Source organism: Rhinolophus ferrumequinum, chromosome 14 (genome assembly GCF_004115265.2).
Source record: "Rhinolophus ferrumequinum isolate MPI-CBG mRhiFer1 chromosome 14, mRhiFer1_v1.p, whole genome shotgun sequence".
Classification (NCBI taxonomy): Eukaryota; Metazoa; Chordata; class Mammalia; order Chiroptera; family Rhinolophidae; genus Rhinolophus; species Rhinolophus ferrumequinum.
Genome location: NC_046297.1, coordinates 56274337 through 56346425, shown reverse-complemented (window position 1 = coordinate 56346425; position 72089 = coordinate 56274337). Strand labels below are relative to the sequence as shown.

Here is a 72089-nt window from a genome sequence, read left to right as displayed (position 1 = left end):
CAGGTTGCCAAGAAACTTCCACAAGAGAAGAGCTCTGATGATTGGGGATGACAGTCCCTTCTCTGTTGACGGCTGGGAATTAATAATAGTAACTACTTTATGGGGTTGTTGTGAGGATGAAAGGAGTTATTAATTAAATGGAAGATGATTAGAAGAACATGTGGCTCGGTGAGAGTTAGCCATCATTAGTAGTTGTAGTTGTGGTGGTATTTGAACAATCAATGAGAACACAAGAGATGAAATTACATTTTACGTAAGGAGGGCGGCTGGGTGACCAGACTACATTATCTGATTAATGAGGTGTCACAGCTCTGAGTGAGGATCTCTGTGATGGAGGAAATGGGTCCACAGAGCCCTGTACATGAAGCCCAGAGAGGTTATGGGAACCAAATCAGAGGTTAGATATTGATTACAGAATCACTGGATATTGGAGAATACATGATTCTTTATGAATCTTTTTGAGACTTTGGCCCAAAGCCTTCTTTAATAGTTGAGAACACTGTGGGGTCAGGAGACTAGATTGACTTTCCCTAAGAACATGCCCCCAAGAAAGTAGGAGTCCCTGAGAAAGCCTTTGTTCGTGATACCACACCGTGTCCTTCTGTGGAAGAAGGTTACAGAATGGAAGTCCCGCTCATCCTGGGCTTGTGACTGGTTTTTGTTTTGGGACTTGCCGGTTACACAAGTGGGACACAGCCTGGCTCCTCTAAACAAAGGTAGAGCAGCTGAGTCCCATAAAGGCACTTGAGGAGGAAGGCAGGCTAGCCTGGATTTATGGACTGGAGTCTTCCTGTTGCATCACAAATGACAATTATAATGATGGCACTGATGATGGTTGATAATTCAGTGAAATGGTTAGGAGCTAGGGCTCTCGTTCAAATCCTCACCTGGATATTTATTCTTAGATAAGTTACCTAAACTCTCTAAGCCTTGATTTCCTTAAACATGTAAGAGTTCAGTTAATTACAACCTCATAGAATTGTGAGGATTCAGAGAATTAAAGCCTATATGGCACTAGACCCAGAACCAAGGTAACTGCTCAGTAAATGTTAGCTCCTAAGACCAGCTTTTGAGGAATGCAGAGTGTGTTGTCAGAACTGGGCTTTGAACACAGGCCTCTCAGACTCCAAAGCCTGCTCCCAAACTACGCTACAGTGCAGGCAACTGCCGTCCATAAGAAGCAGAACTGAGGCAGAAAGAGATATGGGGGAAAGGTTGTAGCTAGCTCTGTGTTTCAGGTATTGCTCAAACGCTCACATTAGATTTCAATTTGAGAGAGGACAGGCATATCTAATTGTATTGTGCTTTGCTTTATTGTCCTTCACAAATACTGCGTTTTTGTACAAATTGAAGGTCTGTGGCAACTCTGCATAAGCAAATTGAGGGACGCCATTTTTCTAGCCACATTTGCTCACTTCATGTCTCTGTGTCGTACTTTGTTAATTCGGAATATTTCAGACTGTTTCATTATTATTGTATTTGTTATGGTGAACCATGATCAGTGATCTTTAAGGTTATTATTGTCATTGTTTTGGGGTGCCATGAACCTCACTCATATAAGATGGGAAACTTAAATGTTGTGTGTGTGTTCTGAATGCTCCACCAGTAGGCTGGTCTCTGTCTCTCTCAAAGATTTATTGAACTAAATCCGAACTCTCCTCAGGCTTCCCTATCCCCTGAAACACACGATATTGAAATTAAGCCAATTCGTAACCCTCCAATGGCCTCTAAGTGTTCAGGTGAAAGGAAGAGTTGTATGTCTTTTACTACAATTTAAAAGCTAGGAATGGTTAAGCTCAGTGAAGAAGGCACGTTGAAAGCCGAGATAGGCAGAAAGCTCGTCCTCTTGTATCAAACAGTTAGCCAAGTTGTGAATGCAAAAGAAAAGTTCTTGAAGGAAATTAAAAGTGCTACTCCAGTGAACATATGAATGATAAAGCAAAACAGCCTTATTGCTGATATAGAGAAAGTTTTAGTGATCTGGACAGAAGATCAAACTAGCCATAACATTCACTTAGGCCAAAGCCTAATCCATAACGAGGCCCTAACTCTCTTCAATTCCGTGGGTGCTGAGAGAGGTGAGGAAGCTGCTGAAGAAGAGTTTGAAGCTAGCAGAGGTTGGTTCATGAGGTTTGTGGAAAGAAGCCATCTCCATAACGTTAAAGTATAAGGTGAACCAGGAAGGTCAAATTAATGTAAAAGCTGCAGCAAGTTACCCAATAGGTCTAGCTAAGATAATTAATGAAGGTGGCTACACAGGACAGCAGGTTTTCAATATAGACAAAATAGCCTTAATTGGAAGAAGATGCCATCTAGGACTTTGGTAGCTGGAGAAGAGAAGTCAATGCCTGGCTTTGAAGCTTCAAAGGATAGGCTGACTCTTTTGTTAGGGGCTAATGCAGCTATTGACTTTACGTTGAAGCGAATGTTCGTTTACCACTCCGAAAAGCCTAGGGCCCTTACAAACTTATGCTACTACATCTACTCTGTCTGTGCTGTATAAATGGATGACAAAGCTGGGATGGCAGCACATCTGTTTACAACATGGTTTACTGAATATTTTAAGTCCATTGTTGAGACCTACTGCTCAGGGAAAAAAAAAAAGAGTCCTTTCAAAATATTACTGCTCGTCAACAATGCACCTGGTCCAAGAGCTCTGATGGAGGTGCAACAAGACTAATATTGTTTTCATGCTTGCTAACACAACATCCATTCTGCAGCCCGCGGATCCAGGAGTAATTTCGACTTACAAGTCTCAGTATCAAAGAAATATATTTCGTAAGGCTATAGCTGCCGTCGATTGTGATTCCTCTGATGGATCTGGACAAAATAAATTGAAAACCTCCTGGAAAGGATTCACCATTCTAGATGCCATTAGACACATTCATGATGCATGGGAAGAGGTTCAAATATCAACATTTACAGGAGTTTGGAAGAAGTTGATTCCAACCCTCATGGATGACTTTGAGGGGGTCAGGACATCAGTGGAGGAAGTAAGTGCAGATGTCATGGAAATAGCCAGAGAACTAGAATTAGAAGTGGAGCCTGAAGATGTGGCTGAATTGCTGCACTCTCATGATAAAACTTTAACAGATGAGGAGTTGCTTCTTATGGATGAGCAAAGAAAGTGGTTTCTGGAGACTACTCCTGGTGAAGATGCTGTGAAGATTGTTGAAAAGACAACAAAGGATTTATAATATTACATAAATGTTGTTAATAGAGCAGTAGCAGGGTTTGAGAGGACTGACTCCAATTTTGAAAGAAGTTATACTGTGTGTAAAATGCTATCGAGCATCTTATGCTACAGAGAAATTGTTCATGAGAGGAAGACATAATGTGGCTTAAGAAATTGCCATAGCCACCCCAACCTTCAGCAGCCATCACCCTGATCAGTCAGCAGCCACCAACATCGAGGCAAGACCCTCCACAAGCAAGAAGATTATGACTCACAAAAGGCTCAGATGATGGTTAGCGTTTTTTTTTTAAGCAATAAAGTATTTTTAAATTAAAGTATGTACATTGTTTTTTAGACATAATGTTATCGCACATTTAGTAGACTACAGTGTAGTGTAAACAACTTTCATATGCCCGAGGAAACCAAAAAATATGTGTGACTCACTTCATTACTTCATTGTGATATTCGTTTGATTGTGGTGCTCTGCAACCCAACCTGCAATATCTTCGAGGTCTGCCTATAAATTAAATTGTGAACTTGGCACTGTGGTTGACTGTACACTAAGTATGTTGCCAAGTCTCTCAGACTTCTGGGCTAGTCCCCTCAATGGCCAGCATTCTCCTGCTCGTAGCCCAAGGGAGAAGTGAGACTGAAGTGGGCCCAGGAGAGTTGGGAATTAGAAAGTGAGAACTGGAGTCTGACCTTTAGCTATGATGCTCCAGGCAGTCACTCTGCATGTGAAAGCCAAGAAGTCTTCTTCTGTCAAGAATGAAGGGAAGGAACCCCCTCTGGGAAAATATGGCAGCTGTAGAATTGATGGGAAAACCAGGAGTCAGTAATATTAATAGCAATTGCTTCAGAACGAGGGCACTGAACAGGTGAAAGAAACTCTCATTTAGGAGTTAAGCATTTTACATCCCAGGAACAGGGATAGATCCGGAAAGTTCTAATTCATGATCCTGGATTTTTGGTACATTTCCCACAAATGCGTACATTTCCCACAAATGCGATACTATAACTCAGCATCTACTCATTCATTCATTCATTCATTCATTCAACAACTACTATATGCCAAGTGAAGTTCTAGGTGCTGAGGATACGGTAGTGTTTTGTTGTTGTTTGTTTTGTTTTTCATTAAACATGGACAAAGTTCATGAATTTACATTCTAAAGGAGAAGACAGACAACAAACAAGTAAAGAAATGTAAAATGCGGGGATATGGTGTAAAATAAAAATAAACAGTGTGAGGAAGAGAAAATGTTTGGAGCTATCTGTTATAAACTGGTCTGGCAGGGAAGGGCTCTCTGATGGATGACGTTTGATCAGACGACGATGGGAAGGAACAAGCAGCGATCTGGGGAAAGTGCATTCCAGGCAGAGGGAAAGACAAGTGCAAAAGCCCTGAAGCAGATAAATGAGGGATGTAGCAAGGAGGCTGGGGGCACTCAGAGCAGAGAGACAAGAGGAAAGTGTGGGAGATGAGCTCAGACTCATAGCAGGAAACAGAGAAAGTAGGATTTAGATGGCAGGAAACTTGACATGTATTCTGAAATGAAAAACCTCACTTCTCACTGATGGTATCATTTTGATAGAATCATTTCATCCCAGATGAAGGCCAGAATTTTTGGTCCCCAAAGGAACAGTCCATCAGTGCTGAAATGGAGAAAATAAAGAGGAGGGTACCTTGCAGAAGAGGTTGTATTTACATGCTTTCAAATTTTAAACATAATTCCTACCCAATAGGGGTCTGCTTTAAAACACAAAAGGATAGCTGTCCATCATCCCCTCTCTGCTGTGGGATGGAGAATGTGGAGGAATTGACATAGAGAATTCAAAATAAGCAGGGGACATTTGACTAATGCCTGATAAAATCATTTAGAAAGAGGGACTATAAAAATTATTTGTGTCCATGGCTGGGTAATGGAAAAGGGAGGCAGGGGCCCAGTGGTTGGCCTGGGAAAGGCACATCAGTACAGCAGGTCCTCGAATAACGTTGATTCTTTCAACATTGTTTTGCTGTAATGTTGATGAGGAAGAAAGAAAATTGATTCCTGGACACTGTCTGTGTGGAGTTTGCATGTTTTCCCCATGTCTGCATGGGATTTTCTCAGGGGATTTTGGTTTCCTCCCACATCCCAAAGATATGTACGTTAGGTTGATTGGTGTGTCTACATTGTCCACTCTGAGTGAGTGTGGGGGTGTCCGAGTGGCCCTGAGATGGAAGGGAGTCCTGTCCAGGGTAGGTCCTGCCGTGCACCCTGAGCTTCCAGGATAGGCTTGGGCTGTGTCTGACACTGAACTGGAATCAGAGGGCAGAAAAAATCAGTATCTTACTTGTTTTTATTCATCTTTCTTAAATGTACGAGGTGTGACAATTAAGTACGCGAACTCATCTTAGAAAAAGTGCTACATACCTCATTGCTGAATATCACGATGGTCACCTTGGAAGTACTCCCCTTGGGAAGCTATGCACCAATGCCAGTACCTAGTCTGCCCTTCAAAGCAATTTTGGAACTCTTTTTCTGGAATGGCTATCATTCTAAGACATTGTATTACCCTTGATGTCCTGAATATTATCAAAATGTCTTCCTTTCAATATTTCCTTTATCTTCAGATAAAGAAAGAAGTCATTGGGGGCCAGATCAGGTAAGTAGGGAGGGTGTTCCGATACAGTTATCTGTTTACTGGCTGAAAAAGTCCCTTACAGACAGTGCCGTGTGAACTGGTGCATTGTTGTGGTGGAAGAGCCATGAAATGTTGGTGAAAAGTTCAGGTCGCCTAACTTTTTCATGCAGCCTTTTCAGCACTTCCAAATAGTAAACTTGGTTAACTGTTTTTAACAGTTGGTACAAATTCATAATGAATAATTCTTCTGATATCAAAAAAGGTTAGCCGCATCGTTGCAACAAGTTCACAAACTTAATTGTCAGACCTCGTATGTATAGCTCACATTTACTTTAGTGTTTAATATTAGAAGTGTTTGGGGTCTTTACTTAGAAGTTTGGTGATGTCTTTGTGACCAGAAATAGGCTGGAAGGATTCTAGTTAATATCATCAATTTGCCTAGGGTAAAATTGGTTTTGTTATATGTCGTTTCGCTTGAAGTCACAGTTACCAAGAACCTATCGATGACATTTAGTGAGGAGGGCGTGTATTAAAAATTTCCCAGAAATGGTCCCCAGAGTGGATAAGCCACGTGTGAGTAGCAGGGGACTGAAACACAACAACAGTAAGATGGCAGTTGAGATGAAACAAATTCCAGAACGTAGGAAGTGATTTTAAGAAGAAAACAATTAGCTTGTGCCTCCTGAAATAGGCAGATGTCTAGGAAACTATCCGTACAGCGACTTGGAGAGTCTCACACGGCAGGCTATAGCTGTCTCCTCCTCATTACACTCCCTGGTGTACAAATCTATCCTCTAGATTGTCGATGAGAAACAACTTTGCCTCTTAACACCTCAGGATCCTCCCCATACTGTGCCCTTGATGGGGAGGAACCCGTGGTATCATGATATCCTTGGACCCTCCGCGCGGCCAGTGGGTGCAATCCTACCACATGGACACCTCTACTGTTGTCATTCTCAGCCCAGAAACACAGGCACGGTGTCTGCAGAGCCCAGACCCTAGAATCAGACTGCCCACATCTAGATCTTGGCACTGCATCCTCGCTCTCTATTTGCTGTTTGAACTGGGATGTACCTAGATTGCCTCATTCATAACGTAAGAGGAAATAATAAGGTTCTTGTACGAGTTCAGTGTAATGCATGCACACAACAGTGCCTGATACAGAGTTCCTTAATCGGTGTTCGTTATTCATATCATGAGTGATACCGGCCTATAATTCTCTTATTTGTCTTTAATTCCTTCTTTCCCATTTTTTTCTTTTCTAATTCTTCCTCTTGAGATTTCTTACTTGTTTCTTCGTTTTCCTTATTAGCAACATTAATTCTCATCATGTTGTTATTATTATTATTATTATATCCCAAGAACAGGCTGGAGACCCACTTGATTTGGTAAAAACTATGGGATGGTAAGGAGTGCGATCCAGGCAAGGTCAATGTTCATACTTTAGAGGTGATGCAAAGGCTGAACACACCTTTTTATAACCCCTCACCCAAAAGGGAGGTGGGTGGAGACAGGGGCAAGAGAAGGGGTGTTGTGAAAGAGGAGGAAGGAAGGGAGCATGGGAAGAGAAGGTGAAGAGCCACAGAAAGTCCCTGGGGGGACATACCCACATTGTAAGTGACAGAACCATGAAATAATTTCCCGAGTGTTTTGTCTTCATATGATGGGGAGAATTTGTCGTTGATTATAACCACCATGCTGGTTAACCCTATAATGTAAGTGAGTGCTCTGGGAAGACCTGCTGTTGTGTGAATGAGACCCTTCCATAGGTCACCAGAAAGGCTGGTAAGGTGTAAAAATGGAGTGGGAAGTGGATACCAAGAGAAAAACTGAAGCTCTAGGCAAACGGGATGAGCAAGGTATCAGATACAGTATCAGCTAGTGGGCTGCAAGTGGTACAGATAAAAATGCTGTAACTCACATGAGGAAAGTCAGAAAATGCTGTACTTTTTGAAGAGCAGCCACGTCATCTTCACCATGACAAGTTACTGCGTGTTTGGCTGGCAGTATGTTTTAAAGTGCTGGGTGGCATCACTAAGAGTGAAAAAAAATCCTAATTTTGGTTTTCAGGTGACACCAGGGACTGCAGAGAAAGAAGTTTTCTTTAAGAGCTGGGGAGATGAGTCTGAGACCCAGAAAGACAAAACTGGGCCATGACCTGGAGATGAGTGGTGCAGGCTGGGAATCTCACCTGTGTTATCCCACTGAGCTCTGACCGGCTTCCTCTGTCTCAGGAGAAGACAGTGTGCCTTCACCTCACTCCCTCCACGCCTGTATCCTGGGACCCAACCCACAACAGAGAGTTTGAGTTCTGCCGCATCTGCCTGTGTGAACTGGGGCAAATTGCTCATCCCTTTAAGGACTCAGTTTCCTGATCAGCACAACAGGTGATGGAAGAATGACTTCGGATCAGGTTAGTGTTTTTAAACAGAATCCTTTGGAAGCGTATTCCAGGACAAAGGTCTGAATGGGCAGGGAAGGTGGGCAAAGGTGGTTTCTCATCCTTCCTCACACCCACCTCTGCCTTATCCAGAACAGCTGTCTTTCTTACGTGAATCATGGGGTTGCGTGACAGAGTGACATGAGGTCTGAAAAGGGGCGTCAAGGCTAAGGTTGGAAACCCACTGGCTTTGGTGAATTCTCGGATTGCTTCTGCCTCTTATTTTCTCATGAAGTGAGGTGAGAGCTTGTTGTGGTGAAGACATGACAGACAAAGGGTCCAAACAGAAGTAAGTTGGAAAGATGAGTGTGCCAAGGATGCAAGGTGGGCTCTGGAAAGTTCGGTGCCCCAGTGGGAGGGGCTGTTTCCTCCCGCCTCCTTCATATTGCTGACTCCCTCTCAAATGCAAAATTAATCCTTCTTACTTCAGATTAGGACCAGTGTGCACACCCATTTCTTTTTAAAGGGTGTGTTGCGTAGTCTGTAATTTGTGTCACCAAAAACAGTATGCTAACAGTCGGTGCTGCTAATTGCCCTGATTGAGGTACACACCACCGGGACAGTTCCTACAAGCATCCGGCTGTCTTTGCCTCCAGCTGATACCCGAGGTTTACACAGTAGTGTGTTGTTATGAACAGGTTTGCATGAATGAAATTGCTGGTATTCAAAACATGTGGATTCTATAAATATTGTAAATATGATAGAAACTCTTCTTGTGCTTGCATAGAGCGTAACAATCCAGGGAACCGAGCAGTCTGTACCCTTTGTCGTGGCGAACGCGCGGCTTGGTTCTGAAACGGTGCTTCATGTAGCAGCTGATTCTGAGGTTGCCTGATTCACGCTGAGGTGAACAGAATCTATGCTTCCAGAGCCCTGTCACTCTGGTTGATGCAAAGGTATGGCCCGAACAATGAAGAGGGAGAAGACCTGGGACTTCATTCCGTTTATAAAGCAGGTTGTACGACTATTTGGTTCCTTTGCGACGTTTACTAAATGTTAATGAGTGCCCGACTTTGGTTTGAGGCATGTTTCCGAGAGAACCTGGCAGCCAAGTTTTGGGGGCAGTAACTTAGACCTTTGCTACTCAAAATGTGGTGTATCTGACCAACAGCACAGGTATTACCTGGGATTTTAGCAATACAGAATTGGACCCTCCCCAGAACTCCTGAATCAAAATCCATGTTTTAATACCATCCCAGACAACTCATGAGCATGTTAAAGGTTGAGTTCGATTACAGACTTCATCTGCCTCTTCTTTCCATGGTTATCGATAACAAAAACACACCAATAATTGTGATGAGATTGGCTTAGGCCAGTTTGCAGCAGAAAACAAGAGAATTCCCAGGGATATTATGCTATGTGCCTTTGGGAAGAGCTTGCAAAGAAGGGGAAAAGAGAAGCAGGGAAGGCAGTGAAGCTTCACAGAGGTTGCAGACTCAGCTACTATACTTGCGTGGACAAGGCCAGGAAGGGAAACATGCGAAATGGGAGTGATGAGAGCTCCTGGGAAAGAGAATTCATGCCTCTTTCAAAAACAGCTACCCTTACTCAGCTTGCCACATAGGAATGTAGGCCCAGTGTTATCAGACCTTCTGACTTTTTCAGAAGCCCAGAATATACATTTTAATGGAAAAATTCTCTGATTTTTATTCAGCGAGGCCCAGAAGACTAAATCTAATTCTGTCAGCTAATAACGGCTGAGCTGACTCAGTCACCAGCTCCTCAAAAGGGCCTGTGGCAAGTCTGTTCATCTATTTGTGCATTCTTTTCATGGGTTATTATTAGGGAACATGTAATTTCCCAAATCCATTAGAATAATGATGTGCTTGGGAGACCTGAGCCAAAGGCTCTGCGAATTCGTTGCTGATTTCAGTTGGAGAGCATATCTTTGGGTAGCTGGCCACCTGCAGCTTTCCAGGGTTGTCCTGATTTTCAGAGGATGAATCCAGAGGTTTGGAAAACACAGTACTTATCCATTCCTTGCGATCTGAACAGGTGGCTACTATAAGCTTCGCAGTTTGGTGATACACAACTGAGTTCCGAGTTGAGGTGGTTGATTAATAGAGTTTCATTTCTTTAGGGAGACACAGGGCATGGGGAGTGAGCAGTGGTAGAGGTGGCAGGGCTCACATCTCCTAGGTGAAGGCAGTGAATGGCTTCCCTGGGGCAGTGCCTCAGAATTGAATGATTCTCAGGGTGTCGTCTAAAGACCACCTGCATTACAATTACTTGGAGTGCATTTTTAAAATGCAGAATCCCAGGTGTGACTACAGAGCTACTAAATAAAAATACAGGGAGTAAAGCCATGAAAAAAAGCACTTTTAACAGATACCCCAGATCATTTTTATGTCTATTAAAATTGTAGAGCTGTAGCATTTCAATGAGATGCTGTTAGGTAGATAGTAACTGATGGCTTTCCATTTCTACTGAAGTAGAGAGGAAAAGAAATGCACTTAATTTGCTACAAAAAGAATTAGAGTGTGTTGAAAGTGACAATGGGAATGAGAAGCTTGAATGATGGTATCGTCCCACGGAGAGAGCGCGTCTGAATTAGGGCAGGTATCTATGGTGTACTGTAAGATAGTTCTCTGGGGGGAAATGCTCCGATTTGTAGTGTTTTCCTATTTCTGTGGGGCAAATACTCCTACCCTGGCCAATTTCTTGCCACCCATGTGTCATCACTGCATGCAGAGTTGGGAAGGGATCTGAAGAGTTGGCTCTTAGGAGCCTGTCCCCGCTGGCTCCAGCTCACGACAGACAGCGCCTCACGAAGTGGTTCCAGAGGGAAATTTAAGTGCAGGGAACAACGGTAATGCTCCACAAATAAATAACATAATTTTTAACCAACTACAAAATTATACCAAATCTCAGTGTAGTGCTCCAGATCGCTGGGTTGGACGAGGTTGGAAGGCTTCTTGACCTGAATGGTCGATTTCCAGACCTGAGCTCCTCAAAATGTCCATAGGAATCACCTGTGGATCTTGCTAAAATGCAGGTTCTGGTTCAGTAGGCTCTGGGCATGGTACCCAGAGATGCTGTTTCTAACAACCTCTTAGGTAAGGCTGTGGATGCTTCTCCACGGACCACACCTTGAGAACCTCAGCCTAGAGTCGGAGTAAGTTGACTCACTTTGCTCCTTTCTGTTGCACACTAGCCAAAGCCTCAAAACTTACTATGCCAAGAGGTTGAAAAACCACATTCTAACGAGCACCAGGGGAAATGGGGACAGAGAGCCCCAAACAGGAGAGCAGTTGTCCTGGCATTTGGCCAGCCAGTTCCACAGTGTTGTTCCTCAGGAATGAAGTCACTGGAATGAGAGGAGAGACTTCTTCTGCCGAGAGACCAAAATGGAAGGGCAAATTCCCTGCCTGAGTGGGTGACTGAAAATGGGGATCATTAGCAAAAGCTGACCCTGAAATCTGCTTTACTGGATATGATTACAGACATGACAAATGTATCGCCCATCACAGACATGATAAATCAATTGTGCACAGAGGCCTTGTGGGACTTGGGATGACCAGGGACAGCCATTGAAATTAGGGGTTCTGCCTGATGTCCCTCTTTCAGATGTACCACTTGAAGGCTCCCCAGAAAGCCAACCTTGTTCGTGAAACCGTGTATCTTTCCTCCCACTGTCTCAACAATGACAGAGTGTCTTTAGTGTTTGGGGGGTTGTTAAGCATTGTGCTACACGTTTCATTGGCTTTTTCTCTAAATCCCACACCAGGCTTGCAGAGTGGGTATTGTTGTCCCCATTCTCAGGTGGGAGACTGAGGCTTAAAGAGATGATATAACGTACCCAATGTCAAGGTACAACTGAGTTGTAGAGTCAAAATTCAGAAAGTCAAAATTCAAAAGCCTATTCTGCATTTTCTGTCTATAGATGTCCTTTTTGCTTCCTAGCTGTAGAATTTTGAGAGTAAGGATTACGCCTTCTCTCTTTTCTCTGTGTCGTCATGGAGTACCCAGGTAGGGTTACATGTCTGTGTGTGTGTGCATGTGTTTATACATACAAAAAGTCTACATGTGATGCTTTGTTTCTTCGGGGCTTTGGGGGATTGGTAACTGTGCAAACAAATAAAAATTTTAAATTCACATTATTCATATATTTATACGTTCCTACAGGTCAAAGTATTGCAAATAATTCCAATACAATTTTATAATTATTGCATATAATTTCCAATATGCAACTGATAGCATCCACTAAGGATGCACAAGACAATGTGTATGTGGTATGGTATGAGAACACCTCCGGACCACTCAGAGAGAAACCAACAAACCCAGTAGCAGAATGTTAGAGAAGTTTCATACATGGCAATGGGTACAGGACGAAAGGACATTTAAAAGTCTGGCAAATGTCTTGACCTAGTGGCAGATCTGAGTCTAGCCAGGTATGAGATGCACTTCTCAGATCCATACCCCTCTCTAGACCCCAGGGGTGTGGGTTTGGCTCAGGCAAGTCCTGGATGACTTTCTGTGGCTCGGGGGACGTCTTCGTGGCTCCCTAGAGACCTCAAACTCAAGTGACACCCGGGAAAGGGAGTCAGAATTTCCATGCTTTCAAGGGAGTATCTCCGTTCCACAGCCACCAACAGCCTTCCTGACAGCCTTTCATCTCCTCCTTTAAGAACAGGACACTGATATTAGACATTGTGGGCCTCGACCACCTGGAGAAGGGCTTCTCTATGTCTACTGCATGCTGCGTGGTGAAAGGTACATGCTCTCCAAAATGAGAGAAGCTCTCAACCTCTAACCTTTGTGTGTCAGACATTGTGGATGTTGGCCCTGTTACTGTTCTCTTTCTTCCTGGCAAAGCCAGCTTCTGATGACAGGGGCTAAAATGCCATCTACTTACTTGGCCAGTGTCCCTTATGGCTACCGGTGGCCATGGGATTCATTTCTGCCAAATTGGGTTTAATGAGAAGCCTGTTAAGCGGCTCTGAGTAAAATTGTATTTTCCTGATGAAAAGGGAAGCTACTGCAAGAAAAGTCCCAGCTCCCTCTGTCTTGCTTGCGACCTCAAAGGTGTAAAAAAGTGATGTCTGGAACTGCAGGAGCCATCATGTAACCATGACACTGGATGAAAACTAGACGCCAACATGTCAAAGGTGGAGGTGTGGAAGGATGGATAGAGCCCGGGTCCTTGATGTCATCATTAAGTTCCTGACCCACCCTGACGACCTAGACTTCCAACTTCCTTGTTCTGGGTAATAACTTATAGAGTTTTTGCTTAATCCATTTTTAAGTGTTCTGTGACTTGCCCTTCAAAGAATCTTAACGAATACACAAGTTATGTAATCTCTGAGTCTAAACATACTCATCTAAAAAGTGATGCTAACACCACCTAGAACAGAGAGTTTGGGATAATTAAATAATTGGATCCGTGTAGATCACCTGACATAATGCTGCCTTAAAGTAGGTACTCAGTATATTTTAGTTAAATGTGAAAAAAAAAAAAGAATCGAGAGTGTGAAGCACTACTTTTGGCTAAATGTGAATATTGCCACAGCTATTAGGTGAATTTTCTAATGTAGTGTTTTACATCATTACTTTATATATAAATATCATGTGTGTATAATGACACACTTATATGTTTTTATACATAACCTACATTTATATATTTTTTTTCCCTCCTAACATCTTTTTCAGTGCTTTGTTAGGGAGCAGACGATTTTCCCCTTTCTCTGGGGAAGTTCAAGGCTCAGAAAAGCGTCTGTTTACTTACAATTGTGCTCCATTTAGGAACTCTCTCTATATCTGTCCGGGCTGGTTTAAGCCTCATTACATCAGATTTTCCTGGTACCATTTTCCAAGTTTTTATGGGCTTCCGCAGACCACGGGCTTCCCCAGAACCTTGGACAAGATGCTCATTTGATCTAATATGAAAATATTGTGAAACCCATTTTCTTCCCAAATGGGGGAAATGCGCTGGCTGGTAAAGCTGTCTCTTCTTTGTTTCCCTTCTCTTTGTCCCTTCAGAAGTGGCTGCCCTCACAGACTCTTGGGTGGTTGCTGAAATCAGCTTTATTTTTCTGCTTCTTAGAAAGTAATCAACTCATCTCTGAAAACCATCTTCCATTGTCAGGCCAACAATGGCTCCTGCAAACTCCTCTCTGTCTTCGAGTGGAATTGAAAAGACATTGGTCTCTTCCAATTCTAAAGGGACAGAAAGCAGCTGAGTCTTAGCGCTACAGGGTATGAGCTAAGTACTCCTGTATCCTCCTTCGTTCTCAAGAAAGTATACAAAATGGCCCTTCCTCACCAGGAAATTATCCAGAGGGGTAGAATTGACAACTTCTTATATTTTCCTCTTATCTACTTTTGTGCAGCACACTGCACTTCAGGATGCAGAGACCCATTTCTCTGGTAAAGTGGCTGTGATGGCAGGTCTGGCATAGGCTGGTAGTGGACTGGGCGTGCTGCCGGGGAAGAGAGGCCTGGTACACATACCCGCATTTGTCAGGCAGACTGAGATCATATGATTGTAAGATCTCACTAAATCCAGAACCCAAATATTGCTCAAAATACAGTGTCACAAGTAGGGTGAACTCCTGGAGGCAGGGACGCAATATTTACTTTCCGGAACATTCTGGAATATACCTAGTCAAGCACAACTGCTCTTTCATGAGTGGCAGTGAAGCCACTAGCTGTATGTCCCTGGAGCAAGTTATTTCGCCTCAGTTTCCTCACTTGTAAAACAAGGGTCCTGATAAAACTCTCCTCATAATAGTGTCTGTAAGGATTAGGTAAGATAGTGGATATAAACCACATGGCACAGAAATCAATAAATGCTATGCATTATTTTTATAAATTCCTTATAGTCTCCTTGTGAGTCACTCATTCCTTCAAGACATATTTATTGAATGCCTATTATGTGCCAGGAACTATTCCTATAGCAGGAAATATTCCCGTCCTGCTGATGTTCCGAATGCTCCATTCACCTTGAAAGATGTGTGGCCTGCAAGCCCCCTCCCTAGTCAGCTCTCCATCTGCTCCCAGCAGCTGCTGTTTCATCAGCAGTTTCCTCCAGAAAGTCCTGCCCTGGTGAGGAAGGCAGGCCGTTCCCTACAGGAGGCAAAATCCCTTCTAACTTTCATGCTCTGTCGCCAAACCTGGCTTGGGAAAGCATTGCACACGCTGCCGAGAGCCCGTGGAGCACAGGTCTTGCTGGATTTTTACCCAACTGGCCACATCTCACACCGAGAGGCGCTGTGCTCAGCCAAGGTATTGCTTTGTTTGATTTGCTAGAGGCATTTGGATCCCTCTTAATGGAAATGCCTTGAGTTTGCCTGGTGGCTTCTGAGCAAGTATGCGGGGGAGGGCGGGGGAGGCAAAAAAATGTATACACATGACTTGTGTCTTGCGTTCATCTTTTGTTATCAGTATATATTGAGTATTACCATTTTAATACAATTTTCCTTTCTTAAGACGTGTGTACATTTTTTTGGCACCCTCTGTATGGAACGGGAGACGAGGAAAACTGATGAAAGAAAGTGCAAAGGTGATCTGGAGGCAGGAAATATGAAGGAAGATGATGTTAGCGCTCTATCTTCAGATATTATGTTCTTTCCCTTTTACGTGACCTGACCAGTTCAGAAAGTTCTTGATGACACTGCAGAAGGAGAAAATAAGATGAAGAGTTCTATATCTGCATCTGTGACAAAAGCAAGCAAGCAAACAAACCAAAACACTAAAAAACAAACAAAAAAAACAACAACAAGAAAACAAGCAGAATATCTTTCTTATTTTCTAAGGAGCCATGGTTTTAGTGGTGCTGGTCGCCCCATTACACCAGAAGGGAAAATAGTGGTGGGGGTGACAGGTGTACTTAGCATTTCTCACGCACTTGGACCAACCAGGCCCCAGCTAAGTGCTGGATACATACTGCTGCCACGTTTCATTTCATTTTTTTTAGGATAAGGGTTCCTCTGATTGCTCGGAGGAGTTTAAGGTCTGAAGAGTGTACATCTTCCAAAGGCATTAGTATTTTAATAGCACACCATCTGTCTATGTCATACCCGTGTTTTTGACTTCTCTAGTCAGGATACTGGTGAATAATGAAACAGACTGAGAACTGAACCCCGTTTAGCTACTTTGTAGCTCAGTGGCCTGGGCAAGTGATTTAACCTCTCTGGGCTCCCTTCTCTGTTTCCTGATCTGTAAAGTGGGAGCAATAATATTTCTTATTTCATGAACTTATGCGGATTAAATGAGTTATTACCTGTAGGAAAGGGCCTGGCACACAAAATCTGTTATTTTTATTGATTCTCTATGATTTCTTCACCAAGGAAAAATATAGTCTTTGCTTTTAGTACTCACCCCTTTCCTGGAATATATTAGGTTGGTGGTGCAAAAGTAATTGCGGTTTTCACACTTTTTAACCTTTTAAACTGCAATTACTTTTGCACCAACCTGATACTTAAGGTTTCTGATCTGTAAAAAAGGGAAAAACAATATCTACGAGATTGGACTATTACGTAAGCGAACTCATCCTGGAAAAAGTGCTACAAACCTCATTGCTGAATATCACTATGGTCACCTTTGAAGAACTCCCCTTGGGAAGCTATGCAGCAACGCCAGTGCCTTGTCCACCCTTCAAAGCAATTCTGGAACTTTTTTTCTGGAATGGCCATCAGAGCTGTCATCATATTACCCTTGATGTCCTGAATGTCATCAAATCTCTTCCTTTCAATATTTCCTTTATTTTTTGGTAAAGAAAGAAGTCACTGGGGGCCAGATCAGGTGAGTAGGGAGGGTGTTCCCATACAGTTATTTGTTTACTGGCTAAAAACTCCCTCACAGACAGTGCCGTGTGAGTGGGTGCATTGTCGTGATGCAAAAGTTGTGAATTGTTAGCGAAAAGTTCAGGGCATCTACTTTTTTCACGCAGCCTTTTCAAATACTTCCAAATAGTAAACTTGGTTAACTGTCCAGTTGGTACAAATTCATAATGAATAATCCCTCTGATATCAAAAATGGTTAGTAGCGTTTTTGCAACAAGTTCACGAACTTAATTGGCAGACCTCGTATTTTGTATGATTGTTGTAATGATTTCATGACTTAATGTATGTGAAGTGTTCCCCTACATAGTATCTGTGCATAGTAGGCCCTCAATAAACGAGTTTGAACTTCTCTTGATATCATAGTATAGAAACTTATTCTAAGATTTCTGATTATCTTTTTTATGGGAGCCAAATAAAATGCATTCCTTAATATATATATATTCATTAACATATAAAATGTTTTGACCTTAAAAGTATTATTTTGTACATCAAGTATAATAAAAAAATGACATCATTGCTTAAGGCAGTGTACAAAGTAAAAAGATCACTTCCTAGTCAGTGGGAACTTAGGAACTGAAATGGTTTGATTCAAGCAAGCTCAACCACTCTTGATTGAATATCTGCGATGGTTATAGCGTTGCGCTCAGTGAAGGAGGAGGGAGACTCCATCCTGATCCCTGGGAGTTTTCCATCTCCCTAGGCAGACAGAGCACACACTTGAAACCAGGACATCAGGGCAGAAGGCAGGGTTGGATGGAGCTACGAGTCCCTGGAGTTCAGAGATGGTGGAAATCAGTGTGGAAAGATGCCAGGGGCAGCAGTGGGGTTTCAGATGAGCCTGGAAGGATGGTTAAGGATTCCACCAGACAGAAGGAAGACAGGGCATCCAGGTTGAGGAAGAGGCTATGCTAATGTTGGATTTGCCAACTTATCAGACTGATGGGCTAGAAGCAGAGCATTCTGAAGGATGCCCGGTGTAGTTACCTGGTGTGTTTCAGGGAGGTTAGCATTTAGAATAAAAGACACAGACAGTAGTTTAGTGGTAAGGGGGGAGGGGCATGGTAGATGAGGGTAAAAGGGATCAAATATATGGTGATGGAAGCAGAACTGACTCTGGGTGGTGAACACACAACGTGACATATAGATGATGTGTTACAGAATTGTACACCTGAAACTTGTGTAACTTTACTAACAATTGTCACTCCGATAAACTTTAATTAAGAAAAAAAAGCCAGAAATTGGAGACTGATAGGACAAAAGTGATAGAATGAAACAGGTGGGCTCAAAAAGGCTCTGGGTGGGGTGAGGCGTTAGGGCTTTGCTGATGGAGAAAGTGGCAGTGTGATGCCTCTAATAGAGTTTTTGAAATTCCACTGTGAGTGTGAGGAAACATTAGTGCCGCTTTGCCGAAGGCAGCTGGAGGAAGAGATGGCTTGTGGAGAGGGAGAAATACATGATGATGAATTTATTTTTCAATCTTTATTTTGGATTCAACTCCAAGCAGAGACAATGCTATCTGACATTTCTATATCCTTTTCCTTTCTCTGTGGGGACACAGTACTAAACCCTTATTTCATTTCATCTGTGCACATGATCGAGTTGTTTGTGAGGTAAGGCAATGGTAGATTTTAAGTATTGTAAATATAAACTTGCCGGTTTTCAGAGCTGCTTAAAAAATGAAATCCATCTGAGAACGTAACTGTTTGTCCCTTTTACAGAGGGGAAAACCAAGACATAAGCAAGTGGAAACGTTTGCCCCAGGGAGTCCCTGGTAAGCAGCCGCTCTGGGCTGTAGGCAGTTTGGCTCTCGGGTCCACACGTTTGCTCAATATTTAGGACTCAGTCATGGAAGAGGGTGAGAGTTCTCTAAAGGCTGAACTATTCCAGTCTCCATCTGAAAGAGAATACCCTTCTCTCCCCACTCCCGTCCTCCTCCCCCACAAATACAGAGAGTGTTGTAAACAAGTAAATAAATAACCCAATATTGTACAGAAATCCTGCACAGGCCTGGGGGATAAAAAGACACTCAAAACAGAGGCTAGCAGCTCTATGAAATGCCCCAAACTCTCTGACCTCACTCAGTCAACAGACCGTATTGCTGCAAGCTTTCATGGATTGGCAAGAACGAGTACCGTGGAATCCATCAAGGTGAACATCATAGGAAACAAACTTGAGACTACTTAATTCAAGTTCAGCTGCTACAACTGTTTTATGCTTTAGTTGTTTCTCACCTGGACTATTGTCGCTATCTTGGCAAGCCCTTTCTGTTCATCTGTCATGCTTTTACTGTCTCTTCAAAACACAGAAACACATTTTTTTTTTTCCCCACCAGCTGTAATTCTCCAACCACCCTGTACTCAGGCAATTATGCCAGTTTTCTGTTTCATGAGAGAATTCAATTTAAAATTTTAGTGCCAGTGGTTTAAATACTTCATACATAACTTCAAGTTTGCATGGTTTTAATTCACATTTATGTTTCTGTTCACACTTTGCATTCTTTAATTGATTTATTTGTTAGCTCTCGCCATCTGTAGATGCTGAGTACTGAGCTTTCACAAATGACTTTTCTTCCCCCTCTCAAAGCTGTTTTGAAAACTATTTCCCTCACCTTATTGCATTTAAAGCTGTGCTACATTGTCATCTTCCGGAGTTGAACATTTTTATACTTTTATCTTGTATCTTTATCCTAAGTTAGATTGTTACAGTTTCGGGCCTACACCGCCATAACTTGTTAACCACAGAGATACTTTACTGTGTGTGTCATCTCATGGGGAGGAGACCTCTCTCTACTTTGAGCTCTGTGACCTACTCTATAGGTACCACGAAATCTGCGTCTCCATGGAATAAGAGCAGTCCGTTGGTTCTTTGAGTTATTTGGTGAGCTTCCCAATTGTGAATGTGGAGAAGTCCCCTGGCTGGCCATGAAGAGTTCTCCTGTAGCTTACATTCCATAACCTTTGAGCCAAGGGTGTTTTCCATCTTGGTATCCAACCCACTCCTAGCCTGGTGCCTAGAGTCTGTAGGTGATCAATGAATGGCTGTGAGATGAGTAAACTATAAATCGAGGGTAGTTATTTTATGTCTTAAACAAGAGGGGATCATGTCACCATGGAACAGGGAACAAAGAGAAATGTCCTCCTTTTGACTTCACTCAACCTCTTTAATGTCTTGGAAGTATCATGACCTCTGAGAATGGAAGACCATGCAACAGTCCTCTTTTCCTTTGCCTATAAAAGTTGCCAACTGTATGGTATTCTCTCTTCAGTTTTCCCCTGAGTGGTATGATTGTGGATAACGAGAGTGACGGTCCTTTGCCTCTGATACCCAAGAGTGTCAGGTGCCCTTAAAAATACCTTTATGTATAAGTGTGAGTTTTAGAATTTTGTTCTCTTGAAGTTCTTTGCTCCAAATATTGAACTATTACTGGAAAAATCAGTGCTTCAAGATGCTTTCCATGACTATAAATCTATCTAGAGCAGTAGTTTTTTACCTTGGCTACACATTGTCACCACCTGGGGAAACTGAAAATACACTGATGCCTGGGCAAGCCAGGGAGAGAGATCTCAGAAGATACCAAACTTGCTGTTGCTTTGCTTGGACACCTAGCCTCCAGAACTTCCACAGATAACTCAGAATGGGCAAAGGAAGAGGTTCATACAATCCACTGAAACATTTGTGAGAAATGATTTAGAGTTATTTCCATTCCTGTCAAGTTTCCCTCTCAAAACCTGCATCTCTGATACTTGCCCATTTGACTGATGCCCTAAAAACCCGGAGAAGATGGGTGAAAGAGGTCTTTTAAGACCGAATCTTTGCATTCCAAAACAGCTTTCAGATCCTAGTACTGATTTGCCACTCTTACTTTCTATAAAGCACACCAGCAATTTCAAAAATATTTAAATTAATTCTGAAAGGTTAGTTCAATTTCAGAAGCATTTGAAACATTAAAGGGGATTTTTCTTTTTCTTCTTTTTTTGGAAAAAATTTTGGCTTACCTAGAATTTCTCTTAGGCCAAATAAGGGAATGTACTTTAAATTCTTAGGACTTTAGAAGGAGGGGTTAGACGTCCCAACATATGTTTGGGGCTATGTTAAATTAGCTTAAAACAGACCAATCAACCTACTGAAAACAAGTAGGAAAATCAAGTAATACACATATTAAAAATCTGTTTGAAGACATTGAAGAGTTACCAAGGCAACCAAAATATGCGGAGGGGTCAATATCTCCGCATAAGGCCTGAGCCTGACATTCAATGCTACATTTGTCCTTGAGCCATTTGCTGATTTGAATACTGCCAGGGAAAAGGAGAGATGATGAGGTGCCATGTTCACAGTCTTACAAATGTTAGAATAAATTAAAATGGACCTCAGGTCCTTCTAAAGTAGAAGAAAACTAGTAACCACCCAAGGTTTATTTAAAAAGAAAAACAAACATGTATTATAATTTATTGAACATTTTTATTAATATGAATCATAATAGAGAACCCAAAACTAGAACCCTCCAAATGTTCAGGAATTTAGTAGCATTTCAAATTAGTTGAGAAAAGAGAGATTGATTATTCACTATGTGGTATTATAACAACTGGTTTGCCATTTAGATTGAAGAACAAGCTGGATTTGTACTTCACTCCTCACCTCCAAATAAATTACAGATGAATTAAAGACAGAAACCTAAAGTAAATAAAGCTGTGTACCTTCTAGAATAAAATATGAATGCTTCATTTTCGTATCCCGGCAAGTGCATAAAACCTACAAGTCCAAAAGTAAAAGATATATTTGACTACATAAAAACTATTGTAAGGTAAAAACACCATAAAAGAGTCAAAAATCCCGCTTGGAATCTCTGAGAGGATAAATCTGCGGTGCACGGTGAAACTAACACAGCAGCCTTCCCAAACAGTGAATGTCGGTTTGAGTTGGCTCAGCTGCCATTTGGATTATTGTCCTGTGCCTCTCGTCAAGAGTCAGAGGACCCAGGGGGAATTTCCCAATTCTTGGGAAGATTTGGAGGCAAAAATCAGAGTTTAGGTGTGGACAAACCCAGACTTCTGTTGGCACCCATAAAAATCCGCAAACACAATGAGCCTGAAAGAGAATGCCTCTCATCAGAGGTATTTATTAGAGTCTTGTGACTCTAATAAAAAGAGAAATCCAGTGGGAACATGGTATATTCTCAACTAGTTAAGGTGATCTGCTAGAAATAAAAGTGAATTCTCTCTGGAAAGAAACACTATGATAGTTTACTCCCTGTTTCTGCATTTTTTTTTTCCCCAGAAGAAAATCCGCTCCCACGTACATACCTGGCATAGGGGAAGCATCACATTGTAAATCTACATACAACCGGGCAAAATATATCAGGAGATGTATTCAGGTGTCGGATACCTAAGAATGGGTACTCACACTGTAAGCCTCATAGTAGGTTGATGTCTGTGGCCGGGAGCAGATCCCTGATTGTCACACAGCAAGTTGGAGTCCAAGCAGAGCACAGTGCTCTCAGTAGCTGGGCAGCAGAAGAGAGTTTTCAGGAGACGGAAGCCACTGGTGTCTGTGGAACCTTGACATTGAAAAGGAAATGATGCAGAGGGCAACCAGATTTCCATTCTGTGTCCCTGACTGAGAGCGTGGCGGCTGCTCCTGCCCTGGCAGAGCCTCCCTGAAGCTTCTCAGAGGAAGGACAGGGGTACTTCAGGGTGAGCAATTCTGGAGGAAGACGAAGGTCGGTCCCAGCAGAAATGAGAGTCCATGTTAATATTTCTGCATTCCTCAAGGTCTCCAGCGTACTCACAAAAAAGGCCTTACCTTGAGATAAGAAACAGGACACAGAGGAAGTGGTATAGTAACTCCAACCTAACAAAGTCTAAAATTATGCCTTGAAAAGAATTTTAAAGCAGACAGAGTTTAGATGTAGGGCCTTACCAAAAGGTAGTTGCTTAGGGGAAATACTAGGTTTTCCACAGATTTACAGCCTCACACACCCAAGGCTGGAAAAGCGCAGAATGAATAGCCGATAACTGAACTGGAATCTATGACATCAAAACCGAACCGTATCTTGGTGGTTGTGGCTGGTGTTGCAGTGAGCACGGCAGTGCAGATGTCCTTGCAGGAGAGTGATTTCATTTTCTTGGGACGTACACCCAGGAGTGGGATTGCCGGATCATATGTGGCGATTCTGTTTTTGGTTTCTTGAGGAATCTCCATGCTGTTTTCCATAACGTCAGTGTCCAACGCTGGATGAATGAATAAATCAAATGTAGTCGGTATACACAACGCAACGGTGTTCAGCCTTAAGGAAAAAAAAAAGAAAGCAAAAAGGAAATCCTGTCGTTTGTGATAACACGGATGGACCCGGAGGTCATCAGGCTAAGTGAAGTAAGGCAGAGAAAGACAAAGACTGTATGATATCACCGAGATGTGGAATCTGAAAGAAAAATAATTCAAACTCATAGAAACAGAGTGTAGGATGGTGTTTGCCAGTGGGTGGGAGTTGAGGGAAAAGGAGAAAGGTTAAAATGTTTAAAGCTTTCAGTTGTAAGATGAGTAAATTCTGAGGATGCAATATATGCTAGCATGGAGTCTATCTAGGATAATACTATACTGTAATTGGAATTGGCCAAAAGAATAGATCTTAAGCATTCTTACCCCCCGCCAAAAAAGTAAAGGTACAAAAATATCCCCTCCCCACCCCCCCCCCAAAAAAAAAACACATTCATGTTTGGATCCCACGCCAGAATTCTGATTTAATTGATCTGGGATGTGGCTTCAGCATAGGGAATTTTAACATTTACACAGTCAATTCTAACGTGCAGCCAAGTTTGAGAACTGCTGATAATAGAGTGTTATTTTTAAATACCCAAGAGGTTAGAACTGTAAATATGGTATAAAACATTGTATTTTATATCAGTACTGCTATTTTGGATGTTTTTCAGATTAAAACACTCAGAATGACTGTCTTTAGATTGCACAGAACAATACTTTTCCGTGTGAGTGACAGATGACCTTATTAAATATGCAGATTTTTAGGCCCCACCTCAGAGATTCTGATTCCGTGCATTTGTGGTGAATCCAAAAATCTGCATTTTTAAAAGTGCTCCCCAGTGATTCTTGTTCACGCTGAAGTTAAAGAGCTATTGCCTTGAAAAGACGTCTGAAATAAGTTAAAACAGGGCTAGGTAGTTCTAATAAGAAGTATGCCACTTGGTGATCTTGAGATCCAGTATCAGAGAAGAATAAGACTGCAAAGTACACAGAAAAGAAAGTTTATGCTTGCTTTATACGTGTTCTAGTAGTTTTTGGAATGCAAATTACCTATTGATGACTAATTTTTGAGAGAAAAGTTATTCTCGATGCATCATCAGCACATTCCTCCATTCACTAGATGTGACTGTATTAGTACACAATGTCAATCCCATGTAAAAAGACAAACTTAATATCCACTTAAATCTAGTAACTCTAATTCTTCAAGTTTAAAAAAATATGGAAGAAGTCAAGACTGCTACCATGTCAAAAAATTATATGTACAGCTTTCAATTTAGGCTTAAAAAAAATCAGTCGTTGGTCCATTAATGTTTTAAAGGAATAGAAAAAAAATTTAAGGCATCCAGTTATGTTGGACAGATTTAAGAACATTCAGGATGACAAACTCTTTGAGCTTTAGGACAAGCACACATTTTATTTTAAGGTTGAAAGACTCCTCTATGTAACATCGCTTAAACTTCCTTGGGAATTGAAGAAAACGAATTACTCAAACTGGAGCTACATCAAAATGTCAAGTTAACACAGTTTGGGTTGTAATGGTGCCAGGGGATCTAATGGCTAAATGATCAGGCCTTAGGTTTCCACATCATTTTAAAGATAATGTCATTACCAGGATGCCGGCTTTCATTTTATTTTTTTCTCAGCTTTTTCCTATCTGTGTTCTAACCCAGGCAGACCAAGACCTGACAAGATCACATTGCAATTAATTGAAACAGCTGCCAAAAAAAAAAAAAAAAAAAAAAGCTGCAAAGAAAAAATGTCAACACAAATGACTACAAATTCAGAAAAATTAAGATTACTAATTTTCTCAAAATAATCAATGATCAATTTGGTTTTCTGTAAACTTTTATTGAACTTTCGAGAACTGAGTACCTCATATCTGAGAATAACTCACATTATAACCAAGAAGAACATCACTGGACTGTGCTTGCCATTGTTTATTTTTCTTGCACATTTCCCTGGTTGGTGCCCTTTCTTTCTAAATTTGTTTCCTGGTCAGTTGTTTTTCCATGACTCCCGTACCCAATTCCTGGCCACAGAGATGGGCTTATGATGTAGGTCTGGGTCAGTCTAATCATAGTACCCATTTACACAATTGGTGCAAAGTTTGGTTGTATGCCTCACACTGTTCTAATCAGGGTCCATTTGCTTCTCAGTTCAGTGGTAGTGGCCCAAACTCAGAGGCAGGGTACAGAAAAGATGTAAATGTAAGCCAGGGAAAGGTCACCTTTCCCACCGTTTGAAGAAAGCCTGTCTGCAGAGAATGCCGCGGAAAGAGCAGCAGAAATTAGGGATGGGCAGAGAATCCTGGGGCATTAAATCTTGGTTCTGATTCCCGAAGGCTTGGTTCCTACAGCTTTTGATTCTGTGAGCTCTTCTCTAGTATCCTTTTTTGCTCCAGGAACTAATAAATCCTCCTTTTGGCTTAAGCCATCTTGAATTGGGTTTCTAACATTTATAACTAAAATTCTAACAATGTGAAACCACCTAATCCCACCTGCCATTTTAGAGAAGAAAATTGAGATTACCTTGCCTAAGGTCACACATCCTGATTCAGTCAATCTTGCTCTTCAGTCCGTTGGCACACTCTCCCTCAAGAAAATGCTGAAACCTTGTGTTAGTGGGGTCTATGTGTTTAATAACCCCCAACACGTAAAATTGGTTCCAACGGCTGTCAGTTCTGAGGACCGAGGACACACCCTCCCAGAATTTGGGGCTCTGGAGCTGAATGTAGTTGCACTGACTATTGCTCCCCAGCAGATATTCTCTATAGACCCAAGGCCCAAAAGATGCCATTTCAACATTCCCTCCAAGAGGTGAGTTTGTGGCACCTCGAATGATCTAAGGAGCTGAGTATGATAAAAATTTTTTTTTACAACTACTGTAGTTGTCAATATCCAAACATGCAATTCATAACAGTAACCAGGAACCTACTGTGCAAAGACCGTATTAGTAGTGAGCACCTGTAAAAATCCTGCATGTCCAATTGGGGACAGGCTAAATAAAGGATAATGCCCTTACACACTGCGGACTGCCAGGGAAGGTTGGGTCATTGGTCCTAATTTTTCTCGCTGCCATAGCTTCATATACGTTTATCTTCCACCTTGTAACTGCAGTGCTTCCCCCTGGGCAGTCACTCCCCAATCCAGCTCACACTGGGTTTGCTCAGGAGCGCTTGCTCTGACAAATGGAGTCAGAGGGCCTAGACGCCTGCGTGGTTTGCTTTGTCTTCTTGTGATTCTGCCACTTGTTATAGGTGTTCCCACCTATAGTGCACAACTTAAAATGAAATTTTACCTATGTTTTGAATAGGCAATATTTGCACATGCTGTACAATTCCAAAGGTACCAAATGGTATACAACCACCCAGGTCCCCTCCCCAGAGGCAACCGTTTCTTGTGTGACAGTAGTTTCTTGCATAACCTTCCAGAGAAACTTTATTCATACACAAGAGAAGTCAAACAGCAGTATTTCTTATAGAGTCAGAACCCAGGCCAGATAGGTAGGGGTTTCTGGATCAGGCTGGAAAAGTCTTTCCCGAGAAGAATCCGATTCCCTTAGCTGAGAATACTTTCTTTATAATCTGAGAGACCAGCTCCTCCTGGAGGGCGACCTATAAAGAGCTTACTGTTGACCAGCTACAAGTAAGTCTGCAGAAGCACTTGTCTTGTAGAGCTCGCTCACTTAAAACTCTTAAAAATATACTGTTTCCAAAATGTACGCAAGAAAATCAGATAGGGGATTGCTTCCTGGACTAAAGCAGGTAGCAAGTAAGCACAGTCGTGATTTTAGTTTTTGCTATCCTCGGAGTATGTGCTTCTCTCCTTTTAGAGACAGATCATTCCAGTTAAGACCAAACATTTGAAGAACATGATCAAAGTAATTCTCATCTACTTACAATATTACAAGTTAACTGTTTTCTCATTTTAACTTGTTTGGGACTCATACTGAAGTTTTTTAAAAAATTGAGTTGAAATGGTAACTTACATGTTATACTTTAATCAATTTGTACCGCACATTGATATTTTCATTTGCAAAAATGTTTACACCTCTCATTTTCTCCTAAAAGTGTAATGAAATGAGCAAAATCACCACGATCAAATTTAGAAATTTATTTACAAAACTTAGTTATTTTGCTTTTAGTAAAAGTTATTCAATTCACGAAGATTAACCAAAACACACACCGAATCAAAGTTTATTACAATAATCTTTCACAGAATCAACAACTTAAAACAAACTGCCAATGAATCCTTTCATTTAAAACCACAATGCAAAAATAGGAACTTTAATTCTAGTGACTAGAAGGCAAACAGATAAATAATCTTGTTCAAAGGGAAAAAAATACTTGAGGGAAAAAAATGGTGTAACATGTGTAAAGCAGGAAATTTAAATATCAGTTTAGTTTCTCATTGCCAACATGGCATTTATATCCCAGATGAGATTTCGTAATTGATCCATAATTTGCTTCAGCTGTTGATTCTTCTGTTTGAGTTTCTGTAGAAACAAAATAATTTATAAAAAAATGAAATATAGACACAAATTAGAAGATTAAAATGTCATAAGTTAGGCCTCTAATGATCCAGACAGAAATTAAGCTAAATATTTCCTTTAGGCAGAAGGTCTCAATCCTTTTCTGGCCACAGATATTCACTGACAAATTGAATTCTAACTCAGCCCACAGAGCTCTATCCGTGGCTCCAGCGCCTGCCTCTTTACTGATCCACTTCCACCATCAGAGAAAACAAGCTAAATATGTAATTGTTATAAAACCTATGTATATAGGTTTTCCAAGAGGAAGTGTAACAAAATGGTCAAGAATACGATCTCTAGGGCCAGATTCTTTCAGCTCCTTCACTAAATAAACATGTGACGCTGGACAAAGAACGTACATCTCTGTGCCTCAGTGTCCGCATCAGGAAAATGGGGTTAATAATTGAACTGACCTCATAAGAGCTGTTATGAGGATTAACAGATTTGGTTCATGTAAAGTGGAAGAACTGTGCCCGGCATATAAACAAACATCCAGCAAATGTTACTGGTAGGCATAGGCATGAGTTGTCAGTGTAGAAAACACAGTATAATACAAATGCAGTGCCTGGTGCAACTGGTCTTTCCAAACTGTGGCAGAAGTCACTGTTTGCCCACAGCATGAAGCGATCTACTTATAATTCGGAAAACTGAAGTAAAACGGCACAGTCCCCGACGTAACAATTGTCACAACTAAGATTTGCTGGAAACCCTGAATGCACTGGCCCGTGTCTCTGTCTCTCTATAACCGGGTTTCTACTAGACCACAGTTTATGAACTTCTTTTTAAGCATCCTTCCTCCAAATCCTATGTGGCAAATGTCTGCTTAGGTAAAACAAGATAAAAATAGAGAACTTTTGATCAAAGTGTTCACTAGCTATTATAATAATAATCATTACTCTTCAGTAACCTTTTGGAAACATTACAATTGGAAACAACATTTCATTAGATAACTTTAAAGACACTACATTAAAATTCCTCCAGATAAAGTAGTACACGTTCATTATTAAGAGGCCTAAAAAAGTCTCAATTTTGAATTCATTAAAGAGCAAACCAGGATTAGCTAACTTGCTCATATTACTTCTACCTAGAGTTAGAGAAGTAACAGGAAGTAGCTAAAAGAGAGGCCCAAGAAATTCTTATTGGAAAACAGAAAAGCAACTTACAGAGACTTCAATATTTATTAATTAAATTTAATTCATAGTATTTGAAAAGAGAATTAACACAGCACAGGTAAAACATAACCATATAATAATAGGGCATGTGTACAGTATGTACAGTACCATAAAGCTCACTTGAACTGCTTTTGGGGTAAAGATGCTGTCAGTATTTTAATTAGTCTCCTTGTTCAGTTTTTAGGTGGTCTATCTTCTATGTTCTTCTGTAAGTATATGGTAGTTATTAAAGCTGTTGTGTATATTATCTAAAAAAGTGGACCCAGATATCTGGGTGAGAGACAAATGTATAAAGTCTTTTTCATGCCAGAGACCAAGAAACTGACACTTCAGTCAGCAATGAGGGGTAGCATGGAAACAGGAGTATCAGAATAAAGGAACTATATTGGGAGGTGGGAAACCTCACTCCCAGTTCTAACTTTGCTTCTAACTTGCTGTTTGATCACAAATTCCTTATCCTCAGTTTTCCTGTTAATGCAACAGGATTATGTAATCTATGAGGCCCCTGCCAGTTCTACTTCTGTGTACCCATACATAAGACGCCAGTCAGTTACACATACACATGTGATGAACACCAGTAAGTTTAGTGAACTAATGAATGGCTTCAAAATGGTTCAAAGTCAGCTGCCCTTAGCACTGAGCTACCCCTCCTCTAGCTGTGAGAGACCTCACCTACCACGATCCCCGACTCAATTCTCATTTTTAGGAGGGAAGTGGGCAAGAGTTACTGAGTGAGAATAAAAGGAAGAGAAAGAATGTGACTGAAAAAAAAAAAAGAAAAAAAAATCTTTTTTTAAATCAGTACCTTCTATCTTGAATATATCACTTTAAAAAGTTTCAGAATATCACATTGGAATGGGATTCTGAGTCTGTAACACATTCTGTTCCATAAATATTGGCTCTGGGTTTGGTATTGAAAGGGAAGGAAAATGAATTAGAAACAACCCCTGCCTTGAAGAAATTCAACATCAAGTAGGAGGAAGATAAAGCCCAAATGACTAGACTATAACCTGGTGAGGCAGATAGCAGAGGAAAATATCAGATGCCTTGGAACCCCAAAAGATAGACACTGCCTCAGACTGGTAGGGGCAGCAAACAAGGAAAATATTGTTTGGGGGGTGGGTGTTTAGGAAAGTTGGTGGTGAGCAAAGGGAGGAAGGAGGATAAATTTGGGCTTGGTAGAGGATAATAGAATCTATCAAAATTCTTGAAAAAGAAATGTGATGTAAGCTGCAATGAAAAAGGTTAACTGGGCAAGAATGTGGGATGGTTTCTCCTAAGGAAATTCAATGGTGACAAATCTGTGTCCATGAAAAGACAGAGGAAGGATTTAAGTTTTGGGAACAGCTGAAAACCATTCAAAGGCCGAGGCGGGTGAAATAAGCTCAGTGATCACGTTTTCAGTATAAATTAAGGAGTAATTAGAAGTGGTGAAATTATATTCTTGGGTGGTTAAAAATAGACTTTAAAATCAATATCAAAACAGGTTGCAGACGGCTGCCACAATGCTTGCATCAGTGGAATAAATGCATAGCTTACCCATATGACTACTTTCAAGAATACACACTTGGAAATATAAATTCTAATATACTAGTTTAAAAAAAAAGCCTCATTAATTCGTAAAAAATAAAGTAAGAGAACTAAAAAACGTAGGGTATTTTCAAGATAATATTCAAATCAAGGCAATAGTAAAAAAAAAAAATTTAAGTGTGGTCTATTATAAAGCACTTGGGTCTTTTTTTCCTCCAAGATGCCACAAAGTTTTAAATTAAAAAAAAAAATTAGCATACCAATAAAATACCTAGAGCCAAAACACATCATGAAATTATCAACAGCAAAGCTGACAGTTATGCTTATTAGTGGTTAAACTGTAAATAAATTTTCATGATGTGACACAGAACTTAATATATACAATCTTACCACTGATTGATTTTAACAGAGGTTGACAGCTGCTATTATCAAAATCCATCAGCTGTGCCTAATTTGTTCCATTAACAGGTGAATGTGTAAGTAGAGTAGATACTTAAAAAAATTAGGTTTGTGCATGCCTGTAATTTAATATTCATACAAAGGCTATGACAATTGGTTAAAAATGTTTTAATTTCTAAATGGCAGGGATTGAATTATATATCAAGCCTGTAAAAACTACCCACATTCGTCATTCAATTTCATTTCACCATCAACAGAATAGTTTTAAAGCAAAATAGAACTCATTGTGAGGTTCTTAAAATGTATATAGTCTCAAACAAGTGTTCATCCTTTACCTGGGTGTCAGGGCTTATGGATTCCAGAATATGGGGGAAAAAAGAAAAAAAGAAAAAATATCTTTAAATAAGCCAAAAATCTGATGATTGAAACTAAGCCATTCTGTCATCTGATGATTTATATCAAATGCTGATTACACATTTCATGCCCCCAAGTTTCACGGCACTGTGGTAAGCATAGGTGGTATATACACTGTTAGAAACCACAGACCGTGTAGATTAAATATTAAATACCTCATCAATATGTTGTTCTGTGCCATTTCGAGTACACCACGAGATAGTAATATTTTGAAAATGACTGAGTGAGGGGCAACTGAGAGGTATACAAAGCTACTTATTTTATGAAGCCCATTTAGAATAAAAAGAACTAAAATATGCATTGTAATAAAACTGAGTATTTTTAATTGAATGCCAAGAACATAATTTTATTACTGATGATATTAGGCCCATAAAACAACTTAATCATTTAACATAAGCAAATGATAATATATTAAAAATACGGCCCAATATTTTTGTTTTGGTAAATATCTATCACAACATGAAACGGGTACTGCTTTATTTCCATTAGAGACCTATGTCCTCAAATAAGAAACCTATGCACTCCTGTGAAGTGTGAGCAGTGACAGACAACACATCTGACTGGCTCATGGCAGAAATTCCTGCACTTAGAATAAAGCCTGGCACAAAGCAGGTTCCCAAATATCTGAATGTTTTAATATGCAACAGAAAAATAACAAAAAGCCAAGTCAAAAATTTCCCAAAAGCCTAGAAGAGAAAAAACAGCCAAAAACAACAAACAAAATCATTTTGATGCATGTTCTTTTTTTGTTTTCCAGTTAATTATGGTCTGTTAGTATTTTTAAAAAATGACTATTTTTAAAAATGACTCATTTTATTATTCTATAGTAAATTACTTTGATATGTCACTAGCAAAGATTGCTATGAACCATAAAATTCTACTACTACCTAATAACTATTTTTAAAATTTTGCATAACAGGAAAGAATGGATTAAAATAATAGACAACATAAAGTTTATGAATAGAGATATAAGTAGTTGAAAATTAAATCAAATCAGTTAATTTGAACTTTCATTTTAATATCATCAGTGTGGTTATATAATTACATCAGGGTAACATTTTACCATCCGTAGGTGGCTATTGAAAATAAACATTTTTTCACAGAAACATTCTCAGGCGTGTGTGCCATTAAGGCAGAAAAATATATCAATTAATCATGAGCTTACTCAGTGTTCTAAAGATTTTCAATTACATATTTTAATCTTATATTCAAGAAGGGAGGTACAAAGTTGGAAGAAGTTGGAGGTAAAGCATAAATAAAATATGTTCATAAGCACTAATTATACATAAGATAACTTTGTTAACAGTCAGAATATGTGTTACATTTATGTTTTATTTAAGGAATGAGTTAAAAACCTCTTTGGGTCAAATAATCTACTTTTCTTAGTTTTTAGCTATTTCTTACCTTCTGCCTTCTTTTTAAGGGATTTCAATTGGAGTTAAACAAATCTTAGTCCTTTTCTTTTACCTCTGTTTGCCACCTAATTCTCCAGTCCTGTCTCAAAATATATTAACAAGTCCCAGGAAATAAAAGCTGTGAGGCCATCAGATGAACACTTCCCCTGTTACTCAAGAGAAGATACTTTCCCTCTAAATTCTCTTTTAAAAAATAATTCCCACAGAAATACAGGGCTGCGCTTTAAATCTGTTTAATTGAAAACTAAGGTGAAAAGTAGAAGGGGAGTGGTAAATGACTTGCAGAGGGGAGGAAACTGCACCCAAGCGATGCAGGCGGCATGCCACTGAAGATAGGGCTGATCCTCCAGGGAGAAAGGAGACGGGAGCCATCTCAAAGGCACCAAGTGAGGCCGAGGGATGAAAACTGGAGGAACAGCAGAAAGAACTACAGAGACTAGTGAGCGCCCCCGGTGCTCACTCCCACACCTAAGGAACCGGTGACTGGGTAGTCTCTCGCCATGCTCTGCCCCACCTCCTAGGGAATTAGGAGGTTTGTTTCCTGTGAAACTGAACCAGAACAGTTGTGGATTCATTGTTACCTGCACAGCAGAAGGCAAGAAGACAAGAGACTCTCTATGTAGAGCACTGGAATCTTCTTCTCTGAAGAAACTGAACAGCCATTTAAAAAAAAAAAAAAAATCTAGGAAACCGATAGTTGGGAGTTCCCCAAAGAAAAAAGCCAACTTGCTTCCTAATCTTGGTATGACAAAACCAACTCACAAGTCTCTGATTAGCTTTCTCATGTCTCACTCTTAAATATGAATGGCTCATGTTTAAGCATCAAATGCTCACCAGATCTTTTAGAGCCTCCCTCTAGAAAGACAAAAAGAACTATACAGACAGGGGTTGGCAAACTGTGACACATGACCTGTTATTCCAAGGCCCGTGAGGTAAGGATTGTTTTCACATTGCAACAAAGACCATGTGTGTACCATAAAGTCTAAAATATTTCTTATCTGGTCCTTTAAAGTCTGCCAAATCCTGTACTAGAAGATTAGAAGAATACTTTGAAATTTCTGAAGAAAAATAATTTAAAATAGAATTTTATAGCCAGCTAAGCTATCAGCTATGTGAAGGCTAAAATTTTAAGTCTTTGCATTTCTTCTAAAGAAACCACTGACATATGTACTTCACCAGTGAGGCAGTAAACCAAGAAAGAGGAAGATACGAGATTGAGTCAAGAGTGAAACCAACAGAAGAGGTGAAGGAAAACCTCAAGAAAATAGCTGCACAGCAGGCCTAGAGAGTATTTAATCCAGACTTAGCAAGAAGATAGAGGACTCTAGGGGGGAAAAGAACCAATAAATTGCCTGATCCTTTTTACTTTGTGGAAAGTTGAAAAACAGTACTGAGATGCTGCCACAGATGCAGAAAGAACTAACCAAAATTTTTAAAACTATAGAAATTAATTTCAGGAAAACAAAAAATTGTTCAACGAAGGAAATGTAACCCTAGTTTACTATGTGGCTTAGCAATAACCAATATTTATGTACCATAATAATATGAACACATTTACTGTACCCCAGTTATGACATAACTGCATTGAGAGGATTGGAGGAAAGAAAGTATGTAAGTGGGTCCAGGAGAGAGAGACTGTAAGAGACCTAATCCTCACGTAGAGAAAGTAATTCTTTTATACAACATATCCTTTGTACCTGTTACAGCTTTCATTTAAAGTTCACAAAATTCTAGGTCAATAGCAAATAAGGTTTTTAAAATTAAATTTATTGAGATTTTTAAAAATTAAATAAAATTTTTTATATTAAAATAAATTTATTAAAACATTGGATAATATCATATAATTTTCAGGTATAAAAGATTATAATTTGACATCTGTGTACTCTATCGTGTGCGCCCTACCCTAGTCTAGTTTCCTCCTGTTACCATATATTTGACCTCCTTTACCCACTCACTCTTTCCCCCTATCTCTTTCCCCTCTGTTAACCACCATTCTGTTGGCTGTATCTGTGAGTTTGTTTCTTCTGTTTTGTCAGTTGGTTTGTTACTTTTTGTTTTATATTTCACATATGAATGAAATCATTTTTTTGTCCTTTTCCATCTCTCTTATTTCACTTAGCATAATACTCTCAAGATCCATCCATGTTGTCACAAATGGAAATACTGCGCATTTTTATGGCTGAGTAATATTCCACTGTAAATATGTACCACATCTTCTTTATCCAGTCATCCATCAATGGACACTTAGGTTGTTTCCATGTCTTGGTGGTTATAAATAATGCTGCAATGAACATAGGGAAACATAAATCTTTACGAACAAGTGTTTTCATATTTTTTGGGTAAATACCCAGAAGAGGAATTGCTAGATCATGTGGTAGTTTTATTCTTAATCTTTGGAGAAACATACATACTGTTTTCCATAGTGGCTGCACTAATTTACATTCCCACCAACAGGGTACAAGGGCTGCCTTTTCTCCACATCCTCTCTACCACTTGTTATTGTATTTTCAACAGTAGCCACTCTAGTGGGTGCGAAGTGTATCTCACTGTGGTTTTGATTTGCATTTTCCTAATAGATAGTGAAGTTGAGCATCTTTTCATATGTCTGTTGGCCACCTATACGTCTTCCTTGGGAAAGTGTCCATTTAGGTCCTCTTCCAATTTTTAATCTGATTGTTTTCTTGTTGAGTTCTTTATATATTTTGGATATTAACTCCTTATTGGAGGTAGCATTTGCAGGTATTTTCTCTCATTTGGTTGTTGCCTTTTTGTTTTGTTGATAGTTTCTTTTGCTGTGCAGAAGCTTTTCAGTTTGATGTAGTTTCATTCATTTGTTTTGCTTTTACTTCCCTAGCCTTTGGGATCAAATTCACAAAAACCCCTCTGAGACCAAGTTCCATAAGTTTAATGCCTGTGTTTTCTTCTATGTATTTTATTGTTTCAGGTCTTAAATTCATGTCTTTAATTCATTTTGAGTTAATTTTTGTGTATAGTGTTAGATAGTCTAAGTAGTCTAGTTTCATTCTTTTGCATGTGGCTGTCCAATTTTCAACACCATTTATTAAAGAGGCTTTCCTTTCTACATCGTATGTTCTCGGCTCTTGCGTCAAAAATTAGTTGTCCATGTATGTGTGGGTTTATTTCTGGGCTCTCAATTCTATTCCATTGGTCTGTGTGGCTGTTTTTCTGCCAACACCATACTGTTTTGATTTGTTTAGTTTGAAGTCAGGGAGGGTGAGACCTCTAGCTTTGTTTTTTCTTAGCATTGTTTTGGCTATTTGCAATCTTTTGTGGTTCCATTCAAATTTGAGGATTTTTTTGTTTTATTTCTGTGAAAAAATGCCATTGGGATATTTATAGGGATTGCATTAAATCTGTAGATTGCTTTAGGTAATACGGACATTTTAGCAATTTTTCCAGTCCTTGCACACAGAGTATCTTTTCATTTCTTTGTGTTCTTCAGTATTTTTCAAGTGTCTTGTAGTTTTCAGTGTTCAGGTTCTTCACCTCCTTTAAGTTTATTCCTAGGTATTTCATTATTTTTGTTGCAATTATAAATGGGATTGTTTTCTTCATTTCTCTTATATTTTGTTGTTAGTATATAGAAATGCAACAGCTTTTTGTATATTGATTTTATATCCAGCAACTTTGTTTATTGTTTCTAATAGTTTTTTGATAGTGAGACTTTTCTGATTACACACTGTCAAAGTATAACAATATTCTAATTATATGAAAGGTCTTTTAAAAAATAATCAAGAATGAGTTATTTCTAAGCCATTAAATGGGATAAAAAGGGGAACTTAGAGAAATGAAAAGTGAAATGAAACATATATTTAGAAAAATTTTATCTTTCTGAATTTGCACAAGTATTTTTTTTTAATATCATAAAATCTATGGTAGAGAACTATATGTCACATGTAGTACTTGAAATTAAAGTTATTATTACAATGGTGTTTTATTTATATACATTTCACTGTATTTTATAAAAAAAATCCTTATTACAGAAAAGAAAAATAAATCGAACACATTTATTGTGAATTAATACATAGATTATTAACAGAAACACAACACTTCTTAATAAATGAAGGCCTCATCTCTGGCCTACCAAACATCACTTATTCTTCACGATCGAAATTTAAAGGTCCCAAGCCCCTCCTCATTCCCTCCTAATTTCCTACTATGATTTCTTTATGCTCATTCATTACTGTCAAATTTGCTGGAAATAGTCTTAATTTGTATTTCTCCTTTTTTAAAAAAAATTAGTTTTATTTTATAAAATCTATACGTCTTTTTCCTTTCTCCTTAGTTTTAATATATATTTTTCTTTTAATTTTCCAGTATTTTGTTTTACAGTTCTTATTTTTCAACTCTGACATTCATTTTGACATATGATGCAATATAAAAACTAACTTAATTTTCTCCCAAAGTTTCTAATTTTAAGACTAAATTTCCTCTCTGTCATATTAAATTCTCATATACAATAGCAAGACTACTGTCCTGGCTATTTTACTAATCTTTCTATTCTTATGCCAGTATTTCACACTTAATTATTGTTTTTATACTGTGCTTCATATTATGTTTAATTTTTAAAGCAAAGATAGCTGTTTCATTACTCCTATTAGTATTGTCTTTGATATTTCAGTACACTCAAAAGAAAAAAATTCCCATCTGGATTTTATTTGGATTTGTTTTTTGATTAGTATTACACTAAAGCCTCATGTTTGTGTACTTTCAAATACCTAGTTAGATTTGGATTGTTACTATATTAAAGCTATAAAATAATCAAGATGGCATTTTAAGGATATTTATTGGCCACATAAGAACTTTATAAGAACTTTTAATTTTTATATACTGCTTTTATGTATCTTAAAGTTTAATACATATATCATTGAGATAATTCCTAACTACTTAGTATTTGTTGTTGCAATTGTGAATAGGTTCTTATAACCTACTTGGTTTAAGCATTATAAGAGAATTGCATCAATCTTATATTAAGCCTTTTTAGTTTTATCAAACTCTTATTGATTCTAGTTGTTTATCAACTGAGTTTCTTTGAGGTTAAGAAGTTTGAGTTATATTATGTACAAGCTTAACAAATTTAACAAGCTTGTAAACATATTACAATCCCTGTTTCCTAAAGTTTATTTCTGTTTTGTATCTTTTTGTACTGTCTATAATTTCTAAAATAATACTAAACATAGTGGTGTAAGGCATTTTATGCCTTAAAAAGTATGAAAAATGTTGGTTGTTTATCAGAAATAAAGACTAAAAAAAAACAATAGTTTTGAATGTTCTTTAAAATCAGCAACATTTAAATTTTATCAAATGTCTTTTAGATCTGAGAAAAATTTTTTTTTTTTTACAATTTTATATTATGTATTATGTATATAAATTGAATTATCCTCATACACACTTTAGAAAATCCTCTTTGTGGTGGATTGTTAATACCCTGTTGAATTCTAATTGGAATTAAAATTTCAGGAGGAAATTGGTAGTTTTATTTATTGTGCTACTGATAAGATTTTGGTAAGCTTGGGTTTTGTTTCCACCATAGAATGAACTGACAGCTTTCCCTATTTCTCAACTATATGAACATCTTCTGAACTTTTCAAAGTATTCAGCAATAAACACATTTAGTTTTGGAACTTTTGGGGTAAGGGAGTAGGTAGGGTAGGGTAATGCTTTGATAACTTTTTCAATTTTATTCAGGTGCTGAGACATTCACATTTCCTATTTGTAAATTTTTATAATTTGTTGCTTGGAATATGCTGGGAGCTAGAGGCTAGAGTTTTGCCTAGAAAAGAAAAAAGTAAATGGGTAAATAAATGGGTTGTGACTGAGTGCCTATGAAGCTTTTCTAAGAGCTTTATTGCATGAATTCTGCAATCTCTCTTCTGACTATTCGGATGACATTTCTGCTTACCTTTTAGTTCTTGGTTGTACTCTGAGTTAAATTTGCCACAGAAACCACTTCATGTAATTCTATAATTCAAATTATGTTTTTAGACTCCCTTGTAAATTTTATCAATAATTCTGAAATAGAAAATGTACAGACTAATGACTCACTTTATTTACTTCGGCAATTTCTCGCCTCTCTTCACTAGCAAATCGAGGTGGGCCAGCCCGATCGTCATTCTTTGAGCCATCTTCTTCCACATATGGAATAAGTTGCTGAGAGTGACAAACAAAAGTTAAAAGTCAAAAATATGATATAAAATGTCCCATTACACTGGTATAGATGAGTAAGATTAAAATCAGTTTTTATACTTCTAATAGTATAAACATAAATTTCAATTTCGATGGTCTAAAGTAACAGCTTTAGAAGTTTATCATTTCAGTGCATTCTATACATGAGTTTTTCAGGTTTCTTTTGCAAAATAGCCCGTATAACACTAGTTGTCACATACAAGTTAGTAATCGCCTACTCATTCAATCAGCAAATATTTAATTGCCAGACCCTGGGGAAGACACTACAAAAATAATGACAAATAAGGTGTGATTCCCATACCTAAGAAATTCATGGTCTATGGAGATAGAAGAGTTTTGCACTCAACTACACGAGAAAGGAACTTCATGGATGTGCATTATTATATAAATGTCATTTACTTGCTGTCTAGAACCTCAGTGTAGTATATGCAAATTCCTAGATGTCATAACTTCTTTTATTTGGGGGAAAGCCTCCTTTTTTTGTAGGAGGAAAAAAATTCATATAGCAGTGTAACTTCTAGCAGAATTATAATTAAATATGTATAATTTGTGATGAAGTTTATTTGATGAAGCCCCTTGTAGATGTGACAGACTTCAGGAATGATATACATTACCAATGTAGAAACAGGCCAGAGGTAAATAACTGGTACAACCAGGAGTCCTCTGACCCAACTTCCTGAAATTCCTGGGACAAATACAAACTTGCCCACATCCACAGCCACTTTCTTCCTTTCCTCTCTAGTGCAGTTGTGCTTCCTCCTGAAGGTGATTATCTCCATCCTGTGCTGATTCCTCTGCCCTCCAGTCTTCATTATTTACTCCTCTGCCTCCAACCTTTCCCTACTGTTTTCATCCTTTATCATCTAAACATATTGCAGTCTCTCATTTGGAGGGGAAAACAAAACCAAACGAAAAAACCCTGACTCCATTCCTCCTTCCAGGTACTGCTTTCCTCCCTTGCTTTTTATCTAAGCTTCTTGAATGATGGATACCCACTTGCTGGCTCCAGTGCCTTATTTCCTGTTTAAATCTTCAACTCACTGTGACCTGATTTCTTGTTGCTACCATTTCACTGAAGCTCTGCTCAAATATAGCAACAATTTTCTTCCAACAAAATCGACTGGACAGTTTTCATTCCTTCTTTTCCTTGACTTCTTTGCAGCATCTGACAATATCAACCAAGTTTCTGATCTTTTCCCACATCTCTGACCACTTCTTTTTGGCGGTTTTGAGTTTATTCTTTCTTTGTTCATCCCTTACATGCTGATCACTCAAAAGGGAAGCACTGATCATATGAAATTGTTCTTTGTATGTAGTGAAAGAACATCCAAACCTTCCCAGCTACCTTTGGTGGCGGAGATATAACTTGTCAACAGGAAAGGGCCACCTATAAAAATATATACCTAATTAACTAAAATATATCTATAATCCAAGATTAAATTTAAAGAAGATATTTTAAAACTAGAGTGATTCCACTAAGCTAATCTAAGTTAATAATAATGAAAATTAATCTTTATCCATAAAGGACTTACATAAAAACCATTTTTAAAGTATTTTACAATACTATTAAAACTACTACCAAAAAGCATGCATGGATTTAATTAGAAGGAGACACTGACAACAATGATAAAACTGCTACAGACAACCCTCTCCTCCCAACAACAAAAATTCACTAATAAACCTGGATGTTAAAGTCTATAGGAAATTATTAACATGAAAAATATAGTACTATATATATATATAGCCATATACATAGATATATATCACATTTAAAATCTGGAAATATTGCAAAAATAGGAGAATGTGAGAAGAGAAAGAAATTACAAATGTCTCAAGACTATCTTACATCTCACATTCATCCTCCCTCTACCACTAAAACTTGCCTCTACTGGAATGGGATCCATCCCTCCGCAGTTTTCATTGCATTTGTCATAGACCAATCTCAGCTTCCGGAAGAGAATAGAAAGTTGGCGAAGATGATCCTGCAGCTTTGCTAACCGGTCTTGATATGTTCCAGTATGGTACGTGACACCATTTGGCAGCTTATCAGGCAAAACAATAGAAATATAAAAACGCAAATCAAGATTTTCTATAACTAAAGCTAGCAAACAATTTTTAAGCACCGTGTAAACACAAACGGTTCCTAACAGTTAATCAAGTACAATTTTCAGCATTTAAGAGGAATATCTGCTCATTTCCTAGCTCTTTGGCACAGTCAGTGCTGTAAAACACACCTAGAAAAAACTTTGTGATAAGCTCCTCTGACCAGGTGAAATGTTTTTCCCCTCTAATTTTTGAAGTATATTACAACTTTAAAAAGAATGTACAATTTTAATATTACTTACTATTTTATTATACAGAGGCAGCAAGCTGCTGAACTCAACCAGGAAGTTAAAAATAAAATACAAAAAAAAAAGAAAAAAATGAAAACAGGACTTTTTCAGAAGAAAAATAATACTATGATTGCAAAGTAATCTCAAAATACCTTAACTGGTAAGATAATTAAGATGTTCAAGGAACACATTAAAATATAAACCTGTCACCAAAGTAAATATAAAGCAAGAGGTACAGGTGCAAATCAATCTGACTTGAACATCATTCTTACAAGTAATGCTATGATCATAACTCTGTCTTGCATGCTTATACATTTTAAATCAGGAATTTTTATCAAAAGAAGCCAAATCTATATATTGAAATGATGATAAAATCACAGATAAATGGAAATTGACTATTACTTCTTTAGAACTTATAACTAAATTGGTACTTTTTGTGCCTTGCTGAAACTCATGAATGAAATCTGCCTTTCTCTGTACGTCTACATTTTATTTCCACAAGCGGATCTGTGAAATCATGCTAACATCAGAAATAACATTTACACCATGTTGTCTAATATACAAGGTGCGCTCTCGTTATAAGCACTTTCCCGTACACTTACCTTGGGGATTAAAGTGACAAAACTAAACACTGTCTAATAGCTAGATCAGTCCCATCTTTCTAAACCTCAGTTCATTTTTTTTTTCATTTTTCAACAGATAAAATAGAAATGCAAAAAAAAAAAGTGCATGGTGCAATCTTCTGAGGAAAAAGAAAACAGAACCACTATCATTATAAGTAGGTAAAACCATAAACACGGAAAAGACTGGAAAGGATTATATTGATGAAAGAAATATTAGAGAGATCGACTTGAATGATTTATCTTTTCTCACTTCCAAATTTCCTATAATGTAATAGTTTATAAGATAAGGAGATGGATGCTCTGAAATTATTTGAAATGAGATATTGTTAGGATTTTCAGAAATTCTCAAGCATGAAAACATTCTGAGTGCAGTATCTCAAAGAAATGTGATAAAATTCCACAGGCTGAATTAGTCAAAACAGTCCAAAGGGGAAAGGCATTAAAAGTTCAACCCACCCAATACAATGTAGGATTTCTCCTCTTTACTTTTCCAATTTATGAATTTTCACAGACACTAACAATCAGAGAAACATTTCAAAGGATCCCTGCTTTCCTATTTGGGTGATAATAGGGAATATAATGATTGTATCTTACATACAGAAGCACTCTGTACTTTTATTATGGTGTTTACTGGTTTAATACTTTGCCCATATTCTCTACTTAGTGAAAACTGGAACTTATTTACAGTTGTATCACTGGATTTAGTGCAGTACACACAACAGAAGGTTTTGAAATACAGTCTGAATTATTTTACTTTGGTGAGTTATTTTATTCATAAATCTACACTTAAAATTCACTTAGAAGTGTGTGTAATGTAAAAGGACCCTTAGTAAATCTTTTCATAAAGGAAAACCAAATCCTTTTGAAATGCAAAGAATCAGCTTCCTCTAATTCACCTACTTGGTGAGTTTGGGTATTAGTTTTCATATACAACATCACTTCTCAAAGAAGGGAACAATTAACTAATTCCAAATATTACTGCACTTTTTTCATGTGTCAAGCACTGTTCTAGAAACATGGGAGACAGACAAGTTTCCTATGCCCTTTGGTATACACTGGTGTAGATGTTTAGCTGAAAAGCTCATCAACAGTGATCTCACTTGTGAATCCTGATGAAGATCCGTAAATACAGGACCATACCACTAGCACCAAAAAGCATTCAACTCAATTCAACATGTACTGTTAAAACAAATATAAAACTCTTAATAAACATTCCCCACTGTGACAAAATAGATTTGTTTCAGTTAAAAAGTCAGCACCATCATTAACGTGGAAACATTAACATCATTCTCACTGAAGTCAGGAACAGAACAGGATTTCTGTCTAAGACTAACGCTAGTGAACCCTGTGCTGGAGGCACTAACCAATGCAATTAGACAAGGGAAGAGAAAAAAAAAAGTTGAAACATTAAAAAGGAAGTGGTATAGACATCTCTACAAATGATATGATAAAGGGTTATTATCAAAAGAATTCAAGAAGGAGATGGTACAAAATTAATACAGAGGAAAACAACAGCTTTGCTTTCATATATAAAAAGAAACAAAAGAAAATGAGAAAGGAAAAAGACCCCATTTACAATAGCAACAATATCTAGGAATAAACTTGAAAAATTCCAAGATAAAAATGAAAACTTCAAATATTCCATAGGGATACAAAGAAGGATATTCCATGTTCTTGGTTGGTAAGACTCAATATAATACTGATGTCAGATCTAAGTTAAATGAACCTATGAATTTGACCTCAAAGGCAGGGGAAGTAAAAGCAAAAATAAATGAATGGGACTATATCAAACTAAAAAGCTTCTGCACAGCAAAAGAAACCATCAACAAAACAAAGAGGCAACCAACTGAATGGGAGAAGATATTTGCAAAGAACACCTTCCGATAAGGGGCTAATATCCAAAATATATAAAGAACTTGTACAATTCAACAACAAAAAAACAAACAATCCAATTAAAAAATGGGTGGAGGACCTGAATAGACGCTTCTCCCAATAACACATACAAACCGCAAACAGACATATCAACTTCACTATCTATTAGGGAAATGCTAATCAAAACCACAATGAGATATGACCTCACACCTGTTAGAATGGCTCTTATCAACAAGACAAATAATAACAAGTGTTGGAAAGGCTGCAGAGAAAAAGGAATCCTCATATACTGCTGGTGGGAATGCAGACTGGTGCAGCCACAATGGAAGACAGTGTGGAGGTTCCTCAAAAAAATTAAGAATAGAATTACCATATGACCTGCAATCCTTCCTCTGGCTACCTACCCAAAGAATCTGAAAACATATATCCATAAAGATATATGTATCTCTGTGTTCACTACAGCATTATTCACAGTGGTCAAGACTTGGAAACAACTGAAGTGTCCTTCGATAGATGAATGGATAAAGAAGATGTGGTACGTATGTAAAATAGGGTATTATTCAGCCATAAGAAAAGATGAAATACTGCCATTTGCGACAACATGGATGGATCTTGAGATCATCATGCTAAGTAAAAAAAGTCAGACAAAAGTCAGAGAGAAAAAGTCAAGAACCATTATGATTTCATTCATATGTGGGATGTACAACTAAAACTGAAAGCAACAAACAAGACAAAAAAACAAACACAAACTCAAAGACACAGACAACAGATCAGTGGTTACCAGAGTAAGAGTAAGGAGGCAGGGGAGATGGTTGAAGAGGGTAAAAGGGGTCAAATATATAGTGACAGAAGGAGATTTGACTTTGGGTGGTGAACGCACAATGCAATATACAGATGTATTATAGAATTGTATGCTTGAAACCTATATAATTTTATTAACCAATGCCATCCCAATAAATTTAATAAAAAAATAATTTTGTATTAGGGGAAAAGAAAGAAGAAATGGTACATATATACAATGGAATATTGCTCAGCCATAAAAAGGAATGAAATCTTACCACTGCGACAAAATGTGGCAACGACTGTGTATAGTGCCAGGTGGGTACCAGACTAATTGGGGGGATCACTGCATAAATTATATAAATGTCTAACCACTATGCTGTACTAATATAAAATAATATTGAATGTCAACTGTAGCTGGAAAAAAAATAAAGTTTTAAAAAATGTGAACAGGTTTTTCTCAGAATTAAACAAGCTCATTCTAAAGTACAAGTGAAGCATAAGCAAGAATAGCCAAGGCAATTCTGAAAAACAAGTGTAAACACATTATAGAGCATCAATAACTATGTTTGGCATTACAACATAAGAGGCAGGTAGCTAAGTGGAATAGAACACAACATGCAGAAACAGACTCATTTGTCTAAAGCATCTGAAATCAATGGAGGAGGAAATGAATTATTCATTTAACATTTTGGAAAAACTAAGGCTGGAGCCATACCTCACACTTGATTCTAGGATAAATTCCATATGAAATTCCATATCAAAGTTTTAACTGTAAAAATGAAACAAAAGGAAATGTATATGATTCATAAATAGATCAAGAGATGCTCAAACTCATTCAAACTAGGAGAAATGGAGATTTTTTTCTGCCATGACATGACCAAAGATCCAAAAATATAACTCACTGTGTTAAAGCCCAGTTGTCGGTCTTGGTCAAGACATGGTAGCATAAACTGGTACAACCCCCATGGAGGGTAATTCATCAAAATATATCTAATTATAGAAGTGCATAGCCATATCTAAGAACTTATCCTACAGGTATACCTGCGCATTTATGTAGGAGTTATTCGCTGTAGCATAATAGCCGAAGAGTAAAAGCAACCTAAATGTCTTTCACTAGAGAACTGGTTAAATAAATCACATTATGTCCATGCAGTGAATTAGTATACACTTCAAAAGGAAAAGGAAGTATTTTCTGTATGGATATGAATAAACTCCAAAATATACCAAATAAAAAAAGCAAGGCACAAAATGTTGTGTATAACATACTACCATCTGTGCAAAAGGGAGGAAAATGAAATATACATACACATTTGCTTAAATATGCATAGACTATCTGGAAGGATACACAAGAAAAGTAATAAAAATCATTAACAATCATTTCTTGTGGAGAAGGGTTAGAGAGCTAGCCGATAGGGAGGGGAGAGAATGTTCCCCGTAAGTCCTTTTTTATTTCTGAATGTATTATGTATTCAAAAAATTGTTTTAAAGATGTAAAGGATAATAAATAGAACCAAAGCAATACTTTCTTATGCAGGGAATCTTTTTCTATTTTTCAGAGAATTTTTATAAGAGTTTATGTGAGCCAAACTGATGACATATGACAGGGAGCAAGATCTCAAGTGCTCCAATGCAGGGAATCTTAACCTGGGATCTAGAGATCCTTAGGGAGACATCCATTAATCATTCCCTGAAACTTTAGTCAAAATGTATTAGGTTGGTGCAAAAGTAATTGTGGTTTAAAATGTTAAAAACAATTGCAAACACCTCAATTACTTTTGCACCAACCTATTATATATGTGCATTTTTCTCAAAAGAGAATCCATAGTTTCATCTGATTCGCAAGAGGCTAAAGGACACCTAATAAATAAAGAACCACTTCTCTAAAACAAATGCTTAGAAATAATCTCAGCAGTTCGTATTTATGGTACTTGATCTTTCCTGATTCATAATATAGAAGATAATTTTTGAAAATTGGATACTTTAAAAAATGAGTTAGTAAATACCTGATACGTAGTCCTGTTTGTACCATTACTTCTAGCTTTCTGGAAATGATGGAGCACACTAGTGTTTCTGTTTCAGCCAATTGTAATATGCCCCAAAGGGTCTTAGATGAGTTAAACCACAGAACTCACACTTAAAAGAGCCACAAAGAAATAACTATCACAGTCTCTTACAGATTGGTTTTGTACATACGTTCACATGTAATCCAGTTATTGGTAATACTTTTTGGAAAACGTTTTAGTTCTTTCTGTGCAGGTCATGGATATTTATTTTATCTGTTTTAATACTAAAAATTGTTTGACAGCAAATTAGTACTATAAAGAGATTAATAGGAAGAGCTACTAGCCATGTGAGATGTTGAATAAATTCTCTGTTTAAGCCTAAGTTTTCTTAACTATAAAGTAGGGATAAAAATACTCCTTAGAACTGCTCTTACAACAGTGTACCTGACCAAGGAGAGTACTTAGTAAATATTAGCTGTTAGTTCTCCAGTCCTAATTCATACAGAATGTTAAAAGTAAAGAAGAAAATTTTCAGGTGGCTTTTTGGGAATCCATGTATGTGGAAGGCAGACATAAGTCATATTCGGATTTTTGACTGTGTGGGTTGTGGGCACCCCTAACTCCAATGTAGTTCAGGATCAACTGTATTTGTTCAATTCTGAGATCATTTAATCCATACTTTAATCATTTTAGATACTACTCTATTAATTTTGAAAGTAATTGCCAACGGTCATATCTTCTCTTAGATTCCCTTTGAATTGTTTCATACTGGCTTACTGACATGGTCTTAAAAGATTTCTACACAATTGAATTACTTTTAAAATCAGGAGGAAAAAAAATCTCAATAACTTAAAAAACAAAAACAAAAAGGAAAAAAAGCAGTCAACTACTCTTTGGTATATCCGTAGAAGTAAGTATCGTAAGAGTCAGAAGACCTGATTTCAAATTTACTCTGACTAGCTTTGGGCAAGTCACTTTACCTCTCAGAAACACAGAAGCCTCATCCATAAAACAAGAATGATATCCACATCATGTAGTAGTAAGATGAGCAAGCCAGTAAAATATGGGTTAGCAAAATGGTGCTGGAACAATTGGGTATCCAAATGAAAAAAATGCACTTGGATGCACTCCTGTCATAATATAAAAAAAAATTCAGTCAATGTGGATCATAGACCTAAATATGAAACCTAAAACTATGAAACTTCCAAAAGAAAATATAGGAGAAAATCTTTGTCACCTTCGATTAAACAAAAATTTCTTAGGTACAACACCAAAAACAAAATCTGTCAAAGCACAAATCAGTAAGTTGCACTTCATCAAAATTTAAAATGTCTGGTTCTTCCAAAGGCAATGTGAAAAGAATTAAAAGACAAACCAAAGACTTGGAGAAAGTAAGAAAGTATCTGCAAGCAAAAAAACAAAAAACCAAAACACCCCCCAATAACAAGTGCAAAGGAGAATGAGGAGTAACTAGAATAGAATCTGCAAACACTGCTGAAGGGAATGTAAAATGGTACAGCCACTTTGGAAGCGTCTTCATTTGGTGAACATTTACCATGTGATCCAGCAATTCCACGCTAAGCATCTGTCTACTCAAGAGAAATGAAACACGTTCATAAGAATATTTCTTTCTAGGTGAACCCTCATAGCAGCATTTTTATAATGGCTCCAAAGGAGAAATGACCCAAATGTCCATCAACACAAATCGTGATATATTCATACAATGGAACACTATAAAGCAATAAAAGGAATTACCTCATACATGGTAAGTGAAAGGAACCAGACCAAAAAAAAAAAAAAAAAAGATTACACAATATATGATTCCATTTATATGAAACTCTAGAAAATGCAAACTAATTTATGGTGCCAGAAAGCAAATCAGAGTTTGCCTGTGGATAATAGGCCGGAAGTAAAGATTTCAAAGGGGCATGAAGAAACTTTTGGGGTGATGGATGACGGTGTCACAAGTATATACATGCGTCAAAACTATTTAAAAACGCATTTTATACTATGTTACTTACACCCAAATAAAGCTGTTTCACAAAAATGGTTGGCAGAATCTTAATTTTCACTCCTTAGACTCTCAGAAAGTGTTTTACTGGAAAAAGATGAGATGAAAGTTAAAGTAGTCAAAAGAGGATAGCGGAGTGAGGCCCACATTTACCCTGAAAGATACAAGAGTTTGCCTAGTAACCAGAGAACCCGCTCGAATCTAGGAAATGTGGCTCCCATCGTCCAGAAATCCGGTCTGGAAAACATTGCCTTTACATCGCAGACTCTTGGGGACAAACACATCAATGAAGAACACTTACGAATGTAAATGAGGTCGACCCTACACTTGAGGTTTGCCCAGGGCAGCCCCGCAGACGCCCAAGGACCCCGCGTGACGACTAAACCAGAGCCCCTTTCCCTCGCAGACGCATCCCGATTTCTCCACGCATCACAGGCGAGGCGCCCGCCCTCCTTCACACCTGCATGTTTCTCAAGAGCTGGAAGATCTCCATGGTGCGGTATACGATGTCCTGCACAGTCTCCTGCCCGATCCTGCAGAGCGATGCCGTGTTGACCTCCCGGGCGGCCTGCTGAGCCTGGGGCCCGGCGAAGGGCCCGGGGGCCATCCCCGACGCCGCCAACGGAGGGGTCGACATGCTGCGGCTGTGGCCTCAGGCCCGCGGGGTCTGAAAAGAGGTGTCGGGGGTCCTCCTGGCCAGGGGCTGCTGTCGGCCTCTGCGTGAGACCTTGTAAGATTCCGGCGGCCTGATTTCAAAACAGCGGCCGTGACTTCCGCCCACCGTGACGTACGCGTCATCAAACGTCATGGGCACCTCCCACTCGGCGGACCCTGGGAACTGTCTCTGCGCAAAGCCGGCTGCGATTGGATCATATGCCCGAGGGGCGGGACGGACGGGTTGAGTAGCCAATCACCAGCTGCACTCCATCCAGAGGTGGTGGTGCGCGGGGCAGGCTTTCCTAGAGTTCATTTCCCAGGTTCTCGGCCCTTCGATAGGATTCTTCATAGGACTCTTTTGTATTAGTTTCCTTGCTGAACATTTCCTCCTAACAAGCCTACGAAGTTTGTAGTATTATTGCCCTTTTACAGCTAGGAGGCAGGTTCAGAAGGGCTAGTTTAACTTGTTTAGTCGCAGGCAGCTTGCCACTGGTAAACTGCGATTTGAATTTAGAAAATGAAATTTCTGATCTTGCATGTTTCACTGTGACCTGAGGCAGACCCTGAATTGCTATTAGTTCCCGCTCAAATGTCGGTTTATTCGAGAAGCTTTCCGATCACCTTAAGTATAAAATTTAACACTACACACACTCCCCTTTCTGACTTGGGCACTTTACTTTCTGACTTCCCCTCACCTTATACACATGCTAGTATGCAAACTCTGTAAAAACAGATACTTTTTATTCCAGTATCTGTAAAAACAGTCCATTTTATTCACTTATTGTATTCTCGGTGTTAGTAATTGGCACATAGAAGGTACTCAATAAAATACATACTGAGTGACATAAATGTAAGAAAAATTAAAGCTATTCTCCCACCTACCTCTTACTGCCCATTTTCAAAGTGTACAAAAAAGTCAAGAATGTGGAAAAGGGTGATAGGCACAAAATTATTACGTTTTAAAAAGTATCTGAACACTTCATTAGTAAAAATTTTACAGGAAATGGTTACTAAAAATGACATAACCATTGTAAAGATTTTAAAGATAGTAATTTACAGCTCCTTAGTGACCAATTACTATGTGACAAATATTTCCTGAGCACCTACTATGTGCTGGCTGCTAGAAATGGGGATAGAGTAGTGAACAAGTCAGGCAAAAGCCCTGCTCTCATGGGACAGACAGGACACCACTTGTTGTGATGAGTGTCTTGAAGCAAAAGTTCAAGGTCCTAATATCAAGATGCTAACAATTTAGGAGATCAGGGACAATCTGAAGGGAGTAAGTTGAGCCCTGACAGTGACTGTGAGAAGGTGCTGAATGAGTGTTGCAGTGTTTTATATGAGGGGGTCGTAGGACAAGAAAGGCCAGTGCCGACACCTGAAGTAAGGAGGCTTGGTAATGCTTTTCAGGGTCTGAAGTTTAGTAAGGATAAGTGTCGGGAAATAACGTTGAAGACAGGCAAACCTTGGAGAATCTAAGACATGTCAAAGCAGTTTGGGCTTTATTCTGGGTGAAATAGTGAGCCATTGAAGAGTTTCAGGAGAGGGATAAATACCAGGAATATTCCATTTAGAAGGATAATTTTGGCTGCTCAATGGAGAATGTGGGACATGTACTGTCTTTTTCCATATCAAAGGGAAATGGTGGTGATGAAGATGATGATGGTGATTTGTGTTAGAGAACTAGGACTGTGGGTAACTTGGAATAAATATTTAGTAAGTAGAATCCAGAGAACTTGATGTTGACTGGCTTGGGAGCATGAAGGAGAAGAATGAATTGAGGATGGCACATATTTCTGCCTTGAGCAAACAGGTAGTGTTTATGTCACTTACCAAGATAGGTTCCACTGGGGAAAAAAAACATGTTTTGGTGACATCAGGACTTGTATTAATTTCCTATAGCTGCTCTGACAAATTACCACAGGCTCAGTGACTTAAAACAATACAAGTTTATTATCTTACCATTCTGTAGGCCAAGAAATCTGAAATGAATTTCCCTGGGCTGATCAAAGTGTTGGCAGGGCCGTGTTCCTCTTTGAAGGCAATCAGGGGGAATCTGTTTTCTTCTCTTTTCCAGCTTCTAGAGGCTGCCCCATACCTTGTTTTCTGGTCCCTTCTACCATCTTCAAAGCCAGCACTAGCCATGTGAATCTATTTTGTGATGCCATCTCTCTGGTTCTGAGTCCTTTGCCTCCCTCTTCCCCATTTAGGAACCCTTTAATTACACTGGACCCAGATGTATACGGGACCCAGATAATACACGATATCTCTTTATTTTAAGGTCAACTGGTTTCCTACTTTAATTCCCCCCCGCCATGTAGTATAACATACTCTCGGATTCTAGGGATTAGGACATTGACATCTTGGTGGGGGGCGTTATTCTGTCTGCAAGATACCTCTGCCTCAAACTGTCCCTGAACTTCAGACCCATGTACCTAACAGCCTATCTGACATCTTGATTTGAATGGCTAATTGGTATCTAAAGCTTAACATGTCCCAAAACAAACCCCTGATCTCCTCAATCTTCTTCTACAATGATTTTCTTTCTCATCTCAGTAACTGGCACCACCATGTGCTCAGTTGCTCATCTGACGTCTCTGTTTCCCAGCCTGCTTACAAGCCATCAGAAAATACGGTGGACTCTAACTTTCAAATATATCTTACATGTAACCACTTTCTCAGTACTTCGCCTCTTCCACTCTAATTCAAATTGTCTTCTCTTATTTATTATAGGATGACAATGAAAAATGCCACCTAAGTGGATTTTCTTGCTTCTACTCTTGCCTCATTCAGTCCAATTTCATTACAACACCCATATGGAGCTTTTTAAAGTACAAGTCAAGCTCTCCTTTGCCAAAGTGTCTTTCTGTGATGCTTAAGATAAAACCGAAAGCTCCACGACCTGCAGAGCTTCTCATACGCCCTGGCCTCTCCGGCCATCTCAGTTCTACTGCTCTCCCCTCCCTCCAGTCCCATTAGCCTCCTTGCTATCTCGCATACATTTCAAGCTCCTCAGATTTCAGGGTCATCCGTTTTGGCCTGGGAAGCTCTTCTCTCAGATGTTTCTCCAGGTCTGTCCTTAGAGTGGTTTTCTTCAGCCACCCTACTTAAGATAGTCTGCATTCATTTCTATTGCTGCCATAACAAATTACCAGAATTCAGTGGCTTAAAACAATGCAAATCTCTTAGCTTATAGTTCTGTAGGTCAGAAGCCTGACACAGATCTTGCCATCAAGTCAAGGCAAGCATCCAGGTGTTGGCAAGACTGTGCTACTTTCTGGAGACTCTGGTGGAGAATCTGTTTTCTGCTCATTCAGGTTGTTAGCAGAATTTAGTTTCTTGTGGATGTAGGACTGACGTCCCCATTTTCTTGCTGGCTGTAAATTGAGGGTTCTTCTTAGCTTCTGTAGTTCTTGACTCATGGCCATTTTCCTCCATTTGAAAGCTAGCAGTGGTGGATGGAGTTCCTTTCATACTTTGAATCTCTACTGCTGCTTCTATTGTCCTTGGCACATCTCTCTGACTTACCCTTGTGTCTTCATTTTTAAGGGTCCATGTGATTTTATTGGGTCCATCCACGTAATCTGGGATCATTTCTCCATCTCAGAGTCCTTAAGCTTAATCATATCTACCATCCCTTTTTCAATGGAGTGCAACTTATTTGCAGATTCCAGAAATTAGTGAGTCAGGTCAACATCTTTTGGCACCATTATTCTACCACATGGCCCTCTCTATCCACTTACTCTGCGTCATTTTTATTTATAGTGCTGATCAAAAATGGATGCTGTTTATCTTACTGATTGTCTTCCCAACCAGACAGTAAATTGCATGAAATCAGAGATTGTCCTTTTAGATCACTTTGGTACATCTAGCATTTAGAGCAGTGTCTGGGACACAGTAAGTGCTCAGTAAATAATTGTTGAAAGAACTATGATTGTTTTCTAATCCCCTCACCTTCCCCTTACCCGCCCCGCCCATCTAGCAACCCTCAGTTTTTCCTCTATCTCCAAAACTGTTTCTGATTAGTTCGTTCACTTATTCTTTTCTTTAGATTCCACATATAAGTGAGATCATATGGTACTTATCTTTCTCTGTCTGACTTATTTCACTTAACATAATATTCTCTAGGTCCATCCATGTTGTTGCAAATGGTAAGATTTCTTTCTTCTTTATGGCTGCGTAGTACTCCGTTGTATAAATGTACCATATTTTCTTAATCCAGTCATCTACCGATGGGCATTTCGGTTGTTTCCATGTCTTGGCTATTGTGTATAGTGCTGTTGGTGGGATTGCAGATTGGTGCAGCCACTATGGAAAACAGTATGGAGGTATCTCAAAAATCTGAAAATGGAACTACCCTATGATCCAGTATTCCACTCCTAGGTATCTATCCGGAGAAATCCAAAACTCCAATTCAAAAATCTTTATGCACTCCTATGTTTATTGCACAGTGTGAGGGATATAACTGATAAACGTTTAAGTAAAAAAAACAAAACACAAACAAACAAACAAACAAACAAACAAAAAAAAAAAACCTCATAGACACAGACAATAGTTTAGTGGTTATCAGAAGGTAAGGGGGGTGGGGGGTGGGAGATGAGGGTAAGGGGGATCAAATATATGGTGATGGAAGGAGAACTGACTCTGGGTGGTAAACACACAATGTAATTTATAGATGATGTGATTCAGAATTGTACACCTGAAATCAATGTAATTTTACTAACAATTGTCACCCAATAAATTAAAAAAAAAGAACTATGAGTTACTCTGGGGAATTTTGAATTTGAAATGCTTATGAGATAGTCAAACAGTTGTTCAGAAAGCAATTCAGTATATGCATGGGACCTAATGTTTTGGGTTGTTTTGTTTTTGGTGGGGGAAGGAACAGAGATTGTAGGGGTGGTATAGTGGTAAACTCAAAAACTGTGCAGTCACATGTCCTGGAGTTAAATCCAGACCGGCCATAGCCCAACGGTGGACCAATCACTTCAACCTCCACGTAAAACAGGAATAACCATGATAGGAATAAATGAAATTCTGTGCATAAAGTGCTTATAGTTCTTAGCATATGGTAAGTGTTCAATGAATGTGTGCTACACCTCCTTTTACCATGTGTAACAGTGAGAAGAGTGGGTGAAGTGAAAAATGAAGTTGCCCCAGGACAGAACCAATAGAAACACTAAGGGACAGAAAGAGGAAGAGGAGACAACAATAACAACAAAAAATAATAGCTAGAGAGGTTGGAGGAAAATCTGTACAGTAACATGCCGTGGAAGTCACCGGAAACAGCTTGTTTCAGGAAGGAGCGCATGGTGAACAGAGTCAGATACTGCGGAGAGCTTAAGCAAAGTGATCCATGCAAAGGAGGTATTTTAATTTTAAGAATAAGAATATTCTGCAGAAAATTCTTGCCCAAAGTCCCATAGGTAGTGTGGGAGTGAAACAGAGACTACAGTTTCGATCCAGTGTGGGCTCTGCCTTCTTCCTTTGCCGGGCGCCCAGGGTAAAGGCTGTATGTTTCAGCCTTCCTTAAATGTGGACAAGGCCACTTCATTAGTTTCTAGTCAATGGGCTATAAGTTTGAGTGCCATGCGAGGTACTGATGGTTGTCTTTAAAAGAAGGGGACCCACTACAAAGCCAAAGAAACTCAACGGAATGAAGATGCAATCTGTGGAATGGGAGAAAATATTTGCAAAGCACATATCAATAAGGATTAATATCCAGAACATATAAGGAACTCATATAACCCAATAGCAAAACAGACAAATAATTCCATTTTAAAAATGGACACAGGACTGAAATAAACATTTTCCCAGAGAAGATATTCAAATAGCCAACAGGTACATGAAACAAAATGCTCAACAGCACTAGTCATCAGGAAAATACAGATCAAAGCCATAGTGAGATATCATCTCACACCTGTTCGAATGGCTTTTGTAAAAATGACAAGAGATAACGAGTGTTGGCAACGATGTGGAGAAAAGGGAACACTTGTGTATCGTTGGAGGGAATGTAAAATTGTGCAGCCGCTATGGAAAAGAGCATGGAGAGGCCTCAAAAAATTAAAAATATGATCCAGCAATTCCACTTCTGAGTATACATACAAAAGAATTGAAATCAGGATTTCAAGGAAATATCTGTCCTCCTATATCCATTGCAGCACCATTCACAATAAGATATGGAAACAACCTCAATAGCCATCAGTAGATAAGTAGACAAACAAAATTTGGAGTAGGTATACATACAGTAGTCCTAACCTTACCTATGGGGTATATGTTCGAAAACACCCAGGGGAGGCCTGGGACTGTGGGTAGTACCGAACCCTATAAATACTATGTTTTTTCCTATACCTACCTACCTACGTACATACATACCTATGGTAAAGATTAATTTGTAAAGTAGGCAATTTCATGGATAGAAGATTTGTTCTTACCATAGATCTTAGCAACCTCAGCGTATGATTTTTTTTTTCTTTCCATATTAAGTCAAGGACTTTCACCAGTTCACTTAAAAGAAGTGCTTTCTGGCTTCTCTTTGGCATGTCTGAATTGCCAACAGCACTACTCTTGCACTTTGGGACCATTACTAAGTAAAATAAGGGTGACCTGAACACATGCACCACATGCTGTGACAGTTGATCTGATGATCAACACAGCTCCTAAGTGACCAATGGGGGTGGCGTGTACAGCATGAATACACTGGAGAAAGGGATTATTCACATCCCGGGTGGGGTGGAGTTGGAGAGCACAAGATTTCGTCATGTTACTCAGAATGGTGCTTAATTGAAAACTCATGAATTATTTATTTCTGGAATTTTCCAATCAGGATTTTTGAACTATGGTTGACTGGAGAACTGAAACCACAGAAAGACAAACTGCTGATAAGGGGGGTATTATTGCGCGCGCGCACACACACACGCACACATGCACGCACACACACAAACTCTTACTATTCACAACACAGATGGACCTGGAAGACATGATAAGTGAAATAAGTCAGATGTAGAAGGTCAGATACTACATGGTTTCTCTGATGTGAGGCATCTAAAATAGTCAAATGAATAGAAATAGACAATAGCATAGAGACGGGGGGAGGGCAATATGGGGAGTTTTTGTTCACTGGGCAAAAGTTACAAGATGAGTGAGTTCCTGAAATCTGCTGGACAACACAGCGCCTATATTTAACAATCAGGCATTATGTCATTAAAAATTTGTTCCGAGAGTTGATCTCATGTTAAAGTGTTCTTAAACACACACATACACACACACACCCAAGGGTACCCAAGGAAACTTGCAAGTGGTGACTATGTTTATTGCCTTGATTGTGGTAATAGTAAAATGAGTGTATACATGTCCTAATCCCCCAAATTGTATATATTAATTATATGCAGTTTTTGGCGTTCAAATTATATTCCAGTAAAGCTGGGGGAAAAGCAAAAAAGAATGAAGATGGCCTTGCAGTTCCTCTTCCCACTAACTGGGGTGCAGATATGGTTACAGCTCAAATAAGCTCTTATTTGGGGATTTTATGTCACATGCAGCCGAAGCTAATATTGCTGAAGGGGCAAATTTGGAATTTGCCCTAAGCTACAGGTGCTTCTTGCTGATACCAGAGTAAGTTCTCTTAGCACAATGATTTGCCACTTCTACTTTCAGTGACCCAGAAGGCAAACTGGAATCCCTTTCTGTCTGGTCTAGCCACCACCAGCAGTGCCCCAGGCTCTTGTGTCATTGCAGGATTGGAGCTGCTTTGTTGATGTTGTCATGGAAAATTCTGAGCTTTGCATTTTCAAGCACCTGAGAGACGTTTGAACAATTCTGGGATGTTTTTGTGGAGTCTGGACAGTGGAGTGGTTGACTCCAAGGCTACAGGCCACAGTTGTTAGTCTGAACCTCAAAATCAATATTTGGAAATACACAAGATGGAAAGCAGTGGGCTTTGGGGGTAGGAAGGAAGACATGTAGATGACAGAAAGATATAATGGGATATAGTGGAATGAAAACTCCTCTCAAGTGAGCACAACAGGTACCAGACTTGCTTTGTCTTTAAAGTTTCGTGGGCCTGGACTAGCTTATAACAAGCATTTCACTGTAAGACTGTAGCACTTTTCATTATACTACACATACCATGGAAAAGCTTCAAACTCATCGAGGTACATTTGGAAATATCACTGCATAGGACCTAGCAAAGGAAAGAGATATGCATAAACCATCATTGCCACGACCTTGGCCTTCTAGTAGTTGTGTTGAAACGCCCCAGTTTATGCACAATTTATTCATGACTAATAGCCTATATTTTTCAATTCAGCCACTCATGTCAGGAATAGTCCCTCTGGACACTGAATTATTGAATTTAAACAAACACTTATTGGGCCCCTCTAATTCATCAGACTAACAAGCATTTAGGTTGATTTAGACTCTTCCTCCACCTAATTAGTATTCCAATTTAACAAAGTGTGCTAACTGGTCCCTGAAGGTTCATTAGGAAAGGTTTCCTTTGCTTTACAAATGCTCACTTAGAATTCCATACTTAAGAAATGCATGAATCAAATCACAACTTCACACTCAAGAACAGTTTCTCCCCCAACTTTAGGAATTTGTATGCTCTGGTCCACCCTTTTGGACTGTTTAAGCACCTAATTAATGTCTCTTTTTCGTAAGTGTCACAGTTATCTGGACCAAAGTCCAGGTTCAGAACCACTGAGCCAGGATCAGAAGATATTTGTACATGTGAATGAGGGCATGAAGCTTTAATTAAACAAACAGGGTTTGAATTAAACAAACTGGGATGAAAGAACTCAAACTATATTTGAATGTGCCTGTTTGTGGTTGATTGTCCTCACAACCACGTGTTCCCGTGACAGATGTTCTTTCGTTGTGCCAGAAGTAAATATTCCACTCCTCCGTTTTAAATTTTATAGTCATCAAACTAGTAAAAACTGATTACGAGACCTTTGTGATTAAAGATACTTCAAGGTGAGTAGTAACTGAGGTAGAACAAAGTAAATAATTCACCTGTCAGAATTTGTAGCACCATAGTCTGCTACAACTTCTCTTGAAAACGTTTTTTTTTTTCAAACTGATTATAGAGTACCGACTGGAAATGTCTTTTGCATTATTGTCAATGACCTAAAGAGTAATCTTCAGATGTTGTAATATATTAGAATGATCGAATACTTGTTCAAAAATAACATTATTGACTCTACCCCCCTGCCTCAAACACAGGAAATCTATTGCTTCAGTATCTGATGGGATGATGCCTGCCAAACTATTTCAAATGACACCCCTTCTCTCTCTTCCCACCATCCCTTCCCTTAGCCTCTCCAGTACATTTGTGTTCTAACGTAATTTCTTTCCCCCACCTCCTCCCTCACCCTATTGAGAGCCTTTGATCTGAAAAACAGAGTAGGTCCTTTGTCAGAAAAAAAAGTGCGTGATTGCTTTAAAGAGAATTGTCTTACAACCGATGTTGTTGAGTTAGAGTGATGATATAACGTGTAAAGTACCTATATTGTAAAAAAAATTACATTCTGAGGGGTGAAAATTAAAGGTATGATGAATCGAGGCATTTCTCTTAGGGGGCATCAGACATCAGGTACAGATTGAATTTTGAGCAGATTTTTGAAAGAGTAGTGACAGGTGATGAGGAGGAGAAAGAAGGCGTCTTGTGTGTTGACAGAGGATGAAACAGACAAATCAGGAGCGAGGAATCACAAGTCTTCAGGTAGAGATGATATTGGGAGAAAGTACTGATTTACCACTTGCCAAGTTTTCAGAAAGGACCAATTGTGACAAATAGCTCCTACTTTTCACTCACTCCTTCCAGGTCCGAGGGGTGATTGTGTAGTAAGATTGGGCCCAGGATAGATATGGATCTCTCCCTCTCCCTCTTCCTCCCTCTCCCCCACCCCTCCCCCCTCCCCCTCCCCCTCCTCCTCCCCCCCATCCTCCCCCTTCTCCCTCCCCCTCCCCCCCCCTACTTTGCTGGGACTGGAGTCAATTCAAGGGGAAGGCAAAGCTGAGCCAACTTCTGTAATCTAGCTTTATCAATAATAAGGCTGGCACTTTTGACTTCTGAACCTATTTCTCCTCACATTTGATCCGAGAGGTTAAAAGAAAGGTAACATTATGACCTTCAAATCTCAATACATAGTCTGACTTGAAAAGAAGTAGAAAATGAAGATAAACCTACTTGTCTTCTTGAAACTCCATTTTTATTATGTCAATCTCTGCTTATCTCCTTCATGCAATTCCAGTCATCTCCGTAAAAAGTCTCCGTTTCTCTGACTTTCAAGGCCTCTCATGTTTTTCACTCCGACTCTACTTGAGCAACCTTATTGCTCATTGTCCTGAGCAGATCGATCACGTTACCTGCCATCCTCACGGCCCTTTCTAAAGGAAACTGCTCTTCCTACTTAGGGGGCTGTCTTAGGTAGCCATTTCTGTACCACATGACTCCTAGTTGCAGCTGATTGGAGGAGGGATGGCCATGTGACCCAAAGGCAACCAATCTATAAGCTGGCCAACAGTGTATCTGTAACATAGCCCTGTACATAAAGCTCTGCCCAAACAAGGAGGAAGGTAATAAACCGGGCTGATCAGATCACCTTTCTCAGCATTTTGAATAGGGAAAGAATGTGCATCAGGCATTAGTTAGAGGGAACAGGATGGTTGGGAGCTAGAAGAGACGTGAACTGAAAGAGAAGCAGAGGCAGAGAGAGAGGCTGGTGATGCTAGAAGGGACAGCTGCAGGGAGCTTCCCCTTCAGGAACATCGACTCTAATTTACTTGCCCTCAGAGGGCATTTCTTTATTCTTTTCTTTTTTTCCCACACCAATTGATCACAACCTTGCACATAAATTCTATAATCTTGAACATACATGGTGGCATCCTGCGTGTTCTGCTCACGTCCTACCTTTTTCATTTCTTGCCTCTCTTCCACCCATGCACTGTATGTGGTGTGACAATTAAGTTCGTGAACTTGTTGCACCGGTATTTCTAAATTTTTTTGATATCAGAGAGATTATTCATTATGAATTTGTTCATTATGAATTTTTAGTGCTTCATATTCAACTGGGCCATTAACCAAGTTTACTATTTGGAAGTGCTGAAAAGGCTGCGTGAAAAAGTTAGACGACCTGAACTTTTCGCCAACAATTCATGGCTCTTGCATCACGACAATGCACCAGTTCACAGGGCACTGTCTGTGAGGGAGTTTTTAGCCAGTAAACAAATAACTGTATTGGAACACCCTCCCTACTCACCAGATCTGGCCCCCAGTGACTTTTTTCTTTACCCAAAGTTAAAGGAAATATTGAAAGGAAGACATTTTGATGACATTTAGGACATCAAGGGTAATACGACCATAGCTCTGATGGCCATTCCAGCAAAAGAGTTCCAAAATTGCTTTGAAGGGTGGACTAGGCGCTGGCATCAGTGCACAGCTTCCCAAGGGGAGTACTTTGAAGGTGACTGTAGTGATATTCAGCAATGAGATATGGAGCACTTCCTCTAGGATGTGTTAGTGAACTTAATTGTCTGACCTTATTTGTTTCACGTTGTCCTTGACGCTTCCAAAGGCACCAAGCACTTTCCCTCCTCTGGGTATTCATACAGGTTCTTGTCTCCATATGATTGCTCTACACCTCCACTAGCCCCCAACCCTATTCTCTCCCTGGCTGGCTTCCCTTTGTTTAAGTCCCAGAGAAAATGCCACCCTCCCAACTGAAATATGATCCTTGTTTCATTTTTAGTGCTTCACGTTCAATTCCTTTCTAGCACTAATCATATTTTGCAGTTATATTTTTATTTATTTGATATTTACTTATTTATTTGATGGTTTTTCCTTCCATTAGTCTGGGAGCAGGATGTGGGGTAATGATTATGTACATTCTCGTTCACTGTGTTCTTAGCATTTGGCTCAGTACCCAGGACATGGTAAGTTCTTAATGTTGATTCAGTGAATGAATAAATGAATGATAATAAATGGTTCCCCCACTTCTCATTCCCATTTACCTTTCGCAATTCCAGATATGAGACCCTTCTCTATTTCCTTTCTCTATTTCAGTGTTTTCTTTGCTAATCTTTTAATTTCATTTATGGTTTAACTACTACAAGCACAGTTGGTATTTATTATTCTATTATCTGTTATTCCTTAATTGTTTTATATAAGCTGGGTTAATTTTTATATTGATGAAAGCAGGAACAGTGACTCATGGCATGTATCCTCTCTTTCCTCAAAGTACCTAGCACAGTAACAGACTGGTTATAAAAATTTAATAAGTACTTGACCTAAAACAAAGGCCCTTTCGGTGATTGCACCAAAATATTGAGAAGCAGGGTGCAATGGAGTTCTAGAGACTTGTTTTAAGTCTCACACCTTAGGAAGAAAGCTCTTCAGGAGAAAGAACTGTGCTTTCTATCATCATTGCCCTAATGATTGATAATTGAAGGTCCACAGATGTACAGCTCTGGAGTAGGCACCGGGGAAGTTTTAGGGCCATTTTCAAACACGGTTTTAATATGTGCTTCAATTAAAACTTAAACAGACAACTAAGACCTGATTTGTGGTTCAAATACTAATACTCACCTTTGTTGGTTACCTTTGCATGAACAAAATCATCAGTGGTGAGTAGACCCTGATTGTTCATCCAAAAATTAGACTTTAAGGCTTACTAACTTAAAATTCAAAACAATTGTCATTAGCTCTAATTTTGGATCTATTCTCCCTTATTTTTTTTATTTTACTTTTAGGCTTACTAACTTAAAATTCAAAACAATTGTCATTATCTCTAATTTTGGATCTATTCTCCCTTATTTTTTTATTTTACTTTTACTTTTATCTCATCTCCATATATAGATTATAAAAATCTTTGAGAATAGACACCATATCTTCTTTTTTGCAACAAGTAGAGCTTATTTTTTCAGTTTTACTTCTTACTAAAGTAAAATTTGTGTACAATAAAACTGCATGTATATAAAGGGCACCATTTGATGAGTTTGGACGTAGGCTTACACCCTGAAACTATCACCACCATCAAAATACTGGATGTTCCTAAGGCTTCCAAAAGTTTCCTTGTGCCCCTGTCCCTGCCTCACTTCATGCATTAACGCCTTGCAATCACTTATCCATTTTTTGTCATTATAAATACTTTTACATTTTATAGACTTATAAAAATGGAAACGTAAGTACTGTTGCTTTAAATATGTCCCATATCTGCATGGGTACGCGTTCAACTGGAACCGTTTTTAGTTTTCTTTTTTTATGCAAGTTTATTGGGATAACAATGGTTAGTAAAATTATATGGGTTTCAAGTGTAGAATTCTGTAATATGTCATCTATAAATCCCATTGTTGGTTCACCACCCACAGTCGGTTCTCCTTCCATCACCAGATATTTGACTCCATTTACCCACATCTACCAGTTTTCATACATAGACTTAGGGGATACACTCCTGGCTTTCTCCCTCTAGGCTTCCCTTTTCACTCTCTACTGGTGGCTGTTGTTGCCTAGCCTCTGTCCTTGGTTTTTCCAGCCAGAAAGATGGTAGGGGCTTCTTTTGTAGTTGTAGCTTCCTGTGTTGCATTAAAACTCTGCAACTGCAGCCCAACTTTGGGGCAAATCCATAGGAAAACAAACTCACCCATGCTTGTTACTGCTTCAAAATGCTACTTCCCACCATAATCTGTCTGCTTCTGTTTACTCTTCAAAATCTTCAGGTTTGAGTGCTTTTCCTAGGATCTGTAGTGGTTATAAGTGGGAGGGTTGGTCCGTAAGGGAGTTACGCCATCATGCCAGAGTGGGTCTCCACCCTGTTTTCTATTATCTCTTTTATTCCTGACTCTAGTGTCTTGAAAGCCAGAGCAGGAGTTTGGAGATGAGGTCACCATGTTTCCTTCTGCTTCTTCATGAATGTACATAGCCAAGATATGTGGAAGGACATACAGGAGATAAACAAAAGCGGGAGGTTGGGGCTGGGTTTGGGGAAGAGATCCAAAGTTTCAGTTTTCTGAAGCATCACAGCATAGATATTTTGGGTCTTAAGTGGGTTGCCAATAAATAGGCTATATCCATTTCTTTTCTACTTGTTTATAATACCTACCATTATGGAACACCTACTATGTGCTGGACATTGTACTTGGTGCTTTACATACATTATCTTTACCCCATAGTATGTCCACAAGAACTAAAGATGTTTTTCAACTATTTTCCTATGTTTGGGAATGGGTGTCAGGAAAGTTTAATACATGTGCAATGTCACATAGTTTATAAGTATTGGAGCTGGGGACACAGGTCCTTTTTTTCTATCACCAAAAACCCTGTTCCCCTTCATCACCCTACCACTCAGTCTCCAATTCTACACTGGTATCTCTCTTTCCCTGGGCATCATTTACTTTTGCTAATATAGGGGGCTGTTGGTCCCTTAGAAAGGGGTTATCATCTATGCAGGATATTTCCAGACCTGCACAAAAATTGGGAACTGAAGAATTTTATGTGCATTACAAAGGAATGCACATAGTCTCATTTCCCTAGGTAGTTCTCTTTTATCAAAAAGTACACTCTAGGTATTTGCTCACACAGCCTTCAATAAATGCTTGTTGAAATGAATTGAGTCCCTGGGAAAGTGTTTAGTGAGACCAAGTGAATAATTGAAATAACCATGTGGGTTCCAAATCATATAGAATTTAAGAGATCTATTAGCACCTTCAATTGTACCTGAATACATACATTGTAACAACTTGGAACTCATTAACAGCTTGTTCTCTGTCTTGTATGATCAATCGTTTGCTTCACTTAAAAAGATTTTTTTCTTGCTGTTTGAAAAAAAAAAAAAAAAAGAAGAGACAAAGACTAATGGATAAACATAACAAAACCAGGGAAGTTTTATATATTCTTAAGAAGACCGTCTTCCAGAGTTAAAACCATAGGGTTTTTGTCCATGAATTATTTTCTATCCATAACATAATAGTTCTCTTTGTATCTGTGAACTTGGTTATTTCTGAAAAGGCTAGATCTTTTTTTCTTTCTATGACTCATTCAGTGTTCATTTTGCAAACATTTGTTTAGCACCTAATATGTGGCAGACACTGCTGGGCCCTGGGGCTGAAGCAGTGAAGAAAATAAACATTTCTGCCTACGTAAACGTATCTTCTAGTGGGTAAGACACACAATAAACAAATAAATTAATAAAATGATAAATAAAAAGTAAAATACATACTACCCAGTGTTAATAAGAGCTATGGAGAAAAATCAATCAGAGGAAGGAGCTAGTGCTGTCTTAAGTAAGATAGTCAGAGAAGACCTCACGTGGTAGGTGATCTTTTTGAGTCAGGACGTACGGGAGATGAGGGATCAGGCTCTGGGGTTCCTGAGTAAAAAGCATCCCAGACAGTTTGAAACTTATTCACAGCTATTACCTCTTTTGCATGGCCAAGCAACGGGGTGAGAGGGGCAGGTGGAATGAGGTTGCCATGTCATATAAAGTGCTTATTCTAAGTAAGACATTGGGGTAGAGGGTTGGTTTGAGCAGAGGAGAGAAATGGTCTTTTATTTTAGCAGGATTTCTATGAATTAGAATAGACTGTAGGAGACCAAGACCAGAGGGACAAACAAACAAACAAACAAACAAAAACAGTGGCGGCAATTAAAATAATTCAGAGGCAAGATCCTGAAGGATTGGACCAGCATAGTGAGAGGGGAAGACGTGAGATATGGTCACGCTCAGGGTATATTTTGAAGGGAGAACCAGAAGAATTTGCTGAATGTAATGAAAGAAAAAGAGAAGTCGGGATGAATCCAGAATTGTGACCTGAGCAGCGGGAGTAACACTGTTGTCATTAACTGCAAAAGAGAAGGCCACGAGAGGAGTATATTATGGAAGTACGAGAATATAGTTTTTACACGTGAGGGTGCAGGATCCATCTGACACTGGTGGGAAGCAGTTGGGCACAAGATCCAAGGGAGAGCCTGGGCTAGACATATACTTATGAGAGGGATCAGAATGTACAGGATACTTGATACCATGGGTGTGGTGAAGATTACCTGATCCCTGGAACACTATAAACTTAAGAGATCCAGGAGATGAAGAATAATAAGAACAATAGACTGAGAGGTGTGGCCAGTGGTAGGACACAAACAAGGAAGGTAGAGGGTATCCTGGAACCCAAAGTAAGATAGTATTTCAAGAAAGTGACGAATGAACATGTCAAATGCTGCCAGGAGGTAAAAAAAAAAACGGGGGGGGGGGGGGAAGGAACAGCAATGCAGAGGTCACTGGCGGTCATTGTCACGTTAAAAGAGTTTTATCAGAGTGAAGGAGCCAAAGCCTGGTTGCAAATAGTATGGAGATAATTGGAAGAGAGGAACTGCAGACAGTGAGTATAGAGAATCCTTTTCGGGAATTTTCCTCTAAAAGAAGGCCAGAGAAGTGGAGCGGGGGGCGGGAACTGGAGGCAGATGTACGGTCAAGAGAATTTTTTAAAAAATTAAGAAGAGGGAAAAATCACCACATGTTTGTATGCTCCTGGAAATGATCCAGTAAAGAGGGAGAAATGATGATACAGGAGAAAGTAAGAGACGATTACTGACAAGAGGGGAGAGATGGGGTGGAGCCTGTGGACCCGTGGAGATAGTTCCTCCAGAGTGAAGAGGAGGGAAGACTGAGTATCTTGCCAGAGATATGGGTGCATGTGGAATGTTCCTTCGAGTTGCCCGAACTTTTGGTTGGTAAAAGAAAGATTTAGAAATGTAAAACTGTGTTGGCATGTAATATAAAGGCATAAAAAATATTGATTTTACTGGGAAAAAATCAAAGCTGGAAAAGGTCAGCTTGTTCAGTCTTTCATGTTTCAAGGTAAGGAAGCTAAGGCCAAGTAGTTAACAGCTAGTTGTTGGTAGTACTGATTGCAGCTCATAACCCCGTGCTTATCGCACTGCATTGTGTTATTTGGTTATTTTTAAAAGTTACCATCCCAATTTGTGAACTTAATATTTAAAATGGAATATCTCTCGGTAAAAAAAAAGTATATCAATAAGTAGTATATACCAAGTAAGCTTATAGTAATAGGAAATGATAAGTTGTAGTCTTTCAAATTCTTTCATCTAACCAGAACAACAACAACAACCACTAATTATGCATTTTTGGTACCTTTGTAGATAGGAAAACTGGTATCTCAAAGTACTTAAGTAGCTTGTTTAAGGTTCCACAGACATAGGGGGGCAGAACCAGATCTGAAATCCAGGTTTTCTGACTCGAGTCTAACATGTTCTCTATATATTTTATTACTTCTAATACTCCTCTCAAGTCATGCTCCTGAGTTATCCAAAAGGTTAAATTTATTTTCAACATCTCCTATTAAGGTAGGGAAATATGTAAGTCAAATGCAATTAAAAGAAATTGTTTAGGGAATAAGTTTCAATTGTCTGAAGATATCACTCATCCAAAACTCCTTATTTCCCAGTGATAAATGAGATGTCCAAACACAAAAGAGAACTGATGATTAGAAGGCAAAAAAATAAAACTTTTTGGGATGAGTTCAGCTTAAAACTCAGCTAGTTTAAGAGTCACTGATCCTTTGAGGTATGGAAATGTTTTTTATATTTTTAAGACCTTGAGATCATTGGTGCGAAGAAAAGCTGATATTTGAGAGACATGATTTAAGAAAAGATCCTGACTCATGTAACTTGCAATCCAATGAGCCAAATAATCCCCATATTTTAGAATCAAATTTTTGCATTAGTTTTGTGTCTGAAGTCCAAGAACCACAGAATATGAGGCAAAGCTGTCTTGAAGCTCGTTTGCTCAGCAATGCAGAAGTAGAAAGTTGATTGGATATCATTGTCCTGCTTGGTTAACCTTGGGGCACATGCTATTATCTCTGAGCTAATTTATCTCAATTTGCGTTCTAGACTGTTCCTGTGGATTGCGAAGTAGAATTTTTGTTGTTTTCTGAGTCAATCACTTATCTCTCTGACTGAAATTGAGGCTTTACCATCTCGTCAGTGGGAATATATCGCTTCTCTACTTTCTTGTTTTGGGCTTCTTGCAGATTTTTACTGCCATGAAATCCTTTTTTTCAAGAATAACAGTAATGACAATTATGGAGTGTTTTCCAGAGAGTAGTCATTGTCCAAAACACTTTAAAAGTATTTGCACTCATTTTATTCTGCCCATAACTTATGTGAGTGGTACTGTTTGTATCCTACTTATTATACAGTCCAGTCATCTAAGGTTTAGAGAAGTTCAGGAACTGGCCCAGGGCCTTACAGCCAGTAGACATTTTGTATGGAGCTCTGGGGATTTTTTCATGGTTGAAGGACTTATGGAAAGGCTTGGAACTGCAGTGTTTTTATGAGAGAGGACTTAGGAAGAAAGGTGGAAAGTGAGAGGTAACAAGAAGTTGAGAGTCTCCTATCTAGAACTCTCTATGTCCACAGAAAGAGAATTGTTATGAGGAACACCAGTTTGGAAATGTATGGAGAGAGAGAGAAAGTTTGAGTTGTACTTGTATGACCCCATCTACAAGTTGAGAATCACTGTTCTAATTGAGTGAATACATCAAAATCTTCTCAGTGTTGTAGTCAGTGTTTTAATAAAAATGGAAGCTAGACAGAAGTCAAAATCAAAGTACTTTGGGTTCTACTAATACTTGACGTAGTTCACCGTCCTATTTCCTGAAAGTATCAAGTTAATGGACAGTGACATGAACAGCAACATCCTGTTCTTACCCTTTTCTGTTTCAAATTGAAAACACTATATTGGTTTCCCTGACTGCATGTACCAGCTCCCTCAGACTGGGACCCACTGAGACCTGCCATTGGTTCCCCTTCATGCATACTGTTTCTGGCCTTCTTCATTCCCTCTCATCTCTCCTTTTTTTTTTTTTTTTTTAAAGATTTTGTTGGGGAAGGGGAACAGGACTTTATTGGGGGAACAGTGTGTACTTCCAGGACTTTTTTCCAAGTCAAGTTGTTGTCCTTTCAGTCCTAGTTGTGGAGGGCACAGCTCAGCTCCAGGTCCAGTTGCCGTTGCTAGTTGCAGGAGGCGCAGCTCACCATCCTTTGCAGGAGTCGAACTGGCAACCTTGTGGTTGAAAAGATGCTCTCAAACCAACTGAGCCATTCGGGAGCTAAGTGGCAGCTCAGCTCAAGGTGCTGTGTTCAATCTTAGAGAGCACTGCCCACCATCCCTTGCGGGACTTGAGGAGTGAACTGTCAACCTTGTGGTTGAGAGTCCACTGGACCATGTGGGAATCGAACCGGCAGCCTTCGGAGTTAGGAGCACAGAGCTCCAACCGCCTGAGCCATCGGGCCAGCCCCCCCCTCATCTCTTGATGCTGCAACCCCATCTTAGGTTTGCTTATCACATCCTGGAGTTTCTCCCAAATGATCTTGATCTTATTTGGATTATCATGTTGGATTCCCTACACTGGTACATCTCAACACTTAAGTCACTTCATTTGCCTTCCCATCTGTCCAGAAACTTGCCTTAGTGGGTAGGTCTAATTCCAGTGTCTATCTGCTCTTTCTTTTCTTTTTTATTTTTTTAAGTAATTTTTTTTTAATTGGGGAACATTGGGGAACTGTGTGTTTCTCCAGGGCCCATCAGTTCCAAGTCATTGTCCTTCAGTCTAGTTGTGGAGGGTGCAGCGCAGCTCTAAGTTCAGTCACCGTTTCCAAACTTTAGTTGCAAGGGGCGCAGCCCACCATCCCATGTGGGAACCAAACCTGCAACCCTATTGTTAAGAGCTCGCGCTCTAACCCACTGAGCCATCCGGCTGCCCCTCCGAAAGCTCAGCAGCAGCTCGTTGTCTTCAATCTAGTTGTGGAGGGTGCAGCTCACTGGCCCACGTGGGAATTGAACCGGCCACCTTGTTGTTGAGAGCTCGCACTCTAACCAACTGAGCCATCTGGTTGCTCTGCTCTACCTTTCTTGACACTCGTGGTTTGAATACAAGATCATGTTTCATTTATACAGTCTGATCATTCATTCATTCACTATTCATTTATGTAAATCAACAAATATTTTTTGAGTGCTTTTTAGGTGCCAGACCTTTTGCTGTGTTTTAGGAATATATTGGTGAATAAAGTAGACAAGATTCTTTCCCATGTTTAGAAAATCCTTTACTGGTGTGCTTACATTTCTTCATGAAAATCTCTTGACTTCTGTAGAGTTTCGGTCAGGTTGCATCTAAATGAAAATATATGCTGGTGCATTTCAAATATTAATAGAGAATTTTAAGGAACCTAAATTTGCTCACAAGCACATTTGTGTAAAAAGCTAACCAAATAGGAACTCAAGGGAAAGGTAAAGATAGTTAAATACATGTATTTTTTAGATCACGGTATTATATTATTTTTCAGGTCTAAATATATTGGCGTATCTGCTTTGCATAGAGTGTAAAACTGAGGGAACTGCTTGAAGTCGACTTTCACCTGCCATCCAGTGGTTTTCCCACTTCAGGTGTTTTCTTCTTTTGTGGGGTGTTACTTTCCATATTGTTGAAAACATACCTGTGTTTGCCTTTTTATTTTCATTTATTGGGAAGTGAAATTCTGTGTCTGTTGAGGGTAACTAAAAAAGAAAATCTTATTTCCCATTCCCCTGATTTTTATCATTGTTTAGAACCATTGTAGGTTTGTGACAATGTTCTCTCTGGACACAGAAATCCAGAGAGAGCATTAATGTGTTGGGGGCTTTGTAGGGATTTGACATCTTTGGTTTAAACTGTGAGGTTAAAGTGGATAGCCCCCATGGAAGTCGATGGCATATGCATAATTTTGTGTAAAATGTGTAACGTTTAGGATCCCGAGAAGATAAGCAAAAGCCCTGTAGTTGTGTTTCTGAGGAATGAGAAAAAGCAAAGAGAAGAATATTTGGGGACAGAAACACAAACCTGCCATAACAACTGAGCAGCTGCAGCACATATCTTTTTTCCAAGAACAGATTAATGAGGGGAAAAAAATCTTTAATACTATGTTGTTAAAACATGTGTACACACACAAACACACAAACTCAGTGCCACTTGGGTAAATATTAATTTGATTTTTAAAAGACCCCAGTCATGGCACTTTCCAATTACAGTTTTAACAAGTAACTACAAACTTTAATTAACCAAGCTGTGAAATACAAACTGTCCTAAGCTACATAAGCATTATGTGTTAAACACAACTTCAGAATGGAACTAGCCAACTTAATTCTAGTAATCAAGTTAATATACATAAGAGAGTCATTGAGTATTGTTCTTTTCTACGTTTTATTAATGGTTTGTGTGAAACTCAGCCACATAAATGTAGAATTGCTTAAAAATTACAGACTACAGTCCTAATTGAATCAAGAGAAAATAAACATCAATAAAAAGCAAACTCCGGGAAACAGTGTATGCGATTCAAATATCGGTGCTTGGTATGCATTTTGATTATGTACTTTCTTTCTTCATGTTCACCTTGGTTTCTGTGTTTGTTTTGGAAGTCCAGAATATTATAATCTATATAATAATACTTCGGTGTAACTCAGTCCCATACCACATTTAGTATGGTGCCAAGAATACAGTAGGTATTCGATAAATATTTGTGACCCTAAACTTGATCTTGCTTATCTCCGTCCCATTGATGATCGTTCTGTATTTCCTCCCCCATTTCCTGTCTATGAAGTGAGGTCGATCCATATTGTATCTATGACACCCTATAGGATACTCAAAACTCAACATGTCCAAAAGGAGATTCATTCTTTCATCCACCGTCTATGGTTCACGTCAGCAACATCTGCCGAGTGATGCAAGCCAGGAACCTTTGTCTTCTGTCTTCTAACAACCCCTGCCCTTATCTGTCAAACTTGCTCCCACTCCTCCATACCCATGGTCACTGCCATAGTTTAGCCCACCATGTCTTTGTCTAGGCTGGCACAGCATGCTCCTGAATCGTCTACTTGTCTTCTTTTTTCCTACTCTCAGTCATTCTATACCCATTACCGGAGTTGTTTTTCTAAGATATCATTTTCATTCCTTCCCTTTTGGAAATTTCCTCCAGTATACGATGGAGTCTAAAACTCTTCAGCATAATGGACGAGAAACTCCCTGGTCTGCGATAATCTGTTTCACTCTCCTCTACAGCCACTTTCTCCAGCTCTTCCTTCAAACTCACTCGTCAAGAAAATTCTTGAAGTTCCATAAGCATCTGTGCATCTGTTCTTTTGCTCGCAATACTATCTCTGCCTGGTGAATTTCTATTCTTGTTTCATGTCTTTGTTCAGAGGTTACTGTCTCTGATGATTTTCTTCTCCGCTCAAGGCAAGGATAAATATTCTAGGTTTTCTGCTGTTTAACGTATTATTCAGCATCCTATACTGTTATTTGTTTTGATGCCTGAATCGCCTACTAGACAGTGACTGCTTCTCTAAGAAGACTTCCAGTGATCTCACCTCCAGATACCCCTGCCCTGTGTAATTACTCTCCTTGAGTGTGGGCTGGATGTACCTGTGCACTTATAATAAGTAGAGTGTGGCAGGAGTGATGGGAGGTCACTTCCGAGATTCGATCCTACAAAGGCCTTGATTTCTGTCTTGGGTGCTCGCCCTCTCTTGCTTCTCTCACTTGCTTGCTCTGAGAGAAATCAGCAACCTTGTCACGAGTTGCCCTATGGAGAGGACAAGCCCCATATCAGTGAACTGAGGGTGGCTGGCCTCTGGCAAACAGGCTGTGGGGAAGTGAAGCCTTCGGTCTAAAAGTCTGTGAGGAACTGCATCCTGTCAATAAGCAACAACTGTCCTTCGAGGTCTCCTACCACGGCCTACTCAGGCACTAGGCTAGGCAGTAGTTCAGTAATAAAAAATACAGAAGCCCTTTGTTCTTTCGCTTTGGTCTTT

The 72089-nt window shown here is 39.1% G+C and overlaps 1 protein-coding gene across 1 annotated transcript; it reads right to left on the bottom strand.

The window, feature by feature from the left end:
* Positions 1-27387: 27387 nt before the first annotated feature.
* MED30 (mediator complex subunit 30) lies at positions 27388-49365 on the bottom strand. Its single transcript, XM_033125726.1, has 4 exons — positions 49031-49365; positions 40829-40987; positions 38805-38909; positions 27388-27772 (listed from the first exon to the last, which is right to left on the bottom strand). The coding sequence occupies exons 1-4, from the start codon at positions 49205-49207 to the stop codon at positions 27677-27679; spliced, it is 537 nt and encodes a 178-aa protein (XP_032981617.1). The 5' UTR covers positions 49208-49365; the 3' UTR covers positions 27388-27676.
* Between the last annotated feature and the right edge of the window lie 22724 nt (positions 49366-72089).

Bases quoted from the DNA above. Each gene is read 5' to 3' on its own strand.
- MED30 (XM_033125726.1), bottom strand. From the start codon at position 49,207: ATGTCGACCCCTCCGTTGGCGGCGTCGGGGATGGCCCCCGGGCCCTTC. The intron at 38,910-40,828 runs GCAAGTTTTAGT...TGTCACTCTCAG, and splicing joins TGGATCCCATTCCAGTAGAG to CAACTTATTCCATATGTGGA. The intron at 27,773-38,804 runs GTGAGTCATTAG...TTGTTTCTACAG, and splicing joins AAATTGCCGAAGTAAATAAA to AAACTCAAACAGAAGAATCA.